The sequence below is a fragment of the Plectropomus leopardus genome, chromosome 8 (genome assembly GCF_026936395.1).
Source record: "Plectropomus leopardus strain MGB_pleo_1.0 chromosome 8, ASM2693639v1, whole genome shotgun sequence".
NCBI classification, from domain to species: Eukaryota; Metazoa; Chordata; class Actinopteri; order Perciformes; family Serranidae; genus Plectropomus; species Plectropomus leopardus.
In genome coordinates this window covers 32,490,862-32,541,521 of record NC_142183.1, presented here as the reverse complement: position 1 = coordinate 32,541,521, position 50,660 = coordinate 32,490,862, and the positions used below count along the sequence as shown (strand labels likewise).

Sequence of the window (50,660 nt, the reverse complement as noted above, 5' to 3'; positions counted from 1 at the left end):
TCAACTGGAGGTATTTACCAGTCCCCCGATGTACGCTTATACTTTTTCCTTGATACTTCTATACTCATCTATAGGTCTTCATGTTGATTGTTTGACTGTTTGTCTGTTTACATGTAAAATTAAAAACCAATAAAAAGTAAATGACAAAAAAAAAGAAAGTATGATCTTTTTTGATGTTGAACAGTGATGGAGCTGTACCTAAGTGACCCATCTTGTCTTCGCAGCACAAAAATAACAAAAACAGCTCCTAATAAAATATTCAATGTAGTATAGTTATTACAAATACAAATAAATGACACAATTCTTAAATTTTCTTAAAGTTTCTTAAATGCCAGAGAAAATTCCCTTTTTGAAATGTATTTATTTATTTTTTAAATACTTTAAAACTAGCAGTATAATTTGAGCTTTTGTTTCTTGTACAAAGAAAGAAATACATTCTGGCTCGGCTAGTTTAAGTCAGGTTAAAGCACATTCAGTGATTTCTCTTTAAACATTGTAGCTGTCAGAAAATACTTTTTGAAAACGTGAAAGGACAGGGAACTGACAGTGTAGCAATGTGCGTGTGAGCATTGAGTTAGCTGCACCCCACAAGCTCTTTCAGTCTACTGACTGGCACACCAAAGGGTGCCGTCAGCATCGGTGTCATATCGCCATGACAACACAGGGCGTGATAAAACATTGTTTTTTGAAGATTTGGAAATGAGAGTAGGCAGAGAATTTTACATAAGAAAAGTAAAAATGAAAATACCTTGCCAAGTAGGAGAAAAGACAAATGAGGAACTATTTGCTAAATAATGAAGCGCTAACACTCCCTAATAATACAAATCCAAGTCTGTCTTGAAGATAGGTTTCATCTTCTTAAATGTCTTTATGGTGACCAGTGAAGTTTCTCAGGCTGAATCAAAAACTTCCAAACTTCAAAATCGTCATCAGATATCCCTTTAAAACCTGGATCAACATCAGTTTTCCTGGGCTATGTTCAGACGTCTTTCACAAGCTATTTGACCCTTTGAAAAATGAGAAAATTTGTTTAATTTATTTTGAAAACTTTGGGAAAGAGACATTAACCAATTTGGCAAGAAATGTCCCACAAATTTTTACAGAAAACATAGTTAACTAAAAAAAAAGAAAGAAAGAAAGGGATTCTTACTAAAGTCATTAAAAAATGGGGAAAATGTCCAGAAAATGATATACAATTATAAATATGATTTGATATTTACATAAAAAAATATAAAAAATAAATACGTATATATGTTTTTTATTTTCAGCGCTTTTTCTAGATCTTTTTCTTATGTTCAGGTAATGTGTTTGTTTTTGTAACTTTTTAATTATTCTTTTTGCTAATTTGTGGGCCATCGTTTGCGAAGATGCTTGTTGCCTTCCCCCTATGTTTTTGAAAGAAATCAAACCAATTTGCTCAGGTTCCAAAGGGATATCTGACAGATATAGAAATATATTATGAGATCATCATTCATTAGCACCTTGTGAGGTATGTGGAAGTCTTTGGGGAAAACACGTCTCTTCATGTACAGCCTAATTGCGGCAGTATTACTGGGAGCAGAACAAGTAAAGAGATGTGCACACACTGTTGAGGATAACTGCTGTGGACGTCATGGCACACAGTAAATGAGGCAGAGACGAGTAAATGGATACTAAATGAATGAATTTTCTTTGGCTGCAGGAGGAAAATTTATTTTTGAGAACTTCAGTGCACCAAAGTCTCCTGTATGAGAGAGTTCTATTAAATCTGGCAGCGATGCAGATTAAAAGATTTGAAACTGCTGTTTACAACCACTGAAGGGATTCCACTGAACATCAGTCCAGTCCAGATGTCTGTAATGTACGGCCTATATCTCAGTGTTAGAAATTTGGCCATCGGTCCAGGCCCTCTCCTGAGAGGCTCCTCTGAGAGTGAGGGTCTATTTCCAGTGTGCCTATTTATACAGCGCCTGCCTCAATAGAGAGGCGAAATGAAGCAAGATCTTCCCAGCAATCAGGCCAGGAAACTGAGGGCTTTGATGGATCAAAATCCCATTTTCACTGCGAGACGTGAACGTATTCCACCGCTGCAACAGTTCCCAAAATCAATATAATCTATGCAACATTACAGGTTTGTATGGAAGTCTGTGGTGGACAAAAAAACGCATCTTCACATCAGATTGGAAGTGTTATTATAGGTAATCATGCATTCAACATTGACTTTGATTGTTAGCATGCACACCCTGGTAATGGCACAGGTAATCCATTTTTTCTCTGATGAGGTTCATTTTAAAGCCGCTTCATGATAACCAGGATATATGGAGGTAGATATGATGACAAATCATAACATGCATAATGATGAAACTGAGACATTTCTCAGCATATTTTGTGTTTACAAAAATATCAGAAGAATAGAATATTCTGTCATGTTAGTAATTTTCTGATATATCATCTTAGTAGGCAGGTTTCCATTACAGATTTGCACAAAAATATTATGTGCATGTATATCTATCTATCTATCTATCTATCTATCTATCTATCTATCTATCTATCTATCTATCTATCGCAATATTTCCGATAAAACACAATTGCAAGATGACTGCGTGTCCACTGAGTGATGTAATGCGATTAACATTACAAGAAGCATGGCAATTGGATGTTCAAAACAATAGCAGTTTTTTTGTCTATTGCAGCCACTTCTCTAGCCGTGATCTTTCCAATTGTAAGCGACATATGCGTGTTGTGTGAGAGATAATGGAAAGGCAAGCCCTTTATATGTGGGAGCGACCACGTATGAGGGATTTCTGGGAGGTGATAGTCCACGATTTCACAGAGGAATTGTGGATTCAAAACTTCCGGATGATCTGCTCAACTTTTGAAGAGTTATGTGATGCAGTAACACCTCTTGTAGCGCCTGTTGCATCACACACAGGCTAATGGGACATTTTGGCCCCAGACTTTTGCCAGAATTTCACTTGGGCAGTTTAAGTGCCCAACTAAGGCAATGATCAAATACAGAAGTTTCACAATAAGAGCAGAGTACTGGATGTAACCTCTCGGCTAGTCACTGTTTCAGTATAGTTTCTGCAACTCTTTCACCGATAGTTACTCTGTTTCTCTGAAAAAGTGAAACGTGTTTCTGGGTTGTCACTATCCATATTCTAACATAAATAAGTACTTACTACATATTGTTTAAGTAGAAATCGAACAGTTTGTGATGGTGAAACAACACTTAATTGGTTAGACTTTTCTGTCTGACATTTGGTGCTGGGTGGGTAATGTTCAGTAAGTTTATCAGAGATTTTCTTTCCCTGAGCGTAAAGCAAAACTCAAAACTAAAATACTAAAATGCTTAGCGAAGCTAGCAGGAATGGTTGTTGGAGATAATTCTCTGTGCATTTGTCACTAAGAGGAACTCCATTCACATTACACATAATCATTTAATCCTGTTTCAGCATAAAGATATTGATTAATGCTCTGTCAGCACTGTTGCCACTTTTTAGTGCTGTTTATCACCTCATACAATGGCTCATATGATATCTTATGAAAATGCACACACGGAGGTTTGTGTGATATTCTACAAATTAGTGTCCCACAAATGATGTTATGCAGTGTAGTTATGTACTTTGCGTTAAGTTACGTATTTTGCATAAAGTTACGGGGGTTAGGTTGGGTTTAAGTAACTAAATTTGCTGTGGCTATGTTTAGAAAAAGAAACATGGTGGCGACATACCTGAGATTGACTCAAAATCCACTCAAAGTTCATTCGGTTCCAAACATGTCTCCTCAGGAAAGTTTGGAGGAAAATCCTTTGACTTGTTTTGTAACCACCACCCTAACATGCCCTATGGGGACTGCTTCCTTCTATGTCAGCGCCATTGATCACATGATCACAGCCTCCCAAAATATATGGGTTATACACAAATTACCAGCTCATGATTACATAGGCTATGTCCAAATTTTAACATATTACCTTTTGTAGTAAAACACCAAAAGTGCACCAGAACAGCCAGATAGCACTGTTAGCTGCTAGCCACCAGCTCTAACACGTCCATGTCGAGAACCATGTAGAGACACTTCACACACTTTGAATTTAGCATAGAGCACTTTAAAGACTGTCTAAGGTCAAATTTTTATGTTCATTTCCAGGTTCCCAATTGTATTTTTGGTTTCTGTTGTGCACATTTTTGCACAATTTACTGTTAAATGTATTATTTTTTTCACACTGTCTGCCTGATTATACATGTATACACTTTTTGTCTGAAGTGCTCCATTTCAGTGCCTGTCTCCTGATAAAGACCAGTCTGCTCTGATTGGTATTTCCAGGTCTTTCACATCCTTGCTTTTGGTGTCTTTGCACCATCATTGCATCGAGGAAGTCACTGTTACAGCACTTTTTACCTTCATAGAGTATTTGTGACATCACAACTTCAAGGAAGTCCTGACGGCTCATTCAAAGGTTTCTGAAACTGGGCTGTGTGCATTTCTCTTTTTATTGAGCATTTTCATATTTCCACAGTATTTATATAGCAGCTTTATACCAGCTTTAGAATTTAAAATCAGAATTTTCATGGGTCAATATATGGGTCCTTTAAATTAATTTGATAAACAAAAAAACAATACCAGACAGATCAATACTGTATCCGAAGATACACATCCCCAATTTTTTAGTAACTCCTATTATTACAAATATCATGTTATATATTATTGTTTTTTTTTTTTCTTTTTGGCACAGAGGCACTCTTCAAAAAGGGCACCCCTGTGCATGCAAATATACATCACATGCATATTTATTCATATCTGTCATCCTCAGAGTCAGGTGCAAAAGTGAATTTAAATCACCCACAATCCAAAAGGAATCCGTTGTCTCCAAAATCTCACATTCAGAACAGCTTTTATAAAGTGAAGCTTTGAATCTCTTTGGCTTCTGACATGTAAATTCAGTTTGTAACAATAACAATGTAAAGTTGTTTTCATCCCCTTATTAGGGAAAAACATCATAGGAACAGGTGCTGGCTTAAAGTTGAAACTTGCACATTAGAGGAAGGATCCCTTCACAGCAACTGAATTCATTAGCCTAATCTTCTTGGTTGGGAGACTTTTTTTTTCCCTCTGCTGAAGTCTCTACCAGCTGGATGATATGTGTGCTCCAGGCTACTGCTGCTAAAATGCCTGGAGGGCGTTGGAACAGTCTGCTTTGTGTTTCTAATCACACGATCTGCTCAGGTATTAATGTCATTCTGAACAGATTTTTTTGCAAGGACATTATGTATTATATACTGTGTTTTTAGACTTTTGGAAGGGCCCATAATGTCTCTATCAAGCGAAACACCCCACAAAATTGGCATCCATACTGGGTCCCATGACTTCACATTGCCTGCAGAGATTAAAGTGACGACATGCCAAGTGTGTCCTTGTGTGTGTCCGTGTTGTGTGTCAATGATGCCAAGGTTATCTGCTGTCACCCTGTTTCTGTGGCAATTGTCATGGCTCAGCAAAACGGCTCAGCAAAGTGTTGTGGCTTACATCTGCTGCTGTCGGTGGGGGGGCCTGGGCTGCTGTGGAGAGGGCTGAGGAAGCGGAGCAGGAGCAAACTTGGACCGTGTTTCCAACATGTCGTCCGCCCAGGAAACGCTGTGAGCCCCATCCCGAGAAAGGGATTTGTTCATTTATTGGCTGCAGAGAGAGTAGATTTTATTAAAGGGATTCAAACCAAAAATTAGGTATTTCATTTTCAGCATGCATCCATAATAAGTTTACTCTGACTTGTTTCACTATTTTTTTTTAAATTGAAAAATAGGTGATTATAATCCATTTTGGGATGTTGTTTTCTTGTTTTTTCCTCCTCACATTCGGCTGCCATCATCCTTTCTTTAATTTTATGATTTTGCTTTAAAACCGTGATGCAAAGACTGTTTCCAATGCAGTCACAAATTTATGAAAACCACACTTGCGTATGCACGTGTGCACAGAAACTCACATATTTGCTGCAGGGCAGTTCTCCCACCAACATTTATGCCTCTGCCTGCATCTCCCACTGGTCACGTCCCCTACAGACAGAGTCAAAACCATCACCAGAAATGATCTATAAATGTGTGATCGCCTCATTTCCGCCTGTGTTTAAGGAAAAAAGAAAAGAAAAAGAAAACTACCGCCTACAACAGCTGTGCTCCCCTGCATGCTGTATGTTCATGTCTGTTGGGTGCTAAGATTTAAAAAATCAATGATTTACAAGGTATTTTAAGAGAACTTTAAATATGTTGCACATTAAAAAGAAACATAATGCAGTTTGTGAGCGGTTTTACTCTGCCTCCCTCAAAATGTGTTAAATTTAGAGAAAGTAAATCCCTTTAAAGTTTTGATTTGAATAATCTCACACTGATAAACAATCCATAGAGTCGTCCTTTCTTACTGTGGGTCCCTTGGTCAAAAATATAATTGAGCAAAAGATATGGGAACAATAAAGGCGCAGAGAGAGGTGAAGCTGAAGATGAGAGAGGGCTGAGACATTCACACAAGCAGTTGTTCTGATGCTGAAATGACTTTGTAGTTTTAATCACTGGATATTTATCAGATTGTTCCAAGAAGAATAAATCCAAATTCATTCAAGTAGAGAGCTCCAGCCAGGAGGTCAACAGTCTAGCTTAAAGGGACAGTGCAAACCAAAATCAAAAATACATGTTTTTCCTCTTACCTGTAGTGCTATTTATTAGTTGACGTTTTGGTGTGAAATACTGAATGCTGGAGATATCAGCCGTAGAGATGTCTGCCTTCACACTAATATAATGGAACTAGATGGCACTCGGCTTGTGGTACTCAAAGTGCCAAAAAAAAAAAAAATTGAGAAATTAATTTATTTTTTTTTTTGGAAAACTCAACAACAGTGTCTCTTCCCAGATATCGTGACCCGGTTACTCAAAATAATCCACAGTTGGAGGCAGAAGGAGGCGTGCATCTACTACTAGCTCTCCTAGCACCACTGAGCGAACTAATGTTACAGCTCAGCCAAGAAGGACCCTATTGTTGTTTACATCTTGCACTGCCATGACCAGAGGCAGGCTTCCCTCTGTGGAGTGATACGGTTAACCCAGAGGTACACACAGTCTATTGTCTAGTACTTGCAGTCTATTACTGCAATACACTCTAATGCCCAAAAAAATCCCTGGCACAGAAATTAGAAGAAAAAAAGTCAAACTCCACACTGCAGTACTACACAGTCTTTTTACATGTTTTCAACAAGCATTTTCTATCATGTATAGTGTGTTAAGAAATACATCACTTATTTTGCTTTACTTGGAGTGTTATTAGATTTCATTATTAACAGAGAAATGTAATTATATCAAACATTTTGTCAAACAGTACTTCTACTCCATTGAAACAAACAAACATTAAACTCTGTGATCAACCCGTCTCCACTCCTAGGACATCAAATATTGATGCATGGGGGCGCCGTTTAGTGTATCTATGTGACGCACAGCTGAATCTTATTGTAACATGCCGTTAACGTGAGAAGTAGGTAAAAGCAACTGTTATGACCCTCATGTATAAGTCCAGGGACAAAGGGAAGCAACACAGTGTTGTGGTTTTAAACAGGAGGGAAAGTGGTTTATTGTTCAACGGTTGCAATGTATGAATGAACCAGCCCAACATCAACATGTAGGCAACACAAACAAACAAAGGGAGAAGGGCGGCAGCAAATCAAAAACCAAGTAAAACAAATCTTATGCCTACCAAACCAACCCCACAGCTTACTGCATTTTTACATATTTAGTTGAAGAGCTTAAATAACCTACTTGTCTACTGTGAAACAATTGCTTATTCATCCCAAAACACAAGGTCTAGTGTTTTAGACAAGTACTTACCTGAGTTGTGGTGTGATGAGAGAATGTATTATCATGAAATACAACAAAAAGCTAATCTAGAGCCCAGCTCCTGTGCACACAAGTTTACATAAAGTACCGAGTTAACAACTATAAGTTTACTTGCATCAGTCATAGCAGAAAAACATAGAGGCGAACTGCTCATGAGTAAGCACAGCCGCACACTGGTGAAGTCACGGCAGAATTAAATAGTCATCAGGAAACACACGATTGGAGCAAGCACTCATCAAGAGGGAGGAAGGAGGGACAGCTGGCAGCACTCAAGTGGCTGGCAGAAAAGCGTGGAAAGGAGGAACCAGCCGCAGGTCGAAGGCAACCCCTGGAACACGGAAAGGGAATCCTCGATGACGTGGTGAATCCCCGATGATGTCACTGTCCCCAGTCACACTGTCGAACTGAACTGACTGCCACAAGTCTCAGATACATAGACAACCAAGGGCAACGCCAGTGCCCGAAACAGCAACAAAACTACCTGGTTAGGTTTAGAAAAAAGAGCATAGATTAGGATAGTTTGTTATGTAACATAGTTAGTGACATCAGTGTGTGACGGCAATACATAGATTACGAAATGTTACATTCATAGACTGTATAAATAATGGACGCCGATACCTTTATGTTACTGGTCATTGGTTTGTGAGGTTCCATTGTGAAGCCTTGAGTTCGGCTTTTTGGCCGTCGCCATGTTGGTTAGTTGGATCTAGTGACCATATTTGGACACAAGGGTGGAACTGTGGAGGAATGAGGGGTGGTTCTGACTCACAGACAGTAACAATGACTGTCACTGAAGAGGTCATGCCCTTCAAGATGAGTTACTTTGGGCATGGAAAAAATGTAAACTGGTGAGTTATTGAAAAAAAGAAAAATAAGTGGGAAATTAGCTACAATGTCCAAAACAATTTTTTGTACCAGGTTATATAACAGTTGGATTTTTGCTGTAAAGCTGGGCATCCTAATATGGGGGTCTATGGGGATTTACTCATTTTGGAGGCAGCCTCAAGTGGCCATTCAGAGAACTGCAGTTTTGGGTGTTTCTGCATTGGCTTAATTTTTCAGCCTTTTTGAAGTTAGTTAAAAGCCACGTGTCTCATAAAGACGCTAAAGGGCGTCTTTGGCTTCAATATCAAATGCCGAGGGACCTGACAAAGCGTCTCTGTCCTGTGAATGGGACTGCTCTGCACAAAAGAACATGTATTTACATTCAGTAGTTGAGCTGAAAAATATAATGGAGGCATGCATGCGTTTCACTGCTGATAGAAAAAAAATAGCACAGCCCCCCCCCCCCCAAAACCAAACTATCCCTTTAAATTAGGACAAGCGCCTATACTTAGAAGCCGGGACATTAGACAAAACAGGGCTGTGGGACACTGAGGTAATCCAGTGAAGTCTTCTTATTATGGACGCTTTATTAACTTGACTGACGACAGAGGGAAAAATGTTATAAAGGTATAAAGGTATGGTTCTGCCTTTCATGAAGCATTTTAAGATGATCGATGCAGTACACTTTGAAATGAAAATGAGCTCAGTGCCCACCTCTTTGGTCGGTTTCCAGTAGCTAATAGCCCAGACCTAAACTTCATTTAAGAGTGGCAGAATTGTCTAGAAAGAGGGAAATTTGTCATCTGTACATTACAGGGCACTCAAGTGTTGTCAAGTACTTGCATGTAATGGGTGGGCAGGCGTACCGAAGTAGATGAGAGGCCGCTAGGGCGCTGCAGAGCGTAAATGACTCCCAATCAGATTCACAAGTGGATAATGGTTCAGGATGATGCTTCCTTTGGATGGAACGACTTCATTTTCCATGACTGTGGGCAGCGATAGCACTGCAGAAAAAGTGCTTCATAAGAATTAAGATATTATGCCACTGTTTTACGAATGCTTCTCCGAAAATATCGTCTTCGGAGGACTCCTGAGTGCTTTAAGATCACTTTTAATCCTTTCGGCAATAGGAGAGCCTTCAGACCAAAGACAAATTTAGAACAGGAGCTCCGGAGGAAGAAGTGTTCATTTGTCAGTCATCCTTTGGTTACATCATTTATGCCATGACTTTCATCTGCTGTAGTAACATCTTCCCATTGTTTCCACCAAGACATAATAATGGTAAGAACTGGCCAACAGTGCTGTGGGCTGAGGTGGTAACTAGAACCCCTGGAGGAAGGGATTCATGTCAATATTTTTTTCTTCTGAACATGGATGAGTAGAATTTGATGTTATTTTTATAGACTTCTGTGTTAGTGAAGGAGTTGTTTTCTTTTTTTTTATGCAGTTATAATCCTGAGGGGAGATTCTCCTTTTGGCTCCACCTACGCCTCTACAGGGAGGTCAGAGGTCACGGTCAGCTACACAAAACAACATCCCCTTCTTCCCGCTGACGATGATATTTCTGCTCATGTTTGCCTTAGCACGTATAAAATCAAGCTGACTTCTCCAACTGCTGAGTGAGAGAGTGCAGCTTCTGTGGATAAATACACCCTCGGTGGACGTGAGCCAAGTTTAACACGGGGCAAATGGATTAACTAGCAATTTGGAGGTTTGGTTTGACAAATATTTTGCAGAGGCAGTATTTCTCTCAAGACAGAAATCATCTTATTGGATGAGTGAAACTGCAGTAGGCAGACTGAAAGAACCACTTCTTCTGTTAATTTCCAAAAAATGACATTTCATTTCAAATACAGCATGATTATTATTCCAACCTATTTTGAATATGTGCTTCAAGTTGTGACAAATTGCAGAAAAATACAAAACCATGCCTCTGAGGAGGAACAACCTCCTTTGTTTGCATATATGGATGCTGCTACATAATGAGTTGCAGCCCAGAATAAATGTTGGCATTGTACATTTCTGCAAACCATGGATATGTTACATTGTACATTATTATGAAGAAGATAAGTGAAAACTTTACTTAACAACATCAATATGGGTAACAAATGGTTTAGGCACAAAAACCACACAGTTATGGTTAGAAATATCCCATTTTGATGCACAACCCTGGCAGGACATATAGCAATGTCTCAATAAAAAACACCTGCTTTTTTGGGGGGACGCTGTCCTGGCAGTGATGTCTCAGTAAAAACCTCTCTTTGGTGACAAAATCCCAGCAGTAAATGCAGCAATGTCTCCGTGAGAAACTATTTTTGGTAGCACTATCTTGGCTAGAAACACAGTGATACATCTGTGAGAAACTGGTTGCCTCCAGCTTGGCAGGTCTCACCCAAGTGTCACGTTGACCACCATCCTCTTGACCTTCCAATGACAAAGTCAGCTCATAATCTGTCATTTTAGAAATCTCGATATAATGTAACATATTTGTGGTTTGCAGAAATGTACAATTCTCAACATTTTCTTCTGACGATTGGACTGAGAAGTGAATCATCAGCAACTCTACTTTCACAACCATATGACTAAATAGAGTAGTGCTATAGACTTTCAAAAAAGTAGGACATTTGGTTTTGCATTTATTTTTGTCCTAAACCCAAGTATTGGACAAACTGAAATTATGACACAATGATAGCACTGGATGAAATGCCAGGGGCTCACCAAAGTTATAAAAGCCACCTCTCCAATTGTCACTCAGAACTTGTCAAATAGCGCCGCTCTGTCAGTGGCTTTTGGCGGACGAGGGTCATGCCAAAAGCCACCTCCCATGTCCAACTGGAACATGGCTGGACAGCTTCAGATGAGGACGTGCTCAGACAGGACCATGGTGTTGTTATCATACGCTGGCAGACAGACAGATGGCAGCAGGCATGTCCACACACACGGTTGACGTCATTTGAGAGCTCGGCTGGATGGAAGTGGTGGCGTGCGCATGAAACGCAGAAGCATAGTGTCAATAACGCTGCCAGTAACCACATAATATAAGGAGCGCGAGGGGACTTATGGGGCGGATGGGCGTGAAGGTGGATGGGTCCCACATACAACTGACTTTTGTGAGGGAGTTGGGAATTTGCTTTCCTTTTGGATGTGTGTGGGGTTCTTTTCTAAACCTTACCTCTTTTGCCGAAACCTACCCATCTATGACTTTGTTATGTAATCCTAATCATCATGACGGTCCGCGCAGTTTTGTCAACATAAGGATGATGCTGCTTCAGTCCATCATGTGCATTTGTTGATTTCACCATAACGGCATTCTGAAGCGTGAACACCTGAGACAGAAGGATATCTAAAACATTATATGTAGATGCAGAAGGTCATGACAGAGCGGCACCATGTGAGTTTGGATGAGAACGTGTTTTAAAAACGTATCTTGCAGGGAGCTTGGAGCTTCACAGCTTGTTCTGCTGCCCCCTTGTGGACAAAAAAAATAGTAAATGCAGCTTTAAACTCGGAACATCTACCAATCAAAACCAAGAAGTTGCACAAAGCACTGTTGTTTATATAATAGACTTTAACCGTGGAATGCTGTTGGTCTACATTTCTGACTCGGTACCATGTTTTGTGGGAGCTGTTATCAGGACCAAAGGTGGTTTGATGTGGTACTGCAAAGGGAAGTCCATTAGTCTGGTCCCTGATGTGTTAAGAACTGCTCCCCATTAGAAGTAGAAAGGAGGATTAAGGAGGTTAAAGTAAATTAAGAACTCTTTTTGTGCTTTTGTTTGCATCTTTTGTAATCAGGTGTTCGTGTCTGTCCTGTTTAAAAGCTACATAGTCCTATTGTCTGAGTGTAAATGTGCTGACACTCACTTTCGGATTGTAGTTTGTGCACAAATAAGCCAAAATGCATGTTAAAGAAATGAATTACAGTTGAAGTAAAGCAGTGACATAAGCTCTGCTCTCTGGCGTCTCATATTCAGTGTGTGTGCGTGTGTGTGTGTGCGTGTGTGTGTCTCCCTCTGCATTTGTTTGGTGTTGAAGATGTCACGTTGGGCTTTTTTGGAGGGCGGTGTGATTTCCCGACAGCTTGACTCGTGGTTCTGACTCATTAGCTTCCTGCTCTGCCACAATGAGCCTCATCAATCGTAACCCCCAGCGCAAAAGAGCTGCTTTCTCCCTACCTGGCCATTATGGCTCAATAACACAGCCCAGAACAGTGTGGCTCAGCTCGATGCAGGGAAATAAATAACACAAGCATTTTCCTAAATACTGTCGAAAGTGAGCATTTTGACAGTGATTCATTCATTTATACTATTTAGGCTGTATCAGACCGGAGAACACATTTTGGTATCTCATGCAGGCACATGAAGCCTTTATGCACAAACAGTGTGGGCTGATTTGAGCTGTGCAGTTTTACACAGATCCAGCACACCAAGGCAGCAGATGCAGTGACCTGCTGATCAGTCGCCAGAGGCTTTTATTGAGATACTGAGCATGTAGGAAATCCACCTTACAGCACCTGCTTTAATGCAGCCTTCTGCCAAAAGTAAACCTAGCTCACCTTAGTTGAACTGAACTTAGCGTAACTTAATTTAGCTTCATTTAATGTAAAACTGAACTTATCAATAAACTGATATTAACAATGCATCAAATGTCTGTGTAATGTACAAATCTATCACTCATAGTGACAAACCCACGGAGAATTATCACAGATTCTGAAGTTATCTGCAGCTTGTTTTGTGTTTTTGGCCTGAAAGTTAACTTGTAATTCATGATGGAGGCTCTCCTCTCCTTTTTTTTCAAGCAGTAGGCGAAAGAAGCAAAGAAGGATTGGATTAACCCTTTGACACCCGAGCAAATGGGTTTGATTTCTTTCAAAAACATGGGGAGGAGACAACGAGCACATTAACAAGGCATGACACAAAAGTTAGAACAACAAAATTATTTTTTAAAAAAAGTACTTAAGCTAACTTACTCCCTGTTTACCGGTGAGCAAAAAATGATTATGGGGAATACACAGTCACCAAAAAAACCAAAAAAAACCCAGCATCTGCAAAGTTAATGAGATGTCGCTGTAGCTCCTACACAGTAAAGACAGTAGTCTTTCATGTGTGCTGAGCTCTAACTAACAAGCTCTGCTGCAGAAGCTGTAGGTGTGTGTGTGTGTGTGTGTGTGTGTGTGTGTGTGTGTGTGTGTGCGTGTGATCAGGTTGGGACAGAAGACATGTCGTCAGGCCCCATGTGGATCCTACAGGAGGTAATGTAATGAACCTCTGCTGCCGTGCCCCTCAACCCCTCACAACACACACACACACACACACACACACACACACACACACACACACACACACACACACACACACACACACACCAGCCATCACAAAGCCATGCCTTACCTCGTCTACCTCCCTCCCTCACACACACACACACACACACACACACACTCATGTGCTCACACTGATATAAAAGTAGGTTATCATAGCAGTTATTTCTGCTGCAGGGCATATAGCTTACAAAGCAGAAGAACCTGTTTCAAGGAATCTCAGGACAAACTGAGACAAACGCGTGCACAATAACACCACGAAACAGCACAATAACAGAAATTAAATTAGAAACCTTAAACAATTCTTTGGCGCTCCATGCACAGCATGTCTCCAGGCCACAAATGTTAACACAACAATACATCATGTACTGTAATTTAAACACAGGACAGACTAACATGGAAAGGTCACCGCGGCATAATAAGGCCAACGTGACTTTCCGAAAACTGTACTTCTTGACATTTCCAGGCATTTGACTGCTCCTGAATGAATATTATTACAACCCTTTTGTACAGTGTGCTGAAAGTGCTACCATTAAAAGAGCAAATTGTAATCAAATGTCTAAAAAAGAAAGAAGAAGAAGAAGAAGAAAATCACTTGGACGAAAGCCTGCCCCCACAAAGAGCACACACATATTACTCATCCCCCACAGAGCCGCCTTGCTCTAGTGTATTGTGGGAGGACTGGGGTGGGCGGCTGTGCAGGGGATTGGGAGCCGCGTTATAAGACTACATGACTTCAGCTTGCATAGAAGGTATCAACATAATGTTCGCCGTCCCTTTGCACTGTGTGGCTCCTGTTTCAGCCCTCTGTGTGTGTATGTGTGTGTGTGTGTGAGAGAGAGAGAGAGAGAGAATGTGAGTTTATACTGTATGCACTTCAAAACTAATCAGGAAAGCCAGTGTGGTGGAACCCAGACATCTTGTTTGTTTATCCTGTGAGATTTACCCGCACTTCACCTTCAGAGCCACACACACACACACACACACACACACACACACACACACACACACACACACACACACACACACACACACAGAGTGAAGGTCTTGTGCTTGTCCCAGGTGCAGAGAAATCTGTGAAGCAGCATGTGGCTTGTCCCAGTTCCTCTACAGTACCTGTGTGCCTTTCTGTGTGTGTGTGTGTGTGTGTGTGTGTGTGATTGCGTATTGCGACAAGACTGACCCATTTGAATCTTAATACAGGCACTCACCAATGCATTGAAACTAGTTCAACATGTAGGCTACTGTCACAAAGCAGCTGGAATGACCGATGCCGCAGGGGTCAAAGGGCAAGCCAGGAGCACATAAAGTTAAAAAAAAGGTCCTCAAAGCAAAATGTTTCAAACACTGAATGAAAAAAAGTGTTGTTTTATGTGTGATTGTGAAAGGCGGGGGAGGTCATGCTGTCAGGAAACACCAAATGCTCAGATGGGTGCTGAGGAGACGAACAGGCCTACACACTCGTGCTTTTTTTTTTACAGAGAGAGGGGCAGAAGTCTGTTGAAGTAATTTCAAAGCAGTGCACGTCTTATGTGTGTCCTGACCAAAGCAGGTGTGTGAGAGGGAGAAGGAGAAAGCAAACAGAGACAGAGCGGGTGGGAGGGACAGAGGGTGAGACAGAGAAGCAAACAGAGAGAGGAGAGAGAGGGTTTCTTTCTCTGGATGCCAGCAATAGCAGCAGCAGCAGCAGCTCGAGCGCACTGGAGGTGACCGGGGCTGGAGGTGAAGGTGCGCGCGCGCGTGTGTGAGTGTATGTGTGCGCGTGAGGAGAGACTGCAGGAGCGGGAGACTTGCTCCCTTGCGCCGCCGCCGCCGCTCTGCCCCTGTGTGCCACCGCCGCCGCCGTGTCTCCTCTACTCCTGCTCCCCGGGACACAGGCAGGCAGCTGGCGTGGTGAGATGTGAAGAGGCTTGAAGTATGGCATGCAAAGATGGTTTCTGCCAAGACGAAGGAGACGGTGACAGCGATGTGCCCCGCTTTTATTCGGACCCTCTTCTACTTTTTCTGTTTGGCGACTTGGTGAGTCCCACAGTGTCCCTCTCTGTTCCGCGGTGCTGGAGCTTTCTCTGGCGCTGAAGTTATGCTACCCTGCTTTTTTATGTGTCTTTCCAGTGTCAAGAAAATCTCTGGACAGACAAAGAAGGATGAAAGGATCTATCCGGAGAATTTTACTCGAATTTTAGACCGACTTTTGGACGGCTATGACAACAGGCTGCGACCTGGATTCGGGGGTATGTAGAGCAAAAATGCATCTTATTTTAAATTTTATATGTAAAAGAGTAGAACAGTAATCACAGAACAGCCCTGAAACACTTAAAATCTTACAATTAGAAATAGAGAGGTGCAACTTTATCATTAATTTGACTTTTTTTGTGCCATATGAGAATAAAATTGGACGTTATGTATGTTACACTGAATTCTGTGACCTGTCAGAACCTGTGACCTGGACCCTAAACCCTAACCCCTAACCCTAACACCAGTGGGGTAATGGTAGTTGATGAGGTGGGTGTATTAGTGGGTAAACTAGATGGGTAGGTTACCAAGAAGGTTAGTGGGTATACTGTCCTGTATGTCTCCAGTGTTTATTTGGCTTATAGGTGGGTATACTACAAACAGCCAGAAAAAAAGTGGGTAAGTTATACCAGAGTATACCTTTCACTACACTGCTGCCTAACAATAACCTCCCAAAAACTCTCAAACTAAACTATTTTTAAGGGAGTCTGGTACTTGGTTGACAGATTTTGGTAGTACTAGTAGGGTTGTAACAGTGTGAGATTTTCATTGTACCATAACGTGTCAGAAAATATAGTGGTTTCACCATGATTTCATCACGGTATTAAAGACTTATCTGTTACAATGACCCCCCCTAAAAGAATTGAAAATAGACATTTTTATCTTTATGCATATCTCATGACAGTAGATTTCACTGATTGATTCCCTTTGCTCTTTATATTCCCCCTCATGACACTGTTATTTCTCCTTACTCAAGGACTTTGGTTTGGTTCCAATGTTACAGGAACTTCACTGGATAAACCAGCTAGAGTGACCATCACAAGCTGGTATGACCAGCTAAACCATAAAAAAATGCAAACATATACCTTAAGATGGTCAAACAAGTTGGTCAACCAGTGTAACCATCTTAAACTGGTCAAGCTGTTTTTTTCAGCTGGATCATTCAGTGAACAAATGTTTTATTGCTATAATTAAAACTTTAAACCATTTTTGAATAGAAATATTTGTAAAAAGTCTCCATTTTGAAAATATAGCCAAAATAAAGTTGCATTTGCATTTTTTTCAGTTCCGTAGGTAAGCAAATGTACACAGTATGATAACAGTCAGTTTTTTATACCACAGACTAGCCTCTATACCACCGCTATACCACTGCAACCCTAGTTACCTGTGCATTAAGGCACCACGTACGCCATATGTCAAGCTAGTTTCAGCCCTTATGTCACTCCTGAAACACACTTAATCATCCTAATGAAAAGGGAAGAGTGAATTTTATGTTTTTAATTGACTTTTTTGCTTTAATAGTGTCTAAACACATTATAAAATGCAATAGGATAACTGTAAAGTCAGTATTAAGCCCTATAGGTCTGCTTAATTTGTATAGCCTTAAAAGTTCAATATTATGAGAATTTTTTCAGTTTATACTAGTATTTTGGACTCCCACCGGGGCATATTTACACACTTAAATGTTCAAAAAAACCAACCAAAGGAAACAAAAAACAAAAAAACATTTTTTTTATTTTGCGTGCCTGAATATACAGTACCTGTATACATCCTCCTTCTGAAACACTGTTTTTCAAAATATTCCAAAAGGAAATACAAGGAGCCCAATTTAGGAAGTTAAGTTTGAAACTACTTGTTATACACTAGTCTATAGTTGTGACATCACAATTCACGGAAATCGGGAAAGCTCGTTTAAAAGCACAGTTTCTGAATAGAGGCTGTGTGCATTTCTCTATGGATAGGGTGATTTAATACTTTCACAGTATTTATATAGCTCCTATACCTGCTTCATATTAAATAAGACATGGAGATGAGACTTAACAATATGGGACCTTTAAATCACAAATCTGCATCAAATAACTGTACTATTTTTGGCCTTCGAAGGAAAAAAAAACATTAATAGGAGAAAAAAAGGAAGAAACCTCAGGAAAAGTAACAGAGGAGATATAAATACATGACGTGCATAAGTGGTAATGGGAACATCACAGCAGCAATGTCTTTTTTTTACCCCTCTCTCTGTATCATATAGAACATGTTGCTTTAGGGTCAAGTGTGTCACACCACACGCAATGTTTCAGACTCACCCTGTAAGCCTGGTCAGGAGAGGGGCCTGTATAAGCTCGCATGTTAAAGCGACTGTAGTTACATAACCGTGTGTATGTTGCGGGACAAATGCTTAATGCACAAGTTCAAGTGCTAAAAGTGCGGATTTGGTTCTTTTCTGTACATCTTGTCTCAAAGCATGGTTAAGAAGCAACGCTATTTGGTTTACAGGGCAAAGCAGACAGATAGCCATGCACACTGTAGCTATGCTTATCCCTGCACTTATAAACAACGCATGTACAGTCTGCCTCCACATTCATTCACTGAGAAAAAAAAATAAACAGGATTATGTTTTACATCTTTTAAGCTATTTTTTCCCCCCACTTCCATTATGCAAAGGCACTAGCTCTGGATAAGCTATTGCGTGTCTTTTGGGCTGTCTGATATAAAATGTGAATAAATGTTAATAAGACTGGTGTCTCCCTGATGCAGGACCATGGATGGATTACTGAACCCAGAGGCCTAAGGGCCCAAAGTTTCAGAGCCCACCTGGAACTTCACCTGCAAAATGCACTCAAATTAACACGTACCGACCAGGAAGAGACTCAAGAAGATCACAAAGAAACACAAAAAGATTTGCAAATAATTTGCAAAGAGACACAAAATAACTACAAGGAGAGAAAGAAAGGCTAAAAAAGACACAGTTATCTCAAAGCTGTGGTGTAATTCGACAGGGGACTTTTCAAAATCCTGTTTTTCACCAAAAAATCTGTGTCTTGCTCCTATGTAGGAGAGGTGGTTGGGCCTTTTACATATCTGTAGCCGGGATGCCATTGTCTCATAACACGCCCATGGGCCTGACTGTGACATGGAAGGATTTAAAAATGGAAATATAACGGGCGCTCTGTTTTATTGGCTCAATAGGTCCTGTGACTGAGGTCAAGACTGACATTTATGTGACGAGTTTTGGGCCTGTCTCAGATGTTGAAATGGTAGGTACCCACACCTTAAAAGGAGATAAACCAAGTTAATTAGTGTGTTTGTTGTATTAATACTAAATTTTGTTCCATATCTGATCATTACAGAAGAGCATAGTCAATTCCTCTGTACTTCATATGTGGGAGGAAAACAACATGTTTTACTAAGCAGACTTTCTTCCAGATGAATGCACATAATCATGAAGAGCTATCATCCCACCTGCCAACCTGCCTGACCTCAGATGTTTGTCTTGCATTTGCCAATTTTCCTGTCCTAGGAGTACACAATGGACGTATTTTTCCGGCAGACGTGGGTGGACCGCAGGTTGATGTATGAGGGCCCAATAGAGATTTTGAGGCTGAACAACCTGATGGTTACTAAAGTGTGGACACCAGATACCTTCTTCAGGAATGGCAAGAAGTCAGTCGCTCACAACATGACGGCCCCCAACAAGCTTTTCCGCATCATGAAGAATGGCACCATTCTGTACACCATGAGGTACTGAAGTGTACTCTTATCACCATGAACAATCTATTAACATTCAACACCAGATCAATGATGAAACCAAAAGTTTTGCCTAATTTAAATCAAAGGGTTTTCACAAATTATGTGTCTATTTCTTACATTTTTAAACTGGAAACAGACAACTTTTTAAAACCCCTCTAACGTTTCCAAGTGGTGTCATTATTGACACTGATGCTGCAAACTCAACTGCGCTGTTTTTTCTTTGGTTGTGCCACTGTGCACCATTTCCACTACTGATGATTGTTACTGCAAAGAACTTGATATTCTTTAGTAAATGGAAATAGCCTCCGATAGCTACCAGAGAAAACAAAGGCACTTTCCTTTTTCTGTTGGGTTGCCCAGTGGTCGATGCACTTCCTGTGTGCCATAAACTGAGACCTCATTTTCCTGGAAGATCGTACCTGGTAACAAAAAAAATTGCATGGTGAAAGCGTATAGGGAAACATCTAAATGCAGATGAGGTCATAATTCTTTAGCAATTATGTTGTGACACCAATACTTAGTTAACAATGCAGCAATTCGTATATCTTATGAACTAATGCCATACGAAGGGTGTTCATCATGTTATGAACTTAAAGTTACTTACTTTCAATCTAATATTCAGTGTAATGTTACGTTGGCTAAGCTGAAGAAAGTGACATCACGTAGATTAGGATTAGAAAAAGAAATATGGTGGCGTCACACCTTAAAATAACTTAAAAGTCACAAAGGACACAAACACCGTTTTCCTGGAGAAAAGTCCTGTGTTAGTTTAACCCTTCCATCACCAAACCTGCCTCCTCACATGGACTCTCAGTCTTTGTACTTTATACATTGGTCATGTGATCGCAGTCTTCCCATAGCGTGGGTTATATATGAATTCTGTTGCATTAGCAACCTTTAAGTGCATTAGAACAGCCTGTATAATTTTAAGTTAAAGCAAAAAAACTTCTCTTTCCACTTTAACACATGGCAGTTTATGATGGGAGAATGGATTCTTCACATAATTCATATTCTGTATTTTGGAGTTTGTGCTAATTTAAAAAAAAAAGTTGGAGAAGAGAGAAGACAGACTTTGTTTGATTAAAAGCAATTAAACAGATTTGCTGTGAAATCAAACTCAGTGGCTCATTATGTGTAAACAGTGCAGAGCTGCTTGGAAGCAGTGCAGAGGCTGCCAAACTTCTACATCTTTTATCAGTATCAACAGTCACATAACTGCTCCTTTGCCTTTTTACTGAAAATGATTTGGTGTAAGTAAATCACTGACCTCTGCAAGTGTTAACCTATCTATCTCTTCACTGATATGAATTCAAGTCAAAGAGAGTTTGTCTGTTTGGTCCTTTATTGAGCAACTCTTCTCTGCAACAGGTTGACTATCAGTGCTGAATGTCCCATGAAGCTTGTGGACTTCCCCATGGATGGACATGCGTGTCCCCTCAAGTTTGGAAGCTGTAAGTTCTGTTTATGTGTGTATTTGTGTGTGTGTGTGTGATAAATAAAGAGGTAGAGACAGAGTGTAACTGACACAAATTTAGTCAGTCTCCTTTCATAATGCCCTGGCTCTCCACATGGCAGGTGAGGCAGGTGACCAACAACCAGATGTTTGCTGATTTTCTCTGACAGGACAATATACAGTAAACCAGCTGTGCACATACAACTAACTGGTGACCAGTAAAACATCTACAGTATGTTGTGTCAAATACAATGGCTGTACTTCTGAAAACCAAAAAAAAAGCCCCAACAAAACAGTCTGACCTCTGACCCCTCTACAGTATCCCATACATGTAGCAGAGTGTAAATGTCAGTTTTTTAATTGAATCATTACTGCATTTACCCATTTGTACCTGAGTCATATTATAGTAGCTATAAACAAATAAACCCATATCTGAGAAGCCTCTCTTGGCTGCTAAACTACATTTTGTGCCCTTTGGTGTTGTTTCACAGGAGACCCACTGGATTACTTTCCATCACTAAACCGGAGGCAATGTGATTTGCAAATAGTACAAAGCAAGTAGTTTCAGCAGAGTTTTGACTTCAATTTGGTTTACACAGAATGTTTTTTGTTGTTTTTTTGAGGTTTTCTATGGAAGCCCTTAGAGACAAGATGAAAGATTTTTTGCGTGCAATGTCAAAGTTTAACATTTATTTTTTACATGGGAGATATTATCTCTTACGTACAAGATATTATCTCCTATGTACAGGGTGTTGGAGATTTTTTTGGGTTAATTAGGCTGTTTAAGAGTGAAAAAGCTGTGCAGAATTAAGTGCTGAGTGCACGATACAAAAGGCATTGAAAGTTCAGCAAAATATGTTAACAAAAGGTTTTAGCTTGTCAGTTGACAAACAACAAATATCCACAGTAAAACATAATGAACCCACAATTTTCTACAGTCTAGGTTCATAAGTGATGTAAACTTGTGTACTTTGGGTAGTTACAGAAAGTCACATCACTACGTTGACTTTTGTTTTATGTGGGAAAGAGCAGCGGTTTCCTGGTTGAAAGTCCATGTTTGTTTGGTCCATCCACTAACCGTTCCCATCTGCCCATCTGACTTTCTCGCTCTTTATACTTGATTCATATGTTCACCACAATGTAAGATCCTCATTACCTTTGCACAGGTGTTGTTTCTGTTTTGCCAGCACGGAATTTTAACATATTTTGTGTCCACCACTATGTTATGTCTTCGCCTTTGTGTCCATTTTACAGATTTCTTTGAGACTAGGCTGATTTCGTGAATAAACTAACTACATATTGACAATCTAAATAGCTACTTTTTTGTGTAAAAAAAAAAAAAGAAAACTTAATAAAGGGACATATTAACAGGGTTTTGCCTGGCTTAAAATCCTCTTTATTTCCGGCTGTTGTGCTGTCTGAAGAAGCTTAACGATATCACATAAGCTCACATCTCGTACTCAGAAATTCTTGCAATATATGGGAACATTTCTTGCGTACACAAAATCTACATACTATGCAGCGTGACTACAAAAAATACTCCATTTTACGTCACACTTAGTATAACTAGCATGTTAGCGTGTGATTTTGAACGCAGCCTTGGTCTGAATAAAAGCCTGATCACGTGAGTTTTCTCTGCTCAGCACTGACATGGACTCTGTGGTGAAAGGAGGAGCTGAGCCCTTTGTGAGACACAAAGCGACTGAATGCTAATACTAAATAATGAAGTATTCATTCTTCATCGTGAACAATAAAGCCCTAGCTCAGCACCAGTGTTTATAGTGGGCCTACTGGTCAGCAGAAATGACTTATCTCAAATAAAGGAGTTTCTCAGCTCCGTCTTATCGGAGAGGAGCAGCAATTTGAAGATTACATCTGCAAGAGAAAGGAGAGGAAAAGACAACGAGTTAGCTTTTACACTCCGTCGTCAATTACCCAGTGTGGTGACATTGCAGAGGACAAATTCACATTTCTCAGTTATTGTCATCCATCTCCGCCTCCTCGTCCTCCTCCTTTCACCAACCCGCTCTGCTGCTGCTAGCCTCCAGTCAGGAGGAAGCAACCATGGATCTGATGTGGCCCGAAGCGAAGGAAAGGTCAGAATCCCTTCCTCTGCCTCAGGATAGCACAGACCTATGCAGCTATTTTCCATAGCTGCTGTGTGTGTGTGTGTGTGTGTGTGTGTGTGTGTGTATGTGCTAATTTTCCCTCTGTCTGCCCTGCCTTCATTTTTTCTCCATCAGTCTTTCTCTCTCTCCCTCTCTCCGTCTCCTTTTTCTGTTTCTCCATCTGGACTTGTGCGCACAGGCATTGCGTTCCACTCCATGACACACCAGAGTCATTTCATTTTGGCAGCACAGTTGGTACCCTGCCGATGTTGAGTCCCATAGGGAGTGGCAGGCAAAGATAACTGGCATTTTGTTGTGCATCCACAGACTGGCCACCCTCACCAGGATACATACAGCAGAGCACTAAACTTAAAAAGACTTGTTAGGATTTAAAGTATCCCCAAGTCAGACACAGTGGAGAATTTATCCGAATGATGTAACTTTTCTTGGGGATAGTAGTTCTGCACGATGCATTAGTGAGTGACGTTGGACCTCCACGAACTTTGACTCAAACCGCATTGCTCTGGTTTCATTGGATTTGAAACTGGGTTAGATGCTGTTTTTATAAGCAAATATCGGTTATAAGACAGTTCAGTGAAATTTACGATGAAAGATCCTCCTTGGCAATCAGCTAAAAAAAACCCCAACTACGATGCAATCTTATATATATATTTTTTTTGCAGATCAGTAAATGAACGACTCTATAGTTTTCCTGCTTTCGAATAGAAGTCAAGGGTCAATCTGCCTTGAAGGGCTGGAAGTCCTAAAAAATTAATTAGTCAGTGGAGAGTTTTAGTGTCCCATGACGCTGCTTCAGAGGCTTTTCCCATCTCTATGAATACAGTTCTCTGGGAAACAATGTACAGCAATGATTTGGATTCCAAACTGTCCAATTTGATGATATTTAATATCACTGTGTCAGATAAGCATCTTCCAACTGCAGTTCCCCTCAGCTCTATGGAGTGTTTAAGTGTCTTTCAGCTCCTTGTTTTGGTTTTATAGTGTTTCTGATTCACTCTAAGGAATCAGAAACATGAAATGGAAATGCCAATGATAATACAAAGAATGCTGAATTCCTGTTTCAGTCCTCTTAGTTTCTAGTTTATTGTATGTTTACAGTATTGATTATTTGGAAGGGTTTGTGATTATATTTAAGGCCTACAAAAATGACCGTGTCAGGTGAGTATATTCAGGGTGAACACTCCCAATTTATAAAAGCCCAGTTGCCAGAAGAAAATGTTATAGATGACTGCACACTAGATACATTCAATTTGGACATTTTATTTATGTATCATATCAATGTCTCTGAAATGACAAAGCATATATATGTCATCCAGAGGTGGGAAGGATGGTGGATGGGTTAGGGGTTACATAAAGGCAAGATGCCTGCCAAGCTGCAGACCACTAAAGACCACTGTTTGAGACCAACAAAGTATTCAACCGCTGTGTTTCCAGTGGCTTTTTAGCCACTAAATGTGGATGTTTTTAGGGGCGAGTTGTTGTGTTTTCAGTTGCTTTTTGTAGGTGATTTTTTCCTGCTGTCTTTCTAGAAGGGTTTGTGCTACCAAAACTGAGTATTTTAATCCAAAGCATGACCTTCTCCTAATAAAAAATAAAGTGTTTTTTGTGCCAAAACCTAAATACATGTTAACCATAGCATTTTTTAAATAGACAGTTACAACATATCAGCTATATAATGTAAAATGCAATGTACTTTTTACTTTGCAGAAACGTACAATAACAATTAACCAACTGAATTCAAAAACAAAACAAAAGCAACAGAGGCTCTTGAGCAGCAAAAGCAGATTAATTCATTTCATATTCAAAAAGTGTGAAAAATATGTAATGAAGATAAAAGAAAAAAGGGTTTCGGTCACACGGCTTTCTTCAGCACACCTTTTAAGTGATTTCTTTCGGAGCACTCTCATAGCCAAGTTGCAATAAGTGCCACATTGCTGCACCTTCCTGGGATTGATTCCAACCTCGATGCCTTTGTTTCATGTCACAACCCTCTCATATTTTAAGTTTACTCCATCAAGTGAAGGACCTAAAAAGGCTACAGCATCTAACTATAACTAATGACAAATCAGATGGCAGGTAGTAAGAGGCAGAGGGTCTTATCTATGAACACATCAACTCGTTGGGTGGTATCAAGTAGGTCTTGCGAATGTATGAACATAGACTATACATTTGTATGTATACATTTAAACAAATAATACCTTTATAAAAACCTATCAACATATACTGTACATATGTGGGCAAAGACAGTTACAGTATACAAACACATTACACACATACACAGATTTGTTTCCCTATATTGTTCGTATTATTTTTTTCACTGCACAGTTCACAACTTACAGTTTAGTGACTCACACAGATGTGTCTTTTCTGTCTGCCCACAGATGCCTATCCCAAAACAGAGATGATCTATACTTGGACCAAAGGGCCTCAGCATTCAGTGGAGGTCCCTCCTGAGTCCTCCAGCCTCGTTCAGTATGATCTCATCGGCCAGACAGTCTCCAGTGAAACCATTAAATCCATCACAGGTGAGACTCACCCGTCCTCTCACTGTTTTGTGTGAAATGACTGCAGGGGATGATGTGATGAACTGTTTCTTTTTTTGTAAATTAATTGTTGAAAAAACTACAAAATCTGTTCTCTTTTATTGAAAGATGTGCAGCCATCTGTGTGGATTGTACTCTGTCAAACCTAGTGGATCGACACTGAATTTTCTGCATGAGTGACAGGACAAATACTGTACAAATGCAGCACAGTTGGTAGATATTGATATTTGGAGCTTTGTCACTGCATTGGAGCGTGAACAGCAGACGGCAGCCACTTGAAATCAAACCCTGTCAACACCATGAGTTGCAGCATTTCAGAGGGCGTTTAAGTTCACATAAATACTGAAGGCTCCAAAAAAGATATTTGAAAGTTGTGTGGCATGTGTCCGCTCGGGTGAAAATGGATGGGGGTTACTAAAACATAGAGGAGTGCAACAAAACGATCAAATAGAATCAAATGTGACGTCTGTCTAAAGCTGCGTTAAGTGAAATCTGCGGTCCTGCGACTTTAAATTCTTTGTTCATCAAACTAATTCATTTCTGTTGATCCTGCAGGTGAATACGTGGTGATGACGGTCTACTTCCACTTGAAACGTAAAATGGGCTACTTCATGATTCAGACGTATATCCCCTGCATAATGACAGTAATCCTCTCCCAAGTGTCCTTCTGGATAAATAAAGAATCGGTCCCGGCACGCACAGTTTTTGGTATGTAGCCCTCACACATCTCTCATCCTGCACAGCCTCTGTTTATTTACTCCATACTGCATGTGTTTCTCTCCACTCTGTGCAACAAGGTGATGTTACAGTGTGAAGTGATTATGGGGAATAGAAAGAGCTGCTGTTTATTTATTTATTTTCCATCCTAAGATTGCCTCGTGAAGTGCAAATTCACTGCTATTAGTTTTAAGTGTGGTTTGAAATGCTAGAATGAACAGCTGACAGCATTAGGAAAAATCATTTTCTACTCAGCAAAGATGCCTCAAGCAAAGAGCAGAAATGTTGGTCTATGAAAATGGTTTTGGCTCAAATAGTGGATGATACAAAATCTTCTAAAGATGTCATATAAATACTCTTTAAATGGGTTGAAACTGTTTTAAAACATGATGGGGAAAGATGCCCTGCAAGAGTATTAAAAGTAGGTAGTTACAGGTAACACGCCTCAGGAGGTAATTGAGATTCAGGTGTCTACGGATTTCCAATATTACCTAAAGGATACCTAATCAGGAGCAGTAAATTCAAAAAAGCGTTTGTGCTACTTTAACAAGGTTTAGCTATCCAAGTCCCCAGACGAAAAATGCTTGAGAATTTGTACGTTTCAAACGTGTCATATCAGTGTTTCTAAAGTGACGCAGTACGTGAGCTGACTTTTTCATGAGGAGGTGGAGGGAAAGGTGGATGGTGTGTCACCGAGGCGAGAAGTGGGAGGGCGAGATGGTGTTTGTTGGAGGCCAACAAACTACACAATGTAAATTACGTCATTTTGCGTTGTTTTGCTGGCTCTTGGGGGTGTTGCTCAAACTACTGTAGGGTTCCCACAGTTTGTTAATGAGTCTTAAAAAGCATTGAATTCATTAATCTAAAAATAGTTAGTATTAAAATTACTTAAGTTAATCTTGACTTGAGTTAATCTTTCAAAAGTCTTAAAAATGCTCAGACATGGAACGTAGAGTTTTAGGGATTGTTTTTTTCTGACATTGCATTGTAAAATCTCAAAATAACTGTTAACATCTATTTTTCTGTTAAATAATATAAGAAATTCCTTTTTTTTAACTCATGATTATGGGAGTCCAAGCGGTAGGATCTCAAATGCAGAGTGAAAAACACAAAATTGCCAAGACGTGTTTCACTCAAAAAAGTTTTTTGACGTAGAAAATCGAAAATGTTCATGTTTTATGTCATACTAAACATTTGAGCAAAACAAAATTGTCCTTCTTCAGTTTTGGTTTTTAGAAAATTAGCCTTAAAAAGTCAGACAGACCCACCCCTCTCTCTTTCTCTCAAACTCAGGCAGAAATCCAGTCAAACGATAAACTAGGCAGTCCTAATCGAATATAAATTAAGATTATGTTTCTGCGCCGTCTATTTTTCATCTGAAATGTTTTCAGAAATGTATTTTAATGCCTCGTTTAGCTGTAATGGTGAGAGTTTGGGAGCAGGAAGTGGGCTCCACACTGTTTCCTGCACACTGTAAACAGCTGCTGAAAAAACAGAGATCAGGTAAAACTAAGCAGCGCTGACCAAATATAAACCAAGTTTCTGTAACTGAATTGCACATTTCTTGCCTTAAATGTTTTCAGAAACATGTTTTAGCTTACCGTTTAACTGTAATACGAGATCGCCAGCCCCCATGCTTTCACGTGGATCAGGTCACAGTATGTCAGGTGCACAGCATTCTCGTAGTTGTAGCTTTTCCACCTCTTGAGCAGGAAAATCATTTTTCTCTGTTTTTTCTGGTAATGTAGCACCAATTTCAAAAGTATTTGCATATTTATTCGGCTTAGAAAGCCCAGTTTTATGTGAGGGCCCTCTTCATATCAGTGAAATCCTTTAACCAGAGCATTGTTGAAACAGAAAGAAGCATAAAGATTCATCCTATCAGCTGGAAAGTGAGGTACAAATGTAATGTATCTGTGGTTTGCAGGAGCCAGCCAGTACCAACATTTAGGCTATTCTGGCGTTTAGTTTGGCTGCAGCATGTTATAAAATCCAAAGCCGGACAGGTCTGCTGTGCCAGCTGTATTCAGCTGCCAAGCCATGACTGGAAAATCACTGTTTTGGGGATTGTAAAAAAGGTTTGAAGGCTTTCAAAACCTTTATTTTTTTTACTGGCTTTCAAACTTATCTCCTAGATTTTTCATCATGTTTCAAAACTCTAGACTTAATTATCTTATAATAATATAATATATATAGTCATATATAATAGTCAGAAAATGCTATTCTATAATTTGATTCAAATGAATAAGACTTTTTTCTCATGTATCTCATCATTTAAACATAAACAAAATGATTTTTTGTTTGTATACCATTGTAAAAAATAAAAAAAATCAACAACAAATGCACAAAAAAAACAGATCCTCAAAAAGCAACAAGGAAAACCTGTTATGAAGTTACCTCAAAATCTGTTGTACAGAGGTCTAAAACAAAGGAAGTAAGATGAACATTGACAAATGATGCCATATGAAGGCAACACATAGATGCTGATTTAATGAGCAGTTATAGGTAAAGTTATAGGTAGGTGTAGGTATCTTTCCTTTTTCTAAGATATAAATACATGATGTGATGAGTGATGATGTAATAATAACTCAACATGAGGCATCAAATTCCAGTTATTCTATTATTATAGTTATAGTTGTTGCAGTGTTACTAAATACTGTTGTTACAATTAAGATAGTTAGAATTGTAAGCTTGCTTATGAAGTGTGTGTAATGTAAATATATTATTTGGCATTTTGTCAAATTCTCAAAAGTTGTTGTATTATCCGTTTTTTTCTACATCATCAGTAAGTTTCAGTTTCTGGCCTGTGACCCAGTTGCGCTCTCCCTGGCTCCCCTGATATGCCGTTTGGGTCCCTGTCCTAGAATAGACTGATTAGTGTGCGTCGATAGAGAGGCAGGACGACAGACAGAGCTGCTAAAAGTAGACCAGCGTTGCCGGGTGTTGTTGTTTCATTATTAAGGGACGTCTCAGTTTGGTAGTTTGTCGACCACGTTCCTCCACTTATGTTGATGGAAAGTCATTCAATGATAATGGCACTGACACTCGTCCTTCATTTTGAAAGTAGTTCAGATAGGTTATGTTTTGGACCATCATTTTCAGAGGTAATTTTAACTTGAGTAATGAGAGACAAGCATGAGTGTAAATGGTGAGCAGTGATTCCCCCAAAAGCTTTGTGACATCACAATGCCAGAAATATGTAGAGTTTCACAATAAAGTAGCCTGTTAGTGAAATATAATCTTTTGTTGTGTGTTTGGCATGTAGTGTTAAATTAGTTTCTTTTTAGTGAAAATGCATCACTGTTTAATGAGGCATATTTTACTGAGGGACTATTGACCTAATGGTTGAATTAAGCCTTTTATAACAGACCTTTCACAGGAGGTGGTAGTTTGCATGATCCTGATAGATAGATCTAATAGATCTAAAATAAGAACCATAAAAGCTAGAGTGTTCATTCCTTTTGCAGCAGAAAGGTAAGGATTCTGTCCTCTCTGTCATCACATCATGACCTTACGTTATCTTACCTTACGTGCCATGCAAATATAATATTCCTTGTAATTGCGTCGGTAGACCCTGAAATGGCTGCAGGGGATCACTGTTTCCATAACCCTGTATATATATAGACCTAAAATAAGAACCATAATAGCTGAAGCATCCATTGTTTTTACAACAGAAATAAGGGGCGACCGATGCTGTTTTTTCAGGGCTGATACTGATTATTGATAGTTAATGAGACAGATTACCGATATTTGGTACGAATATGCATTTACATTAAAAACGAAAATATTTCTGTCTTTTAGAATTTGTTTAGCCTTTAGCAAATGTTTAATCTAAACTGAGCCTTTCAACATCATATACAGCAAGTTCCCAGCAACTGTTTTAAGTAAGTGAAAATCAAAGTAAAAAATGGATAAATCAAAATAGCACCCTGAGGTTTTACAAAGTAAAAGTTTGTGCAATGCTGACACTTTCTTTGCACTTTTTAATTAGTTAATTTTATCAGCGATCATTAAAAATAAAATGCCAATACAGATAATATGTTACCTTACCTAATGTGCGGTGCAAATGTAGTATTTCACCTAAATTATGGCATTCTGTTTGTCCCTCTCTCTCCTACCAGAGAGCTGTTAGCTTGCAGTGGATGAATCCTCATACTGCAGTTACAGTTTAACTTTCTGCTCTTGCTAACATTGAACTTTTAACTGGAAGCTTCAAATCCACAGCAAAGACACTGACACTTGGCCCGAGACGAGCCGGGACCTTCAAGCTTCCGCTTTAATAATACTTAATTTAACTTTACCAAACAGTACTTTATCTAACGTAACACTCTACTTTATTTAACATTACAACAGTATGTTAATGAACTTTATTTTAACAGTAGTTTATGGGACTTTATTTTATAGCAGTAGCTACCTTATTTGTAACTGTAATTCTTTCAATGATTTAGTATTTTAGTATTTTACAGTAGTTTAGAGGAAATTTCAAAATATTGAGATATATATCCTGTATGGCGATATAGCCTGAGAATATTGTGATATTATTTTAAAGCCATATCGCCCAGCCTTTATCCCCAGAATAAGTATCATGAATGACAAAAAATGAACTTTTGTTTTTATTGTGGTGCTTAAAACTCCACTGCTTTAGCATCGTCTCTTTTATTCTACATATTCTTCTTCCATATCCTTCTTCTTTATTGTGTTCCAGTGCCTACATTAACCACAATGCAACTCAATTGCAGCCAGTTGAGTTTGAGATTTTGGTGCGATATACTGTAGCCTCAAGGTGCCAGCAGAGATGAGGAGCAGGCCTTGGAGGTGTCTTCCCAAATGATGGCAACTCCAGTGCTCTCCCTCTGGAGCCATTAAAGGATTTTTACACTTCAAACACTTTTTTACATGCTGAGTAGTACGCCTCATCATCTGTAAACAGCCTCTGATGTGTATAATTGGAGCACTTCCTCTTATATCATGACATCAGGCATGTTGTTGGCTGGATGCAGCATCTGGTCAAACTTTGACAGCATACCGCATCACTAATGGTGACCAAACATCCACGCTCCCTAATGGTTTTACCACTGGTTACTCTCTCTCTCTCTCTCTCTCTCACACACACACACACACAAACACACACACACACACACACACACACACACACACACACACACACACACACACACACACACATATTGCAGTATCACCTGTCTGTCTTCAGCGTGCATTTGCCACAGTGTGTGTTTCTGTTGACTGTGCAGTTTGTGTTTTGAGTCTGCTGAGCAGAATAAACACCGTATGACCCTCAGTAGAAATGTCCATTGGTGTCGTGCAATGTAATAAAGCAGTGGGGGATCAATTCTGCTCTCCTGCAGTGACCAATGGATCTGACAGTCCAGCTGCACTGCCCCCGCCTCTGCGCCCAAAGCTGTCCAGCACCACAGAGGCATCACAGCAGCACAGCCATTGTTGTATCAGTGGAGCCTCTGAGGCAGCGGATTTCTGCTGTTATCCGCTGTGTGTAAATGTGCATATTAGGTGGGGAGGGGGAGGAGGCAGTCAGTGTTTGGATTTTTCCTCTTCCTCCCTGCAGCCACACTCTGTTTTGACTTCCAGCCACAGTGTCCTGCTGTGAGTGTGGAAGAAGCAGTTTGTCAGGAAGACAAACGGGGTGGAGGGAGGATTGGAGTTGGAGTTTTTTGGCTTCAGACAGAAGGGTCATACATTTTAAACAAGCTAAAGCAAGTCATTGGTTTCTGTGCTTTTAATGATGTGATGAGACTGTTGTTCTAGAATATGCAGATGTGGCCACTAATGATAGAGGAGGTCACAAGGCTGAATTCCCAATTGCATTTTGTAGAGATGCTTGAGCTCATGGATTTGAGGAAATAGTTTAACGATTTACAAAAAAAAGCAATCGGCTTTTCTTGTGAAAGGTAGATTAGAAGATTATTAACATTTCACCCCCAAATCAAAAACACATATTTTTCCTCTTACCTGTAGGACTATTTATTAATCTACATTAGTGATACTTAATTTATGGCCCATGGAACAAATCTGGCCCCTGATATTGTGACATGTGCCCCCCCAACCATGAAATGTGCTAAAATTTGAGAAATGTCCTAAAATCCTAGAAAAATGTTAAAATCCTAAAAATGTCCTAAATTCTAAAAAATGTGCTAAAATCCTAGAAACATCCTAAAGTCTCAGAAACGTTTATGAGGCTGCTTAGACTGGCCCCTGGCCTCCCGTCATTTTGAATAAGTGGCCCCCAAGCAAAGCAAGTTGAGGATCTAGATTGTTTAGGTGTGAGTTAGTATTGGAGATATCGGCTGTAGAGATGTCTGCCTGCTCTTCAATATAATGGAACTAGATGGTACTCGGCTTGTGGTGCTCAAAAAACAAAAAGTTATATTTGAAAAACAGCAATGTCTCTTTCCAGTTATCATGAACCAGTTACTCTTTGTAATCCACAGAACTTGTGAGCAGTTTCATGTAGGAACTATGTTTTTGTACCGACTACACCCATCAACCTTGTCACTGTGCAGAAGGAAGTGTGAACTACTGTTAGCTTACCCAGCACCACTGAGCGAGCTAACGTTACAGCTCAGCCGAGGAGAGCAACATCTCTGTTTATATTTTGCACTTTTATGAGCACGAGCCTCTCGTCAATGAGGAGACGCGAGCTGAGGCTCGCGGTTCATGCTGTATCTGGTCATTATGCTAAATTAAGCTGACTCAAGCTCTATACTAAAAAAACAGGGATGAAATTCATATCAATATCCTCATTTTAGAGAGAAATTGAATATGCATTTGGGAAATCTTTCAACTGATAATTTTAGAGACCGTGGAGTAATTTTATTTGTGTGTTTCCGTTAAACTGCAGCTGGTATTCAGCATCTGGTTTTCTGTTTTCCCAAGAAGCTTAAGACCCAAAATATCATGTGAAGGCTGCAATCCTGTCATTGTACGGAGGTGAAAATGAAACAGTTGGTGTAAAGATCTAATTTAGTGAAGGGTAGCTCATCTGTAGCACATCAGTCATCAAAACATGCCTGAATAAATTCCGATTTTTGTGCTCTGGGGAAAAACATCCTCAAAAATTACAGTTCAAAAATCTATCTTAAATTCTATTATATATTGTTTTGCATTTATTTATTTTACAATTAAAGCCAGTGCAGAAGTCTGTTAAACCTAAATCCTTTTTAATGACCAGCAGGGGGCGACTCCAATGGTTGAAAAAAGTGTATGAAAAAATTAACCTACTTTTCACTTGATTTATTACCTCAGTTAACATTTTCCTGATGAGTTTATGGTCTCAATCACTAGTTTCAAGTCTTTTTAACACAGCATGATCTTAATTATGTAAATTATGGTCCTATTAAGACTTCAATAGACAGTAAAGCAGGATATACTAGCTTCTGTGAGTTTCTACCTTGTGATTGACAAGAAGCTTACACGTGACTTGTCAGATGAAGCAGTGTGAACTTTCCACAGTTCCCCCCTACTGTTCATATATGGTCACTTATGGCTTGGAAAAAAAGAACCAAGATGGTGCATATGCAGAATATCTATCAACAGTCAGTTTCAGAGCAGCTTTATATTAGAGGTTAATATCCTCGGTCTGTGGCCTCGGGCCGCAGTTCACCTATCAATGTCATCCAGCTGCTTTTGATTGACAGGTAATTATATGGCAGTCACGTCCGTGCGCTGGGGATGAATTTATGTTGGGCAAGGACTCTGCAGCACAGATTGTTCCAAGTCTCCAACGTCAACGGGATTTTCTCCAAATCACATTATTGCTGTTGGTTAATAATACCAAGGACGAGTGACGAGCTACAGGCTTATACTGTAACCTTCTTTGATTGTAGGAGCCACGTGTGACCTTGCATGCTGGCCGGATCAATGTCTTGTTTTATTTTCATGGTATCTCTCTTGCTACTACAAAAGGTGTAGTCTGCAGCCTCTGCTGTGGTGGGGAAGGTATACTTTAAGCATCCGTAAGCTCTTGGTGGTGTAATATCTTTTGATACACATCTGACTTGTAGTTATACAGACATTATTTGGAGGTAGAGCTTCTACGCAGGCAGAAATAATCCTATTAGGGGAGTGAGATCTCAATGGGTGGTTATTTTTATTCTCTCCATGAAGTACATTTGGCTGAAATATGTAATTATGATGATTGTGAATCTAGTTTTTTTTCCCAGCTTTTTTCTTTTTCCCTAAACATTTTCCCTCACTTAAAAAAAAGTCCTAAATCTACTAATTTCTTCAGTTTGTGAAATATCTAAATACCAAGTTGGTCATTGCCTTTTCCCGCATGGTATCTGAAAGCACCTCATGTAAAATTATGTCGCTCCAGGTTTCAAAAGGTTTAGGTAATGCCATGAATCCTAAAACAACAATAAACTTTGTAAGGTGACAATATGTTTAGTGTTATGTTTACAGCTTGTTGTGCTGCCCCTAAGTGATCCAAAAAAAAAAAAAATCAATTCATGCAGATGTAAATACTATGCTTCTTTCTGTACATGCCTGCCATTACAGAGAGCCAAATTTGGTTCATTATCCCCCTCATTCAGTTAATGAAATATGCTGATGGAGAGCAACATAATGTACATGGGTTATTGAACACTGGGCAAATGATCTTATCATTTATTTGGCAATGATAAGAGGAAAATCTCTTTCAGGGGGTTTCATTCTGATCTAAATTGAGGTTGTGTTTGATGCTATATATAGGGCTTAGAATTGTTTTTTTAAAAAAAAGTTGCCATACCTATAACAGTGCCCTCAAAATGACACTGTTACCAATACAGAACTTCATCGGATACCTTTTTTAACTTCATTCAATATGCTTTGTGTGAATGGAAGCATTCAGTTGTGTAAAATTCTAAAGGGACTTGCACCGATAAAGTGCCTTTCTGGTCCTGTGACCACTCAGAGTGCTCTAACACTACTTGTAACATTCAGCCATTCACACACATACCCACACAGTGCTGGCCGATGTTTTAATACAAGGTACCACTTGCTACTCAGTTTATCATTCACATTAGTATCAGTAGTAATTTGGGGTTCAGTATCTTGCCCAAAAATACTATGCCCCAAAAAAAAAATACCTCCAGATGCCACAGGAGTGTAGAACAGCCTTTATTTCAAACATTTTGGTGCATCTCGGCACACTGGACTGCCAACTCTGTCAAAAACATTGGGCTTGACTTCACACCACAGACTGTATGGGTTGTAGCTGCTGCAGTAGTGTGCCAGTCACATGTCATATTGAATCGAATAATGTTTACAGGGCTCGGCTACAAGCAAAACTATACAAATATTAATTTTTGTTGTAGATATTGGTACATAAGAATGGAATGCATGTATCATTTGTCTGCAGAAGTTTTGATTGTTTGATTGTGCAGTATGTATTTTTTCATACCTTCATACTTAGTAGTAAAGACTGGAGAGTGTGCCAGTTCTGCAAGCTTTTTCAGTCTAGTAAATGAACAATCTTAACTCAAAAAATGACAAGAAAGTTAATATTCTTAGTCGTCTTTTCCTTATTAAACTGAGAAATACAACTGTATACCTTCTGAATTCAAGTTTATCTCTTTCAATGAATTATGACTTACATTGCCTTGTTGACTCACAACCTTCACCTAAACTAGACAAAAACAGAACCAAAGCCATCTTTATTAGTCTTGTTAGTCGTTTAGTTTGTCAGTCCACTGTTTAAACAATCACCAGCTCTGATGAGTTAGATTTATAATAATATAATGTTTTTTTCCCCACTATCTCTCTCCACTGTAGCTGGCCAGCTGTTTACAGTCCTATAACGTTATCCCGACCCCTCACAACTACGGGATGTCTGTCACTTCAGCTGACCTTTCCACCTTAAGAGACTAGACACTGACCCTGTGCACCACATACATAATTAGATTGAAAATTATTATGTCAGCATTTTTAAACATCTTCCTATACCGTGATACTGTCATACTGCGATACTGCCCAAGCCTACTTGGTGCTTGGTTATCTCAGGTGATACCTTAAAGGTATTTGAATTGGATCTGCAGTGACATCCAACACAAATTTTGTCTCAGCTCTCACTTAGGATCAACTTCATGTGTTTGATATTGTTCTTTTTGGATACCCCTGAAGGCATCACCACTGTCCTGACGATGACGACCCTCAGCATCAGCGCTCGCCACTCCCTTCCTAAGGTCTCATATGCCACTGCGATGGACTGGTTTATCGCTGTCTGCTTCGCCTTTGTCTTCTCTGCCCTCATTGAGTTCGCCGCTGTAAACTACTTCACCAACGCGCAGATCGAGCGGGCCAAAAAGAAACCAGCCAAATGTCCCCCAGTGCCCCAAACCACGCCTGTCAAGGTCAAGGACACGGAGGAAGTGCTGCAGGTGATTTTTGTTTCCCTCAAAGTGGCTGTGGCAAATAGTCTGATAGCACTTAACTTAAAGGAGCACTTACACAGCATGTCCCTCATTATGTGCTTACTGTATCTGGCCTTTAGCCTAGACTTTCGAACGGCCAGGAGTGGGCCTGCCTGAGGATCGTCAGCTGTGCTCCTGCTCATAAGAGCTGAGAGGATCCGAGCTGTAGAGAAAACAGAAGAAATCTGATCCCAGGATGAGTTTAGACTTCCAATTCTGCCTTTGTCTGGTAAAAAACTGGAATTAAAGATTATGAAAGCTTTATCATTTTTAGCCCCATAACTCTGAACATAATTAAATTCCAGACTTTTGTTCTATAACTGAAAATGTAGCTCAGGTAGTTCCACGTCAAACAACAAACAAAGCACTAGACTTTAAATTGTATACTTCACCAAATGACCATTGGAATATCATTAACTCAATCTCTTTTACTCTGCATTTGTGAAGAAAGCTTTGTTTGTTTCACATGCCTCCATGATCAATCAAGAATCCAAAGACTGAGATAATTCTTGATGAATTGGAAGTCAAAGGGGTCCATGTTTAACAACAGCAAAACTATATCTTTCCAAACATGTGCATTTTTGCTAAAATGTTACCATTTAAAATTGAACTGAAATTGAAACTGAATCTATGTTGTCTTCAAAGCCAGACTCCACTGACAAAAACAGTGATTTTACTTTGCTGATTATATGAGTTGCTGGTTTACCGTTGCCCCGATTAGTTTGTTTGTTATTGTTATTGAGTGACTTTACTGTTTAAAGTGTTAGTTTGGATTCACCAAAGTCACACTTTATCACAAACTTACTACAGATGGACGTCTAGACATAGACGTCAATTCCCTGTCAGCAAGAAATGTATGGCTGGATAACTGAGACTTGAATTATTCTGCACGAGTTGTGTTAGAGTTTTTAAACAGATGTTTTCTTATAGTTTTGCTGACATGGACCCCATTTACTTAACTTGATCGAGATTTTGATTTGTTTTGGATTCTTTGTTCAGTGTGGAGGCTTGTGAAAAGTTGACTTCAAACACAGGGTGAGTAATTGATAAACATATGGTCATGTTGGGGGTGAGGTGTTCCTTTAATAAGCCGGTGTTGACACATACAACCACTATCTTTGTTCTCATTCACAGTGTTTCTCACTGCCCACTAAATATGTTCAGTTATGTGGAAAATCATTACAATTTCTCCGGGACTGTCACTGTCGCCGGAGAGGTCAAAACATGAATTCCATCTGCTTCTTTTACCTGATTACATAGATAATTGCTTAGTCAACCACTGCTCACCATGTTGAAAAAACTGCTTGTTAAATGTGGCAAATGAGGACAATAAAGTGACACGCTTAAAATATCCCATACCTGCGATACCCTCATATCACCCTGAACTAATTAAGCTTTCATTCAGCTTTAAATTTAGCAGTTAACGTGTTGACTCTGATTGAGAAAAGACAGAAAAAATGTGAAAATGTCAAAACAAAGAATCTGAAGCGGCTTCACAGCACAGATTTTAAGGGCTAAATGCGGGGTGTTTCTCAATGATGGTGTTTGCCACGGAACCTTTATTTTGAAATTCTACATGAATAAATTGACATAATCTGCTATTTCTGGATTGCTAGTTGAAACAAATGACATTGACACTATGGCAGCTGACATATGGATTGAAAGAGAATTCATGAATATGCCATGAAGCTATTTCAGAGCTCCGAGTCAGATATGATGAATGTGTTGCAAATCAGTGTTCATGTAAGGGTAGCAATGTATTTCTGGTCCTGTATAAACACTGTGTTACAAATGGAATGTAAAAAGAAGGGAGGAAGTGCACATTTCTCAGACTTCATGTTCTTCTGAAGAGATAACAGTGAATATATAGGCCTACTGTTAACTGATCACTGGAGCTGACACAACCCAGCAATGCATATGCCAGTTTTATACTAACTACTTTAAGTTGCCCCCTCCAGTCCAAATCCCAGTGTGGCGTAATCATGCCTGAATGCAGTATAGTGACAACGGCACTTCAGTGGATTAGTAGGTTGCCACGGCAACGCAGCCCGGGTACATCTGTATAGGTTTCAGAGAGGCTCTGGTACTGGGGGAAAGAATTAATACTCTTTTCCTCGAGAGCGGCTCCTGTTGGCGCCAACCAAAGGGCTTGGCACGAGGGGCAGGGTGTGTTGACGGTTCCAGCTCCTCAGCCCTTGACCTCCTCCACGATGGAAAGCAAACTGCGCTATCACACACACTTCCTCTGCTGCACACGGGACACAATAACGCTGGATCCTTTCAGTTTCGGGGGATTATTGCTGCAAATGCCTTAGTACCAGCATCACACTCTCCCTGCTTGAAAACATCAACTCTCAAAGGATAAGCTCCTTTGAAGCTACACTGCATTACCGCCCCGATGATGTGCTACCTACTTTCTGTCTTAAGCTTGTGTGAAATGAGTGAAATCCTCGGTAAGTGACATCTGTATTGCACACACTCTATCGACTGCTTCCAGATGAAGGCCATCTGTGTTGGGGGGGGGGGCGGCTGTAATCAGATCAATATGACGACTTTACGCCGTCCAGCCCGCTTCACAGAAGGAAAAAAGCGTGTGAGCTTTACCTTGCTAGCAAATGTCTGAAACATGAGGCCGAAAGGACAAATGTGATTATTAGCGCTACAAATCCTCATACTGTTTTCTCTTAATTGTGGGATTAGATTAGATTAATTTATTTCATGACTCACTCAAACCAGAACTTCAATTTGATATAATTATAAGAATAAAAATAAGTTATTTATATAGCACCTTTTGATAAACAAAGCAAGCAGAAATGGGATACATAGACAACGGAAAGCCCTATTGAACACAAGTGAGACGAAATATTAAATAATGCAAAGACGTAGACCAATTACAACAACAGAAGCAACAAAAACAGTTCAACCACAAATTAAAATAAATAAAATAACTAAAACTTCGATTACAAAGGTAAAATAAATAAAAGTAAATGAAAAAAAGACATGCAGTGTGTCATCAATTAATAAAAAGGTATATTTATCAGTTTGTTAAATATTTTGGGCAGATATTTTATTATCTCAGATATTTACTGTAGGATATAAAAACCTTGGAAACATCCTTCTGACCGAGATGTGACGCTTAAACTTTAAACTTAATGAAACTTTCTCAATCAGACCAACAGCTCATTAACAAATATTTGGACTATAGAATAGAGCCTAACTGAAATGGGTTTTTGAGAATGATACTGACATCAATATTTGGCATTTAAAAAAAATCTGATAATCCAGCATTGACTGATAAATAAAAAAAATTGCCAGTGTTGTGTTAGAAGAAAAGAAAAGAAAAATCCTATTTATCGCAAAAAGTTTAATTTATTAGTCTTAATTTCTGTTTACTTTTTATCTAATTGCCAAGTTTACTTATATTTAAGTTATATTTACTTGATTCAGTGAAGATGTTGCAACTTAAAAATGACAAGTTTAATTAAATCAGTCTTTACCCCTGAGGGTCACTGCAACTTCGTTTTAGCACCCGCAGTAAACCAAGTTATTGGTACTGAGCTATATATTTATATATATCTGTATTGTGCTGGTTGCAAACTAGTCAGTCATATTTGTTTACTCTTAAACAAAACAGAAATCGCAGATTTAACTTCATCACTGGTAAAATCCTCTTATTGATGACCAAGTTAAGTCAGACTAACTTGATTTACTACCTGAACAGCTTCAGAAAATTAAGTATATACCGTTAAATTTTGAGTAAATTTAACAATTAGATAATAAGTCAACATAAATTAGTAGTTGTATTTCTTTCCTTTTTCCAATTTTACAGTGTTGTGTTCGAGTCCATAGCAGCGATTAGCAGGTATTGGCCAATGACACTGGCTGGTTGATTTATTGTTTAGCTTCTTATTTAGACAATATTGTTGTTTTTTTTTCTCTGTCGCAGCAGAATCCTGATAGCAACGGTAACCTGAGAAAGCGGATGAATTATATCTCCCACCAAGAGTCCAGCAGTCACCAGAGAGCCCAGTCCACCACCAACATTTCGGGAGTGGGGAGAGCAAGACCGCTGCGACCTTTAGCAAGCGGAGCTAATGGCAGCTCCTCCACCCTCTCCCGCTCCAGCCCCAAATCTGAGAGTCTGCTCAGCGTGGCCTCCTCATCAGCCCAGCTGGTGAAGAGCACGCCCCAGGCCGCCGCTTCAACACCAGACGTGATGGCAGGGACGCCGTGCAAGCAGAACGCCAGCACCTCGTCTCTGCAGCATCTGCTGGGGCCCAAGTTGGAGCGCATCCAGATGATGGGGAACAAACTGGAGCTAAAGCAGACACCGTGCTCCCAGCCCACCACCGCTGGTATGGGCGGAACCAGCAAAATAGACAAGTACGCACGGATCCTGTTCCCGGTGTCTTTCGGGGCTTTTAACATGGTCTACTGGGTGGTTTACTTATCTAAGGACACGATGGTGGCTAAAGGTGGCTAGACTTTGCTCTGGCGACAACTGCGAAGATGCATTTCTTTCAGCAGATGGGAAGCAAATAAGGATTATGGGAGTTTGCAAACAATAAGAGGAAGCTATTGTTCTTGCCAAACAGATAAACAAAAAGTGCACGCCAAGCACTTCCTGGAGAGCACATTTATTCGTTTCTTCCTGAGGTCCTCGAACAGCAAGCATGGGAACAAATCAACCAAATTAGAATTATCTGACTCAACATAAGAAAGAACACCTGCACACTGGAATATGCTACTGTCCTCTTTATATATCGTGTTACGTCTGACTGTAAAGGTCTGCGTTGGCTTCAACTGCCTCATGATCCCTTTTGGCCTGCAGTCAAGATCAAGCGTTGGGATTTTTTCATTTTCCTATTTTTGTACCCTGCACCTGGCAAGATGTTCAGATGTGTACACCACCGTCCTCAGATGAACTGCACCTACGCTATGTAAATATATGAATTTATTAGGATTTGTATTTAATGAAAACAGTGTGCTTTCATTTGAATATTAAGACTTGTTGCTTTGGTGCCAGCAGGCTAGATGATGCAAAGTTGAATTATTTGAGAAAACAAATAGACCCTGGCAGTGTTTTAGACGGAAAAACGTTCAATTCCTGAGCACAAGCCAGATGACTTTACTGAAATCAACAGGTTTTGATCAGAATCAAATCCCACAAGCCAGGCTGAGTGGAGCTTTGGCCCAAACCTGATCAGCCCTGAAAAGCCTCTCTTGTACAGCGCCTACTTGCAAAGCATCTTTCTTATACAAGATGCATTCACTAATCTGGAAATAGTGAATATGAAATTTGGGGATCAGTCGAGTAGAAAGTAGTGATGACAAGTTATTAATTCATGTAACAGTAGGATTTAAGCTTCTTTCCTGCCACAATGGGATGCCAAATAGTAGACAAAGATTGTGCGAGTGATTAAAATCCAGTCCTAGCATGAGGGAGCAGGAAGTAAAGCTATTTGCCAGCAGATCACTGCAGCAATAAAACAGTGAGTTGGTTGTTTATTTAGGGACATTTTGGCGTGTACAAAGAGGAGTGTGACTGAGCTGTTCGACAACAGCTCCAGGGGAGAGACTCAGGAGCTCACTGCTGTCATCCACCTCCTTAAATTGTGTCTAACAGATTTGACCTGCTTTAGGTGTTTCCAAACCCTTTCAGTTGAACACATTTTACATTATTTGTCTGTATTTCATGATGTTGATCATTGGAAGTTTCTCACGCGTGACTGGATGAGGTGTGTGGAGCAGAGCCCAAGCAGTGTGGTTATTGCAGCTGCAGTGTAGCTGAAACATGCCAAATTTTTAAGGCTGCTGTTCAAGTGGCAGATAGAGTGAGGGTAATGGGAATTACTGTAGGTACACTACATTACCAGCAAAGAAAACAAAAACAATTTAAAAAATGGCAGCGTGCCTCAAGCCCGACTCTGTCTGTTAAGATTGTGTTATCATTTTGGGAAATACATTTCCCTTTGCATTCTTGCTGAGAGTTAGATGAGATCATTGATATGACTCATATCTGTGCACTAAATGCAAGGTTGGAGTTAGTAATGGCTTAGCTTAGCTTAGCATGAAGACTGGAAATGGGGAAACAGATAGTCTGGCTCTGTCCAAATGCAAGAAAATCCCAGCCTAGTCTCACGTAAATGACAATGACGTTTCAAAACTGCATTCGGTGGTGGTGGTACATAATGTGCGTAATGTTAAAATTACTTGCAGGCACCACAGAAACGATGCCAGTGAAAAGCCAATTAGGATCCTTGTCATGGTGGATACAGAATTATCAACAAAGTCAGGCTTTAAGCTGTAGTTAATGTCACAGACCCATACGTAACATACAGAGCAAAACAGTCAGAGGAGGTTGGGGTGGGTGATAGGTCAAAGAAACACAGGACTTTAGACCAGAAGACCGCTGTTTGTGTCCCAAAACCAAAAGTCAACATTATTTTAATTTTAGGTAGTTACATCATGTAACATGCCGTAACTGACATCCTGTATGTAGCAAACAAATGTACTTCTTAAACTGATACCACAGTCTTTTTCCAGTCTTAATCAAGTAGTTTAACTGCCTAAATCCAACCATGTAACCACGCATATTACGTGCTGCCACCAGTTAATGCAATGTCAAGAGGTCATAGTCTTTTGCAAAATACATCTACCAGCACCTTTATAGCTCATTGATACCATTGGAAATAGCAGCTGATTTGCATAGGACTGGAAATGGGAAACCAGATGGCCTGGCTCTTTCAAAAGGTAACAAAATTCATAACCCTGAGGTCAATGGATGAAGGTACATAACTTATTAAATGCATGCATGTATGTGATCACAGCTATTGCCAGCTTGCACCTTTAAAAATCCTGTTGATCTCTGTGGACACAAAATACGTCACATTACTACTTGTCCTCCACAGTAATATAGAAATATTCCAGAAAACCTTTAAACCACATCGAAAACGACTAAAAAATCTCTGAAAATGGTCTCCTGTGTGATCAGGACCTTGTGAAGTTGCGGTGACCCTCAGGGGTAATGAAAGAGACTGCTGATAATTGAATCTTTGAATGTGTGAAGGACGTCATTATCTAAATATCACAAACATGACGTCAGGACACTGTCCTCTCTGCCGTCTCCTGTGCTGTCCTGTCACTGACTGGTAGAGGTGATGCAGGGGATTTATTGTCATGGTGTCCTTCCTCTGGACAAAGTGACATCTCTCAGTGATTACCTGCTGTGTTTAAGTGTAAAGACGGTTAATGATTGGCACTCTAACACATGAAATTCACATATAAAGTCCTCTATCAGGAACAGAGGTCATGAAACATCTCTTTAAAAGATAATTAACAAGATATTATCCCCAATATATTTTGATGAAGGAATCATAAAGATCATGCTCGACTAATAGAGCATATTTCCTCATGGCCTGATTTATTATTCATGAGAGAGCGTTGGTACAAGTCGAAGGTTAAACAGTTGGCGGATGAGCGTGGCTCCACTGTACACCTCTGCAGACAGAGATGTCACACGGACAGGGTGCGTTTGGGGATTCATGATGCAGCGAGCGCCCGGTTTCTTGCTCTAATAGCCAAATCATCCATGCAGTCATGGTTGTTGGCCCTCGTCGATCGGTTAGTCTAACAGGAGTTATGATGCAGCCACAGCGGCGACAAACATGCAGGCTGACGGACAGATCAAGATGCCCGCCGCCACTCACCTCTCCTAAACGCAGCCATGTGTGAAATTGATTTTGCCGTTATTACCTCCCTGTTGGTCTCACTCCCCCCCTCGCTCTCTCCCTCTGTCTCTCACAACAGTGTACAAAATACATCCCATCATAAAAACACAGAACATCCATGTGCTAATGAGGAGCCTGTCAACAACAGATTGATGCTCAGTGTTTCTGTGGGGCCTCCAAATGTGCCCATGATTGATGGAGCTGCCAGCACCAGGTTGTGGGTTTTCTGTTTTTTTTCTTTTCCTCTGACAAACATGCTGTTCTAGATGACGGACAGACAGTTCAAGATGCTCCACACGCTCACGCTGCCATTTCTGAAAGCTGACATGTTGCAGGTTTGTGGAAAAGTTCAACTGCATCCTGAGATCAAGCTCTCAATTAATCATTGTCATTTCAGCTGTTTAAATAGTTCAAGCGCATCAAAATAGCTTTTTCAGGAGATACACAGTGCAGATGGCTGGGAAAATGGGCCATTCATTGTAGTTTTAGAGCACTTTTGAGGTAAACCGTGGCGTAACGCTCCCTCTAGTGGCTCAGCCGACCCCTTTTATTTCCTTTATATATTCCTCTATTCATTTTGAACGGGCGGAAGTTGAATGGCACGGTAAAGGAAATAATCCAGCGTGATGCTAGTCAGGTTTATTAACCCTTTGAAACCTGGAAAGACATCACTTTTCTCGTGCTGAATTCAGACACAGCTCATAAGTATTTAGGCCTTATAACTCTGAGCAGATTGGTATGATTTCTATTAAAAACATGGGGAATAAGACATGGAGCAACTTGGTAAGGAATGTTCCACAAATTCAAAGAAATTAATGATTTTTTTTTAAAGGAAAATGTCTAGGGAGTAAGGGAAAACTATATTTATAATGATCATAATTATGTATTTAAAATGATGTTACAGAATTGTTATAATTGTATTTATAATTTTACAAGTCTTGTGTGCCTTGCTTTTTTTTCGACATTATTTTTTTTGCTTTTTTTGTGTGTTTTTGCTTTGTTTTTTAAAAAATAATTTTCCGGTAATTTTTTGATTGTTCATTGTCTTTAAAAAAGAAAAGAGAAGGCAATTAGCTCAGGTTTCAAAGAGTTGATTAACCTCATGAGGGTTTAATTCATCTGCTTGTCTTGTATGGCTGATCACAACCTCATTTTTTAGGTTTCAAAATGTGTCTCACTGAGTAAATTCTGTGTTTCCTGCTGACAAAGCAAAGCCACTTTTATTTTGCGTTTTTAAATCATATGGGACTTAAAGACACAAAATGTACCGGATGTAAGGGTGATCGCACTCACCTTGTTTTATATATAAAAATATGCAGTTCAGACTCATGCCTGAGTGACTTTGAAGCCTGTGTATTTTTATACACAATGGCAGGAGAGTATTTTAAATATCCTGAAATCCAGTACTGAAAGTGACGTTAAGACAGTGATATAATAATATGCCTATTTCAGTCCATACAGTACTAACCGAATGTCAGAAAATGTATCGTGTGTTTCTGTATGTTTTGCACTGTGGTTACTTTTTCAAGATCTTAGTTTTAGTTGAGCATGTATACAGAAGAAGGTATCAACCTGAAATATATACAGAATCATACTGATCATCTGTTCACACACTTGATTGCAAAAACGAGACATTTGGAGAATGAATGAGAATTGTCAGGAACAGTGTGTAAACACATTTGCCAGTGAAGGTGAGAGTAAAAGCCAACCCCAGATTCACTATAGTTTGGCATTTCCGCTTGCTATATTTGCTTTTTTTTCCAGGGCTATGTATCTTGGATGCCTGCTGCTTACAGTCTGGCACCTGGTCACTACTTTTTTATAAAGCCTCGACTTCACCTGAGCGCTGTGGGGGGTAGAAACATCCCAAACACAGAAAATAAGAAAATACAAGCAAAGGATAGAGTCTGGTTCCATTCTGGTTCCTGCACCTACTTTTAAACCTTTCAGAGCATAAAGTCAAGTTCAGTAAGAAATAGTCAAATTGTCAGCGGTCTCATTAGAATTGGCTCACGTTTACAGAACTTTAATCAGTAAAAGTTTTAGAAAAAGTCAAGGAATTTAGTGGTGTGTAATGTGATTGTCCCAATGGATAACCTTCCATGTTATGTAACATAACAGCTTTTTCTTTTCAGTGGCTGTCCACATAATACTGCTCTAGTTTGCGTCAGTGTGTGATGTCAGTTTAACCATCACGTAAATTTCTCCATTTTCTCCTCACATTCCATATCTCCCTCCACGTATACCAGGTAGCTGAAATGGCAATTACATGTAAGTAGTGCAAGAAAAAAAAAGTATTATGGTTCCTTAAAAAGTCAGAAAAAAGTTTTTACATTTAATCCATGAAAATGTGTGGAAACCCTTGATGACACATCCTTTATTATAGTGATTCAGTGGAAAATTGGTGGAAACTTGGGCTGGTTTTAGATAGCACCAAGTTTCCAAGAATCCTGAACTGATTTTTTTTATTTGATTTTTAGGAAAATCCTGCATAGTATACCTTTAAACGCATGGCCGATCCGTAATGGTGTGTTGTGAGGAATGATCTGAGAACAAATTGATGTGTATGTTGGTTATTAGACCCTCTCTGTGGCATCACTTTGTTAAAGAGAGCATTTCAGGTCTAACATCTTAAGTCAGATGAACCACTAGAGGGAGCAACATGCTGATTTTCTTGCAAATCCAAATGATTTCAAGTGATCACAGTCAGATCACTTTCAGCTCTCAGGCTGACTAGTGACTTTGTTAGTGTCTACTTTACCTGATTTTAAACTTAAAGATCTTTGGATAGCATTGCACTGTGGTAAACTCAGAGTGTGGGGGGTTCAGTGTCTCCAGCAACACGAGGAATGGCTCCATTTCATGAGCGTCTCTCCAGAGATTAGCACAGTAACAATGTAGGTCCACCCTCCGTATTATTATTCTCATCACACATCTGTCTTCAGAGATGACAGTCCTTCAAGCTAAATTTCCTTAATGAGGGGGGTCACTGATATAAGGGTCAGTATCTGTCGTTTTTTTTTTTTTAATGTAAACACAGAAGCTTTAGACACAAATGAGCCACACCTTTATTCCCAAATTTGGACTACCTCTGTGTCTTTTAACCCTTTGAAACCTGGAGTGACATCACTTTTCTTGTGCTGCATTCAGACGCCTTTAAAGCTTTGAGACTTGAATTAAAAAGGTGGCTGAAAAGGCAAGAGGCAACTTGGCAATGGATGCCCCACAATTTGGAAGGAATTTGGAAAAGTAAACAAGAAAATGAACTGAAAATTTGCTTTAAGATAGAGACAGATATAGAAAGAAAATAATTTAAGTTAATAGTAATAATAATAATGATAATAATAATAATTATGATAATTATAATAATGAAATAAAAATAAGTCCATGAAACTATTATAATTAATTATTACTATATAATTTGTATTATTATTATTTTTTTTAAATTATTTTAACTTTTTATTTTTTTTTGGTTGCAAATTTTGTGTAATTTTTTGTAACCTATAACTTGTAACTTATTCCTGTGTTTTTGGCAGAAATCAAGCCAGTTTGCTCTGTTTTCAGAGGGTATACCTATTGGTGGTCCAGCTCTAGGAGTGAATGCTGGGGTGTATTTTGAATTTAACATTTTGCTTTTCCATTGTGTCATTTTTCACAAATGTTATTTTTTCACGTCTGGTCACATGTGAAAAGATTTGGAGGCATTTTCTCACTCATCTTTTTTAATTTTCTTTTTGACACACTTTTCATGCAGCTTGTGTATCTGAGTGGTTTCATGTGTAATAAGACCTCACTTAACCCAGTTTTTGGAGTGCCATAGGCCAAGATAATTAATGTGTAGGCCCCTGGTACTTAACAGGATAATACATTCTAATTTGTATTATACTTTCTAGCACAAGTGGAGGTCAGTTTGGGGGGTTTAATCTACCCAGTGAGGAAGGACGGCATGATTCCATAGTTTGTTGTAGTGCCCAAACATTTACTCACATCAACTGCTGGTGTATTTTTGCATCGAAGACATGGAACAATTATTTCTGGGGTCATATTATTGGTAAAAACCCTCAATAATAATATTCAATAGTAGGAGCACCAATTACAGCAATATTTAGAGTATTAGATAAGCCACACAAAGACAGCAATAATGTAAACAAAAGCATAGAACATGACACAATATGTACACAATGCTTCCTTACATAAACTAAAACTGCACCAAAGGACTCATCACAATGCTTTTCCATTATGTAAGAACTTAAGATAATCGATTCAACTCATAATCAAACACTAACAGACCCTCAAGTTGTTCTAATATCTGAAAAAAAAAGTGCAGAAATTTGAATGCACAGGCTTGCTGGTGATTTTCTGCCTGAATGAAACAGTTGTGAAAATGAAAGTTGTGTATTGTGTAACTTTGTGTTGATGCCACGTTGAATTTATCTTAAGGGTGACGACAAACTATGGTACTAACTGTACATCGTTCCAACTTGAATTGTTTGTCCTCCTCTTGAGTTGTTACAGTCAATATGCTGATAAAAAAGTATTTTTGAACATATGTTTCACTCATTTATTAGTCCTTATCCAATGCTCTGTTTTGAGGAAACACGATTAAACATTAGTCAAAATCCCTGCTTCATGTTGTAACTTCTTTCGAGAACAAATGTACTGAGCAGCCTATGATACAACCAGGAGACATTTGTGTGTAGCTGATGTCTAATTGCTCTTGTGTTGGTCTGTAAGTGATTAGCTAAGAGTTCAGTTGTACTTGTGGACATTGATCATGTGTAAGACAATCTTATTGCTCCTAAAGCAGTGTTCACATGTTTTTTGCCACTTGGGGGCAGTAGATTAACCTGAACAGAACAGTGCAATAAGGCCATTGGCAATAACCAGGCGCAAAAGTATGCCCAATGTATACAGCGAGGCTGCTCTGGCTCTACTAAAGCAAGAGGGCTCCAAGCAGGAAAAAAGGGATGCTGACAGCAGAATATATTAAGTCACTACAATAATTAAGATGTAATAGACAACATATATAAACCCTCAAATATGTGAATCTATCTCTGTCATGGTGTGAAAAAAGTCATTATCAATCAAACTACGTATAATAAAATTATATGCTTATTCTATGTACTATAAAAACTATGAACAGCTATTGAAAACTATTCAATCAAATGTCTTATTTTCTTTGGCATTTATTTCATACACAGATACAGTGATAATTGCTGATGTTGTCGAATCTTAACTCTCTATTTGATCACGTGACACGGAACGCAACCTGAGCGCACCTGGGCAAGCCAAGCCAGCAGTCATTCAAACACAAAGGCGATTCCAAAAAAAGACACAGGACAAAAGAACGGGAAGAAATGGCTGCAAAACTCCCTAAATTAGATTATTTGGGATTTTTCTTAACAAGCAGACGCCAGCTCATGGACAAGCCCCTCACCGCTACCGTCACTGGCGTGTTAACAAACAATTAGCAGGTAAGCTAACGTTAGCAACAAGCTAAATAACGCTGGTCTAAATAATTGTATTTTTTTTTGTTTTGCTGTTGTGTTTGATGAAAATTTTAAGACAAAGCATACATGTATTGTGTACGGCTAAGCCGTAGTCTATTAATGTCTCTACCAGGTGCATAGCCAGTTTATAAATAATCATGTAAAGCTAACAGATAGCATGGTAGATGCTAGCTGTTCATAGCATTAACCGTTATGTTAACATATTTTCGTTTGCAGGTCTAACCAGTCAGAGACAAAAGCACTGAAATAGGTGAGTACAAGCGTTTTCAAGGGGATTTGGGTGTGTGTGTGTGTGTTGGGCCACCATGCCCCTGTTTCAAAGCTTGTTATTTTGATGTCAGGTCATGGCTGAGCACCTGTTTCATTGTTTGTGTGGACCTTACCCATCCATAAAGTATG

General features: G+C 39.5%; 1 protein-coding gene across 1 annotated transcript; it reads left to right on the top strand.

Annotated features, from left to right (window-relative positions):
• The first annotated feature begins 15,665 nt into the window (after positions 1–15,665).
• gabra4 (gamma-aminobutyric acid type A receptor subunit alpha4) lies at positions 15,666–48,103 on the top strand. The gene is made up of 9 exons (XM_042493041.2): positions 15,666–16,011; positions 16,105–16,223; positions 19,192–19,259; positions 19,523–19,743; positions 21,121–21,203; positions 25,716–25,859; positions 26,433–26,585; positions 36,732–36,988; positions 40,971–48,103. The coding sequence occupies exons 1-9, from the start codon at positions 15,923–15,925 to the stop codon at positions 41,502–41,504; spliced, it is 1,668 nt and encodes a 555-aa protein (XP_042348975.2). The 5' UTR covers positions 15,666–15,922; the 3' UTR covers positions 41,505–48,103.
• Positions 48,104–50,660: the final 2,557 nt, after the last annotated feature.

Bases quoted from the DNA above. Each gene is read 5' to 3' on its own strand.
- gabra4 (XM_042493041.2), top strand. From the start codon at position 15,923: ATGGTTTCTGCCAAGACGAAGGAGACGGTGACAGCGATGTGCCCCGCT. The intron at 19,744-21,120 runs GTACTGAAGTGT...TCTCTGCAACAG, and splicing joins ACCATTCTGTACACCATGAG to GTTGACTATCAGTGCTGAAT. The intron at 36,989-40,970 runs GTGATTTTTGTT...CTGTCGCAGCAG, and splicing joins ACACGGAGGAAGTGCTGCAG to AATCCTGATAGCAACGGTAA.